The following is a 72089-nucleotide window of genomic DNA, read 5'->3' on the forward strand; positions in this document are numbered from 1 at the left end:
TCTTTCGTTAAAACACACAACTTGTACTCTAAAAATAGTGAATATTTTTGTTCTTTTTATTTTTATTTTCCTACTAAATAAAATAGAACAAAATCAACACATCAAAATTAAAAGAAATATTTCGACACTCGAAGGTGAAACGCCATGGGGAGGGTCAAAAATCACGTGTCTACATTAGTAAATTACTACGAGAAAGAAATATTATTAAGAGATAAGGAGATGTGATAGTTCCCTCTTAGGTTATGTGATTATGTGTCTCCCCGGATGTGTATAACATGATATGATTTTGAAGTGTAAAGAAAGTTCAGGGTTAGGTATTCCAATTTTGCTTAAGACAGGTGGAATTTCCCTAAAGGTGACCTATGTCTATAGTTCAGAAAAGATATTATGCGATCACATAATAGGGTCGGATGATGAGGGAAGTTAGAAATAAATTTATGCTTCACGTTAGTTATTCAGAGCAGAATAAGAGAACATAATTCTAGCAAGTGGTTAGTAGAATAATAGTAAGTAACTTTTTAGTAGATACAACAAACCAGCAATTTCAGCAGAGCTAGCATAAGTAAGTTTTGATTTCTTTAGTGTAACGACCACCTAGTTCGTTACGGGGGTGACTTAGTAAACTAAACCTCCGTTAAGAATTTTGATGCCGCGGGTGAGTCCGTAACGTGTTTTTATGTATGTGTGCATGTTTAGTTTGCATCTGTAGGGCCTCGAATTGGTGTTAGGATTTTTAGGCTAAAAACTGGTGGAAAAACCTGAGCTACTGGTCAATATGGACCGCTGCAGCGGTTGTGGCACCGTTGTAGCGACTCTATTGTAGTGGGTAAGGGATCGCCTCGGCTGGAGAGAAGCGAGAAAAGTTAATGAGGTCTGCCATAGCAGGACATTTCTCGCTATAAAGGGACCACCACAACGAGAGGTCAACCGCTGCAAAGGGTCGACGGGAGGCAGAATCAACGTTTTATATTCTTTATTCCGAACTCATTCCCCACATAACTCCAAAATAGTTCCCAAGAACACTTGTGGTGATTTTCTAAGACTAGGGCTAAAATACTCTTGAAAGTAAGTGTCAATCCTTTAATTTGTGCATTCTATCATCATCTTAAGTTCCATGATTAGTTTAAGGTAGTCTAATGGTGAATGAAAGGACTGAAACCCTAGAACTTAAGAGAGCCTTTGAATAATGAATGGGTTAGTGATTTTATTGTTGTTTATTCATCTATGGTTATAGATTATCATTTCCTAGGGTGGGAATTCAAGTTCTAATTGATGAGAATGATGTATTAAGACTTAGGATTTCATAAAGATGGCAGCTTTGGCATAAAAACTTCTTGTAAAAGGGTTGACTTGATCAGAAACCCATGAATTAGAATAGTATGATCATTAGAAAAGAGGTAATGATGAGTTCACCATAAGTGTTAGTTCAACCAATTGGAAAGAGTCGAAATAAGTGGGTTTCCCTTCTAAATTGTTGTATTGTTTGAGTAGATGATTCGAATACTTATGTAGCGCTATATTTTTAGACTTTGAATGTTCTGAGGCGTTGCGGAAAGGAAAGGCTCACGTGGAATAACTTGCATTATTCCAGTTCGGCATTGAGGTAGGTTACGGTCTATTTGAGTTAGACTTTGATTAGTTGATTGTATATGTTATGAAATTGATAGGAGAAAACATGATTAGGTCTCCAGACATAAAGTGTGGTTGGAAATTCCTAAGTTTGATATTTATTGATTGATTATGTGATGAACTAATATGATATGATAAATAAGAAGTTAATGAATACTCTTCTTGTTGACTTGGAGTAATCCTTTATTCATGCTATTGATGAGTTGATTCTTGAGTCCTGATATGACTTGTGGCATGGTGACTTACGTTCCTTGATATTGATTCAGTAATTGTTCATATTCCTTATTGATTGTTGGAAACGAAAATACATTAAGATGAGAAAGAACATGTAAATATGAAAAGGAACATTTGACAGGGGGTGAGGATGTGGCCTAGTTATGGGTTCGTTATCCGAGGTCAGTTCTGGAGCGAGTGGTATATGAACACCACGGGTCCTCTGCAGGTCATGGCTATTTGGGCAAACAATACCATTTAGCATGTGTGTGCGGATATGTGACAGAGTTGAGATAATTCGTGAGTTACGGTTGTTTTAGTGATGACTTGGGTTGAGTTACTTTTGTTGATTGTTGTTTGTGTGGGCTTATCTGATTTCGGTGTTGGATGATTCTTGTTCATAATTTCATATGATTATGTGTTGTTGTGCCTATCTGTCTATTCTATTGATCTTATTATTTATGCATAATACTAATCTTAGTCAGCCTATCATATCTACCGGTATATAATGTTTGTACTGATACTACTTTGCTATAATGTTTGTATTGATACTACCTTGCCGCATTCTTTTGAGTATAGATTATGATCCAGCGGCACCCACCAGAACTCATATTTAGCGTGAGGCCAATTTCTGACAGATTTGAGTGTGAGCTCCTATCCATGCCAGGCTGCCTGAAGATCTTCTAGTAGTGATGTCTATTTTTATTCCAGACATTACTCATATTATTTCAGACAGTTATTTCCTTAGATAGTTTATGTTTTAGAGTCATTATACGATGACTTTCGAATTTTGGGGTTGTAATAGTTAGAATTCCGCAATCGTTATTTATTTATGGCATGACTGGACGATTTGGGTGATTATTATATTTGTTATACCCTTGACTTGTCTAAAAGTAGTTAATTAATTGGTAATCAGTTGAATAGTTGATTAAGTAGATGCATGGTTCGCTCACTAGGGGATTTGTGTAGGTGCCATTCACAGCTATTTGGTTTGTGACATTTAGTCATGTTAACTCATTTGGGGATAACAGTTTGAATACCCTGAATGTGTGTTAGAACCCAAAGAGTTGAAGTTAAACTTGAAGTACAAATTAAACTTGAAGTACAGTGATAGTGGAGGAAGTAATCAACTAAGTAGTAAGAGAGCAAACTACAGAAGAATAGTCTTTAAGAGTTACCAAAAAAATGGGTCTCCCTGAGATTGTCAGTATGAGCTGAGATAAGTCGTTAAGACAGAATACATCAGTTATGAAAATGTTAGCACCCCGTCTACGCAAGTAATTCAGTTTTTCCTAGTAAGAGAGAGTACATAGAGACGAGTCAAAAGATGAGTCTTCAGTTACGTAAAGTGCAAAGGATTGTAAAAGATAAGGAAAGTTTGTCGGATCCTAAAAAGAGAGAAGGATCTACATAAAACCTTAACCTTTGGTCTAAGGGAGAGATGTGTGCATTGTTAGTAAGTCCACTTGAATATTTGAAAACCTAAATTGTCGGCATGAATACGAAGAACCTCAGTTTAGTAATGAGGGCATAGTGGGATAGTCTTCATGAGGAATGTGCCTTACACGTATAATAAACGCGAAGTGAGTAGAATGGTTATTGATTGATTTGTGTCAAGATCAGTTATGTCAATTAAGCGTCCCAGAAAAGGTATACGATCATGACAATTTAAGTGTTATGAGGATAGTACCATTGCATGAGACTCTAATCTTTAGGGTGCTGGTCAAAGATTTAGCGAGCATCTATATTATGAATATTTCAGGAAGTGTCTCAGAAAGAAATCAAGTATAGGGAGTTTAGCTCATGTTGAATCAGAAAAGAGAATCATGGTAAGAAAAGTTCATCATTTAGCAAACCTAGAAGTTCAACTTTTAGACCCCAAAAATGGCAGAGTTGTTATACAAAATAGAGTCGAATCCTCCTTGGTAGCTGAGTAAAAGAGGAAAACAGTATCATGATCCCTATCTATTGTAGCTAAAGTAAAGGACTCACATGTATAAATTCATAGCTTTTAAACAAGGGGGAGATGATGGCACTCTAAGGTACCAAGGGGAAATTATGCGTCCCAAAGGTATACAAAAGCAAAGAGAGGATTATGGAAGAGACGTACAGTTTCAGATATTATACCTACCCAAGCTCCACAAAAATATATCATGACCTTAAAGAGGTTTATTGGTGGAATGACATGAAGAAGAATGTAACCGATTTCATGGATAAGTGTTAAAATTAGAAGCTAGTGAAACTCAATTCAACATAAGATTATGTCGAGTTATTTATTCAGGAAAGCTCCAGATTCCATGGGAAGCTGAAGAGGACATGAAGTCCAAATATCCGCACTTATTAATGGACGAGCAGAAAATGTCTAAGTAAACTACCTCAAGTATTCATATCTCGTGTCAATTCAGTGTTAACACCCGATCTCCACTCAACATTCAGATCTCATGTTATGATATGTACGTTTTCACATAGTTAGATCTCATGTTCGTTCAAAGACTCATGTATCCATGTTAGCTAGTATCCATGTATTTATGTCAATGCAGTCTTCATGTTCCATTTCATGCTCCTCGCATCCATGTAATTATGTCACATTCAAGCTCATATTCTAGTACTTATGTCATTTTGCCCACAAATCCTTCTCCAAATTCCATGTATAGTATTCATTCAATATATATATGTTCATGTCAGAAAGGTTTTCATGACAGTTAGTATTCACGTATTCATGCCATTTAAGCGTTTATGTAGTCAGAATCATGTTTCAGTTATCTTGTTATATCATGTCGTGTGTATTATGATGCCCTGTGAGGCTTGTGTTGTGCTCTGGTTAGCTAGCAGACGTTTGATAAATGTTGGGATAATCCTATCTACAAAATAAACTTCGATAAAATTTCTGTAAAGTTCCAGAGTTAGTCCCAGTTCTAGCCACGACCATCATTCAAGGACGAATGATCCCAAAGGGGAGATAATGTAACACCCCGTACTTTCTGGCTAAGGTTTGACTCATAGTATGGGGGTATAACGGAACCAATATGAGGAGTGTATAAAGGGTTTTGGAATCTAATCAAGGCATAAGAATAAGCTTAAGACAAAGCAAAGTCAGAAGTTACTCTACGGAGCATGTTTTAAAGCGAGTTTGCACAAGGCCTCAATTAAAGTGAGCATACGGAAAAATCTATAAGGAATTTGGGAAAACTTCCTCATGAAAGTTGTATCCCTTTGCAACACCTTTCTATCTATGTATGGTGGAGGTCAAATGAACATCTGTACAAAAAATTGTGACTATTTTACTAAAGGGTCACAGAGCAGTCCGCCGGACACGCATCTGCGATGCAGATTGCGAAATGCGACGCAGGACACATTCTGCAACGTATATTAGGCAAAGTTTTCGTCCCAAAATTTCCAGCATTCTATTTTCGATATGCTTTAGCATCTGTGACCGCATAAGGCCATCTGTGGCGCAGATGCCAACACAAATACACCTGAGGTTCATTGAGGTCGCTTTTTTTTTGGAATTTTTATTCCATTTTTCAGCTCTTCAACCCTAGCATGACTTTTTTCTCCTCTCCTTATCCTATCACATCAAGATAAGTCTCTCCCATGTATATCTAAGTAATTCTAATACATAAACATGGATTCTTAACAAGATTCTACACTACAATTTTAGGGCTTTCAAGAAAACCCTTCTCAAGGTTTCAAGTTCAGATTCTTGGGGTTCTTCTTCAAAAGTTCAGACTTTTCCTTCAAGTTTTGGAGAAACTAAGATATGTAGGGATTCTATCCATGTGAGGGAACATCGTTGTTCTTCTCCATGCCACGTTTGATCCATGAAACACATTTCGCCTCAGAATCAAAATTATGCTCTAGTTCATGATAACCCTAAATACATGTATAATCTACGAATTATGATTATACATGTTATTCTATGGTTTATTTAATTGTATTCATGATACGTCATTATGATTGTCATGAACCTATCCATAATCTACGGATGCTCGTGCTTTGAATTCCATGGGTTCTCAAATTACAAGTCATGAACCAATATTGCTCCACTCCTTGAATCTTATATGTTTTCATGCTTTATACAAGTTATATTAAATATCTATATACATGTCATATTATACTTACAAGTCATGTTTACAACCCATGCTTAGAAGTCATGTTTACAACTCAAGGTTACAAGTCATGCTTACAAGTCATGTTATACAAATCATGGGCTCAGATGCCACCTATTTTGATGTTCATGTTTTTGGGAGTTACACAGATTACCGAAAAGGTTTAATACCTGAAACTATATATGCCGGCGTAGGATAAGGGTCACTCCGCCTAGTTAGGACGATTCCTTCATGTTTCCCATTGTGGGATATTTTATGGATATATTCATGTCATGTTCATGTCTTATACCCCAGCAAGGTACAAGATGACTTAGCTGATCGGGCAGAGATCAGAAGTCAGGTGCTCATATAGTGGTTACATGTCTGTTTTACTAATGCTCATATGTACTTAAAAATATTTTACTCATGTTATATTATATTCATGTCAGATGTTATTCATGTTCATGCTCGCTTGTGCCATTCTGATTTCGGTTCCGTATTACTTCATGTATCCACGTTATTGATTTGGGCTGTCCATTCCCCGAGCACCTCACTTACAGTTCTTTCAATCAGTTGCTTTAAATACAAGTACAATTCCGGTGTACTTACATCCCTATTACCCGGGACCTGTATTTCACGATGCATGCATTGATTTACAGGATAATGGATCTGCTAGTTAGGACATCATCGTATCGCCTATTTGGTGAGCACCACTTCCTTCAGGGCGTTGTCTTTACTTTTCGGTAGTCACATCATGTTAAACGAAGGTATCTTTGGGGCCTTGTCCCGATGACGCAAGTAATTCAAACTCATGTCAGAAGTTTCATAGACTAGTCAGCATGTTATGTTGGATATTTCAGTCAGGTTCAGCCTTGTGGGCTACACTATTACGTTTTCAGATACTTCCGTACTCATGTTTTAAAAGTACTTTTAGTATTATTATGATATCACATGCTTTATTAATACTTTTCATGTTTTAACTTATATTCCGCGTCATTACATGTCCTATATTGATTCAACAAGCCATGTGGTTCGCTCAGTCACATGCAGTCAGGCATCGAGTGTCATGTTACGTCTAGGCCATTGTTCGAGGAGTGGCAGTAGGTGTGATTTTTGTGTTAGTAGTCTCAAAGTTTTGTAATTTTTGTGTTAGATAACATAGTTAAATGGCTTTAGTGAAATAAGTAATAATTATAGGACCATCTATGAAATTTACCCCCAAAAAAGTGATATCTACATATTCCTTTTAAAAAAAAACATTCGCCAATCAACAAATTCACTAATGCTATGAACTCTCATATGCTTCTATTGTGAAACTGTTTGCTTTGAAGATTAATTTCAAGTAAGATAATTTTTCAAATTGGTCTTCATTTACTACTGTTAACCTTGTACGTACCGAAAGAATAACGCAATAAACAGGAAACAATTCTTAGCAACTAATAAAAATGTCAATGTCTAAGCCAGAGAAATTTGGTTATGGTGATCATTCAACTATAAAAATGAATCTGATCTTAAGTCAACTCCCAAGAGATTCAGTTCACCCTTTAAGAGAGCTATACTTTTACAACTCAAGAAAAATCTAAAAATTTATGAAGAGGAGTGATATTTAACTAGAAAAATTATGGTATATTTATTTTGTATAATTTATCTAAATTTGGATGGCTTTTATGTGAGAAAAATAGAAAAATAACTTTGCGTGATAATTCATAGAGTTGAATGGCTTTTATGTGATAAAAAATAGAAAAGTGATTTGCGTGATAGACTTTGAGGTCAGATGACTTTTATCTATCTATCTATATATATATTAAAAGAATAATTTTTGCTAAATGTTGAAGACAAAATATCCCTTAGATGTTGATCGACTTTTATACCCCTTAAATTAAAATTCTTAATTAATAAATATGGATATAATTGTAATATTTGCTCTCCAACTTTGCGTTTTTAACTTGGATAACAATTACACAATTTGTTTTCCTCTCCAAGAGCGTTGATTTCAGGATGTTAAAGTCCATGTTGGAAACGTATTGTAGTTGTCATCTGTCACGACCCTAACTACCGATCGTATGGGCACCTACCTTAATATCACTAATAGGCGAACCCTTACCCATTAACCCATTAATCACTAGCCAATTTCAACTTCTTTAATCATTTATTCTCTAACAATCAATAGATAAGTGAATAAATAAATAGTCTAATCAAGTCATAATAATAAATACAGTAAGTGCGGAAGTCTACTACTACATCCCCAAAATCTGAAAGTCATACTATAAGGACTCTAACCAACAATGTCTAAAGAAAGAAATATCTGTCAAATATAATAATGAATAATGTCTGGAATGAAAGTAGAGATCTTCAGGCGGCATGGCATGGATAGAAGCTCACCCTCAGATCTGATCAAGCAAACTAGCTTTAAGCTAGAGATGTGGTCTGGATGAAATCTCTGGAACACAATCTGCACTTAAAAAGGGTGTAGCAAGGTAATATCAGTACAAACACTATGTACCGCCAGATATCATAGGCCAACTAAGATTAATTCACACACATATGCATAAAATCAACAAGATAAACAGATAGGCACATAATACTCAAATCAAGGTCACAGAATCTCCCATAACTAAATCACAGCCTAAGATGAAGTTTCTAAACCACAAGTCTGTCAAGCCTCAATAATCTCACCCGATAATCACAAGTCCAAGTTACGACCTCAGATAGAGTCACTAATCTACATTTTTAACCCCGTCATTAATCATATCTATTCCACGCAGCCATTTCAACAACTCGACCAAAATCAGAACTAAACGAGCCATATAATGATGCAGAATACAATGTAATGATGCGCAATGCAAAATCTAATGATGTGCAATGCAATGCACTGGCCAATTATCTCAAACCTGTTACATAGCCGTACACACATGCTAAATGGTAATGTTTGACCCATTAGCCATAACCTTCAGGGACCCATGGTGTGCATGTACCCTCACTCTGGAATCTTACCTCGGATCACGAGCCTTTAACTTAGGTCACATCCTCACCCCCTGTCAAATGTGCCTTTTCGTATTTATAATATCTTTTTCATCACAATGTATTTCCGTTCCATAATCAATAAGGAATGTGAAGAATCAATAAATCAATATCAGAGAACACAAGTCACCATGTCACAAGTCATATCAAGACTCAAGAATCAATTCATCAATAGCATGAATAAAGGATTACTTTAAGTCAACCAGAAGAGTGTATATGAACTCCTTCTTTATCATTTCATATTAGTTCATCACATAATTAATCAATCAATTTCAAACAGAAGGCATCATGCCACAAGTCTTTCATGATTCGTTCCGAACCATTTCTATCATGTATGAGTGAGTGAGTGCAAAAATGTTAAATCAATGCAATCAATACCAATTAATATACTATGGAAGTCACAACACTATAAGCCACATCAAGACTTATAAAAATCAATGGAATGAACTATTCGCACCATCTCAGTCTACATAAAGAGTCTATAACATCCTTTTCCTTCTAATTAAACAAGTGCACTTCGCACTAAGTCTTATGTCATCAAATGCTCCATTTTCTCATGTATCATCAAAATTACTAAGTCGTAATTTAATATCAGCATACATATGAAATGAGAATGTATGTCATGCATGTTATCATCATTAATAGTACATCATACTCCATGATTTCATCTGTGTATTATCATACGTACATATCACGGTTCAGGTCTACTCTCATTAGCCTTCCTTTCTCCGATGATATATGACACCATAAGGTAGAATTTAGTGTAACACGTATCACAACACAACAATTCAGGTAAGAGGTCTAATCACCATAACAGGGCAACAAGCCACAATCAACAACACGAGTATATATTAACTCCTTCCTTCCTATATGACACAAATACCCCTTCTATTCAATATAAAAGTAATAGTGACAAGCCCACATAATCAGAAGTCATACCAACCTAGGTAATGTCCAACCAAACACCATGTCTGAAGACCTAATCATGCTTTCTCCCATCAATTCTACACAATATATACGTTTCGCTAATCAAAGTCTAACTAAAGTAAGTCGTAACTTACCTCGAATGCAGAACAGGAGCCACGAACTACTCCACACGAGCCTTCTGTTTTCGAAGTACCTTAGAACGGTGAAAGTCTAGCAATATAATTTAAGAAAGTGATAGACCTTCTAATCAAACAATAACAACAATTGGGGAAGAAGACCCAATTACTTCTACCCCTTTCAGTTGGGTGAACTATCACTTAATGGTGAATTCCTTATAACTTCTATCGTTACAATCATACTATTCCAATTCATGGGTTTTCTAATCAATTTAACCCTTTCAAATAGATTTTAGGCTAAAGTTCTCATTTTTATTCGAACCCTAATTCTCAATACACAATTTTCATCACTAATAATAGAATTCTCATCCTAGGAAGTGATAATCTATACTCCTAGGTGATTAGACGACAATAAAATCAACAACCCAACAATTATTTAAGGGTTTACTAATTCTAGGGTTCTAGCACTTTTCTTCACTATTGAGGAATCTTAAACTAGCCATGGAACTTAAAGAAGAAAGGTAAAGGAACAAATGAAGGTGGGGACTTACCCTCAAAGATGCTTTCACCAATGAATGGAATAAAATTTGCCTCTTTCTCTCTTGAGATCTGTGTTCAGGGTTTTGTGGGTAATGATTTTGAAATTTCAACATCAAAGTAGGTTTCTGCCCTCTGACGATAGCTGCAGCGGTCCCTAGCTTCGCTGCAGTGGTTTCGCTTCTGCAGTAATGAGTTTCGCTAAAGCGGGTCACTGCGCCGGCGCTCCTGAGCTTTCTTTGCGGCGGACCCTTCGCCGTATAGCCCGCACTAAAATGACCATAACTCCTTCATGATTCTTTTTGCTATAGATTCATAATTACGATACATATCTAATGGTTCAATTAAAACACAAAACAAAGATCGGTTGATCAATATGAAGCCCTTTATATCCAAAGAACTACGGCAAAAACATCGAATACGAGCGCGACAAAATCCAAATCCATCTGAAACTCTTCGGAACCTCACCAAAACTTGTGGACAAGTTCAAAATCATCATATTAACTTGTTGTAACTTTCAAAACATTGGCACGGGTTGTCTTAACTCGATGTTGACCGTGATCAACTCTAACTCGTTAACTTAACTAGTTCTTTCACCAATGATTCAAATCACACTCGAACCTTGCAGGAATCAAACCAATGACTTCACTAAGTCATAAATCATACTAACGGGACTCGGGGGAAGGGTCAACAAGGGTTAATGGGTAAAAACCACCAGACGTGTCGTTACATCATCTTAATCCTCCATATATAATAGGTTAACCTAAGAAGATAAATTGCAATTATATTTGTTGTCTTTTTATAATAATATAATAATTAGGGGTGTCAATGGTTCGGTTCGGACGGTTATTTGAAAAAATTTATACCATCCCAATTTTTCGGTTACTCTATATATATAACCAAAACTAAGCTTTTCAAAACCGTACCAATCATCTCGGTTTTTCTTCGGTTTCGGAACGATTCGGTTAATATTCGATATTTTATTCTTACACGCATACAATTTTTTTGTCTTAAATTCCCATTCAATGATACTTAATATCCACATACACAACAATTCGTGTATGCAGAGAACACATATTGCAGAAACAGATAAGTAGGTTCCAACATCATACATTTGAGACAAAACTATTTTTCTAATTGTCAAAAAAATACCTTCTGGTGATGAGACTTGTCATGTGCAGTAAGTTTGATCCCTTTACTCATTTCATTTCATACACTATCCTCTGCACTTTTTCCTTGTCCACTCACATCTTTCATTCCTACAAATTCAATCATCAAGCACAACATCCTAATATAGAGCCACAACTTAACCTTGCCGGAAGAATCGATCCAAACCAACACTATATAAAAATCAGACCAATCTTTTTATAAGGTGTACAATGATATTAACAAGTAAAGTCAATTCAATTAATTAATCAATTCACTAAATGTCCACTCTATTAGGAAAATTCAGTAGAAGTTAATAATTAAAACTTGCAATAAGGTTGAAGGAAACAAACTAAAAATAAATATTATAGATGAACTGCACTAATGCAACCACTCCTACTTGTAACGAACACACCAACTGCACTATGCAATAAATTCTTGTTTGGTTTCTTCTAAAAAAAAATAGAATATCTCTATCATAGAAAAAATAATTAAACATAAGAACGATAAAAATAAAGTGATCTTGCAAGTAGAATTGTGGCCTAGCACTGAAAACAGCAAGCGAATGACGACGTCCAAGTTGCCAAAACATCAACTAGTCTTTTAGCTGCACCAAAGAAAATTACGTTATCATTAATTTATCAAGAAAAATCTATTTGATGAATAACTAAAGAAATTGTCTTACCAGTGATAGCCTTAAAACCTAGTTATTTATCAAGATTAGCAATGAAAGTTGAAGCAGAACTTAAACAATCTGTAAAAAAGATGATAAAATTTGACATAATAAACATTGTATATTTTCACATATATAATAAAAAATGATGAAATCTAAAAGAAAATCTTATTACCTTCTTCAATCTTCTCAAGATTTTCAATATTATCAAGCGATTCACGCAAATCAATAGAAATAGACCGCAACCAATTTTGATAAGAGCTTCCACAGTTTTCGGAGTTAGAGAACTTCTAAATGAATCAATTACACGACCACCAGTACTAAAAGCTTGTTCACTAGATACAGTAGACACTGGAATAGCTAAAACATCTTTGGCCAACTTTGAAAGAATAGGGAATCTAGATGTATTTCCTTTCCACCACGCCAAGAGATCAAATTCAATTTTCCTTTCTATCAACTCGTCATTTAAGTATTTGGCTATCTCAGATGCATTTTCTATTTTCTTTTGAGATTCCATGTGGTTTGCGAATTGAGAATCAAGGAAGTCTAGACTTTTATCACATTCATCTATATCCATGGCATGAGGAACTTCATTGCATGTTAAATCTTCAATTTTGTCTTGTTCACGTATATATAATCTCTTATGTTGATGATATAACTCATCCAAAGATTCAGCAACACTAGTAGTTTTGGACTTTGTTAAAATGGTATCATGACCATACATTCCACCAAAGCAAAACTCAACATAATCTAGCTTGAAACGTGGATCCAGAACAATAGCAACATACAATAAGTAATTGGTCTTGCTACTAAAAGACCAATACTTATCAAATTTATTCATCATTCTTAATGCCATGCTTCTCATGTCATCATCCTCATGAACAGAAAGTGATCCAATTGCAGAATGAATAGAAACCAATTCACCAAAAAAAGTGTTAGAAGTAGTATATAATGAGCCAGAAAACTTCAATGTCACGCTATAAAATAACTTCAAAAACTTTGCAAAGCACCTCGCAGCTTTAAAATCTTCATGCTTAGGAGGACCAATATTTTTCTTATCTCTTTTTTTCTTATTCACAGGCTTCTTCCTTCCATCTTTCGCTTCTTCAGAAATATTACTAACGTCATTGATCTTACAACATTCAGTAATTTTCTGATCTTTTGTTTCTTATTTCTTACCTCTTTCCTTTCATCTCCTGCTCCATTATAACCTCCATCAAAGTATTTTTTATAATTTGGATCATCTAAATCCATCCTCACAAAGGCTTTCTCAAATTTTTTCGCATGTTCTAACATTTTGTATGTGGAATTCCATCTAGTATCAACATCAAGACAAACAAGATGGTTAGAAGATATCTTTTCTTTTTCAACACATTTCTTGAATAAGCTAGACTTGGCAGGAGAGGACCGCACATATTTAATTGCATTTCGGATTCTAATTATGGCCTTATCTTGCTCTGCTAAGCCTTCTTTTACAATCAAATTAACAATGTGGGTAGCACATCTAACATGCATGTACTTATTGTCTAAAATTGAATCTTTCCACTTTACGCACCTCATCAAGTAATCAAGGCATGTATCATTTGAACTTGCATTGTCCACCGTCATTGTAAATACACTTTCGATTCCCCAATTAAGCAAACACTCCTCAATGGAATTCCCAATTATCCTTCCTGCATGACTCTCAATGAGTTGAAAGTTTAAAATCCTCTTTTGGTATAACCAATCATCGTCAATCCAATGTGCTGTAAGACACATATAATTAAGATTTTGAATTGACGTCCAAGTATCTGGGGTAAGACATAAGCGATGATTTTGTATTATTTTTTTCAATTTGAATTTCTCTTTGACATAAAGCTCTAAACAATCTCTTACAACAGTATTTCTCTAATGGATTATAAATCTTGGTTCAAGCACCCTTCTATACCTTTGAAAACCTCCCCTTCTACAACTTTAAAAGGTAATCCATTAATAATAATCATGGCAGCCAATTCATTTCTAATTTCCTCTACATTAAGTGGTCTTAGTTTATCAGTTTCTTTTCCATCACCTTTCTGACCTTTGACAATAAAATCAGTTATGGTTTGATTTCTCTCTCTTCTGTAAGGATACAACTTACAACGATCCATATGGTTCCACATCCCTGAAGTGCCATTTCGCCCTGGAATGATTAGTTCTTTATTACAATAGTTACATGTAGCTTTAAGTGGCTTACTTCCCTTCAACTCTAGTAAAATGTTTCCAAGCTTGTGAACCCTGATCACTATTTTTCTCAGTAGGAACTTATTGGTTGGTTCTTTTTCATTTTTGAGGTGGTTGAGGAGGTATACCTGCTTTCGAAACTATGGTCGTATCTTCTGCATTGCCATGATCAATCACATTATGTTGAAAAGTTTGATTATCATAGGCAGTCATGATCAATCACATTATGTTGAAAAGTTTGATTATCATCTGATCAATCACATGAGCAATATTAGATTGCTCCATAGATATAACCTATTAAAACATATAAACATTAAAATTATTAGTAACTAAAAGAAATAACACTTTCACAATTTACATTCAGCAAATACCTTAAACTTGCATAATTCTTCAAAAAAAAAAAAAAATCATCCATGCATGAGATATGAGTTAATTTCTTACTATATTTTTACTTGAACTAAAAAGTATCTTTTTTATCACTAGTTCATAATATCATAAATTGACTACATGAATGATAAAAATATTGGTATCCAGTTGAACATTGCAGTGGAAAAAAGAAAAGAGTTTGTTAGAAATTAATGATACTCCCTTTAATTATGTCATAAATAGGAAGAAGTTCTTTGAGACTGCAACAACTAAACTATGAAGTTTAGTGCCAAAGTTCATAAGCAAACAAGAAATTAAATTATATATTTTCTAACTTGAAAGTTGAAACTTCTATAAGAAAACATACCTCCTCGCTTCTATAACAGCAGCCGTACATGTAAAGTTTGAGACTTTTGTCTTTCTTTTCTTTTAATAGGGTAGAGACGTAGTGTTCTAGACCTAGAGTACGTAGGTGTAGTTTAGCTGTTTAGGTTTTAATAATTGAGCCATTTCCATTTAAATTCATCCCAAGGCCAAGGCCCAAGGTAAAAATATTAATGGTATATATTTTAAACTTAGCATATAAAATATATTTTCTACATATATATATTTATTCGGTTCGGTTCGGTAATTTTTCGGTTATTTTTGTAAAATAAAAAACCTACCCTATTATTCGGTACGATTATATACTTATATCAAAATCTTCGGTTTCATTTAAAAAAACCTAAAATTCGATTCGGTCGGTTCAATCGGTTTTTAAAAACCCATTGACACCCCTAATAATAATATCCCATGTATTATTGCTCTCCAACAAACGTTTGTTGTCTTTATGCTCTTAAATATTAAATAAATAGCAATTATATTTCTTAATTGCTTATGATTTGCCGTAATATTTTTATTTTCTTTTAACTAGATGATTTAATCTTGACTTTGCGTGATGTTGTATCGTTAAGTCACTATTGAATTAATGTACTCAAGTGTAAATTATTACTTGCATCTGATAATTATTTTTTCTTTTCCATTCAAGCAGAAAGGAACTTATTGAGTACCTGCAGACCCTGGAAGGTAGCTGCTGCCGCATCTTTGCTTTTTGGAAAGGTCCGTTACTTCATTTTTTCCATTGTTTAATTTGAAGCAAGTTCAAGGTTGTTGATCTACTCGATACCACCCTCATCTTGATTATCATACAGGTAAAAAGATTTTATAAAATTGTAATTTTATTAGGTCCTTAATAAGCTTTAATCCAATTTTTTTCAAATATCTTGGAAAAAATTATCTTGGATACCTTTATAACGTATTATTCCAAGGGATTTTGTAGAATGTTTTCTATTATAACCACATTGATATGGCATTGGTTAGTTGTTATTGATTTTCCTGAAGGAAATAACAAATTCATATATTTTTCTTGATCAAGGATGTAATTTTATGTCGTCACCGCTAAGATACAAAATATTTAGATGTTAATAGCGAATCTCCCTGGAGGAGATGTTTGAAATACTGAAGTTTAGAGCATAATGTTTATTGTTAGTTATTTATGAATTTATTATCTTTAAAAGTAAATTTGTTTACTGTATTCTTCTTACATGACATCAGAAAGATCATCAAATTCTCTTTCGTGACACCAGCAGTGTCTAAGCAATATTTGGTAGTGCAAAATTAGTGACCAAGGTCTCCAGAAGAGCTTAATTATTTGTGCACAAGAATCATGACCCAGCAGTGTCCAAACAATATATGATTATGGAAAGCATATTGAAAGCTCCTGAAGAGTTTATCTATTATTATGTCATTCTTCTTGTATCGCAATATAAAAAAGTTGTTATGATCGAAATACAAGTTGTAGTAAACCCGAAGTTTACTGATAAAAATGATCAATACTACAAAGGATTGGAAGATTGAATATCTTCAAGTTACTATGGGTAAGAAATATATTTATGAAACGTTGCCCGATTTGTACTACAAATATAAGCATGATGAATCACATGAACAATAAACCAGAAGTTTATATTGATATAAAATTCATGTCATAGTAAACCAGAAGTTTACTAAAACAAATAGCACATGACATGGTAAACTTGAAGTTTACTAGTATAAATAATTTTATTAGTCGGCATGAGCGATATGATCATCCCGATTCAAATATGATGTGCAGATTGAGTATTTGACATATATTGAAGAACTAGAAGATTCTTCAATAATTTATTGCTGTTGCTTGTTCTCGTGATTATACTTGGCTAAAGTTGGGATTGAGTCCCCTAAATTAGAAAAAATATAAAAGGTGGATATGGGCAGTTCACTTTGTTATGTGATGTCTTAAATAGATGCATCGATAAGACGGTCACATGTGCTTTTATTGTCAACCCGCAGCTTGACATATGCAAAGTTACTTGCTCAAAATAATTGAGTTGAGAGCACAATTTTCAGATTATGTAATCAAGAGAATTCATCTTGTTAATGCTGGTTTACATCCAAGCTGGTTTGGCGTTAAATGCCTCTACTAAATAGCTAAACCATTACTTATGAGAACAAAGCTTCATGTGGTGATCTGAAATATGATATATTGTATACAACATCACTTGTATGCTTCAGACCAATAAATTATGATAAATTCTCTCCTCACAATTGGTTCAGGGTTAGGAACCAAATGTTTCCATCTAACAGTTTTTTATGTGTGGTATATGATTAATGAATCTACCATGATGCACAAAGATGGATTCCCCCAAAGAAGATGGGATATATGTTAGTTTTTCTAACATAAGGGGGAGAGAATAAGCAGCTGAGGAATATGTTATGAATTATCATTAGTATGATCCTCATTTAAAGGATAATTCAACTCAAATGCTAGAAGCATTTACTGACCCAAAATTAATTTCTAATGTCAGCTGCAAAATGCTCCTATTAAATTCATGTCCCTGAAGGACAGAGTCTACAGCATACATGAAGCGTGGGAGACTAATCGGTTCCAAACGCAATAATCATTGAAAAGAAAGAGGAGCAAATGATTAACGATCATTTTAAGGAGGCAATATGCTCTTGAAGAGCCTACGACATAACACTTCATGAAACCTCATGAGAGATTTAGGTACCTAAAAATAATGGAAGTGATGAGATCTCAATAAGTTATGTCACATTGCGAACCGATACAAATGATATATCGTCGACGATATCTTTGGTACAATATACCGCAATATTGTAAAAGATTGTGAGGATCTAAATTCTATGTCTATTAAAGCATGCTAACGTAGAAATTATTATCAAGTGAAATGACGCATCTTGGTAAGCGTAAAGCTTATAGGACCTGCTATCCAGACACCAGAAGATGTCACATCATTTAAATAGAAATAGATGTTGTCACAGCCTATATGAATTACTTGACAAAATTATATGAAAATTCCTGAAGAATTTTAAATGCTTGAAGCATATACAAGTTGTAGAAATTTGTTCATAATTCTTATATGAATTAAGCTAAGCAAGGTGAGCACGATTTTATCACCTTAATGAATATTTACTGACTAAGGGCACAAATGACTGTATTTATCCTTACGTCTTTGTGAAAATCAAAATTTGTCATAGTGTTGGTGCAAGTTGATTACTTGAATATTATTGAAACTCTTAAAGAGTTCTCAAAAGCAGTATATTATCCGTTAAAAGAAGTTGAAATGAGAAACTTGCAGAATTCTTTAGTCCTGAAGTGCCGTATCTTTATGCAATTGATGCATTTATATGTTCTGTTATGACTATGAGAGATTACAGTCATACGATGTTGTTCTATATGACAGTCAAATCATATAAAGATAACATCTGATTATAAAGCAAGTCAGAAATGCACTTGGAGTGATTTCAATAATATTATATACCAATGCAACTCTATCCAAAGACTGAAGATGCAACAGCATACATAGCCCAACTAAAGAGAGGATTCATAAAAGCACAAGGCATGTTTCACCAAAGTTGTTCTTTACACACTAGCTCCAGAAGAATGGTGATATCAACATACAAGAGATTTGTTCGAGCAATAATATGACTGATTCATTCACCAAGTCTCTAGCAACTGCAACTTTTGAGAAGACGGTGCACAAGATTGAGATGTGAAGATTCAAATTTTTGGATTGAAATTCTCATCAGGGGGAGTTAATACGCGTTGTACTCTTTTTCCCTTTCAAGGTTTTTGTCCCACTGGGTTTTTCGTTGTAAGGTTTTTAATGAGATGAATAAATAGCGTATCATTAGAAATGTGTACTCTTTTTCCTTCACTAGATTTTTTCCCATTTGGGTTTTTTTAGTAAGGTTTTAACGAGGACATTATCTACCAAATAGACATCCAAGGGGGAGTGTTATAAATATTATTTAATTATGGATGTCTATTATTAGGAGAAACTTTAGGATTTGTGACTTTGGCACCAAGTTAACTTTCTCCTATAAATAGAGATGTCTCTTCATTGTATAGAAGCCCTAACAAGAGAAATAAAGAATTGTTCTCTTCTCTCCTTCTCTACAAATATTCTTGTTCTTGCTTTATTATTTTATAACAGTTTGAGTGTATTCTGGTGAAATTATTTTTCCATTCAAGATCTTTAATTATTTTTAAAAAAGTTAACAATATGAATAAAATATTCTTGGACTCGGATTCAAAAGAAAAAGTTACTGTCAACGAGTAATTAAAGTGGATTTATTGCCTTGCCATTTGAAACTATCCAGATTCTTGCATGTAAAGTTAACAACTCCCAGAACTAGAAAAGGATAATTCCTTATAGAACGTTTTCATTTCTTTTTTCACATAGATAACACAAAGAAAATTGAGTAAACAATTCACATGTACAAGTTTTTCTTGAATCATACCAATGCGAGGTTGACTCTGACTTGCACTAGATATGACTTAGACTGGATAGATGAGTTTTATGAGTCATCCCAAATATTTATTTTAGTTATCTGATTTTTTTCACATAAAATAGATCAAAAAATAATATAAGAAATTATTAATAAATAAAACATGATAGATAGATCTTTATATAATATCCTATTCTAATCAAATTATAACTGATTACATAAGATTAATTTCTATAAGATCTTTTTATGTCTTCTTCGTCATAATCCAAATCGCTCGTACTCTTAAAAGAAATAAATCAAAAACGTAAAAGAAAGAAAACCAAAAAAAGTTACAACCGACCATTAAAACAATTGAGTCGAGTTTGGTCAAAAGCACAATGCTTTCACACAAGACTATTGGGAATACTTTAGAACTACAAACGACCGTTCCTAAGGAATTTACTGCACAAGGCCATTATGATTCATGATTCGTGTGGGAGTTTCTGGTTCATTAAATTGTGCCTTTATAGTAACAAAAATTCTGTCTAGTACGCATTTGAAATTTTGGGTCCATTGTGACATTTGGAATCGCAGAATCATGATATGTCCCTCAGAGATATCTTTAAGGTTCATTCTCTCTATTATATGAACCACAATTTGCTGCCTTTCTTATCTGTGCACTTTGGCACGGTCCCTAAAGGAAAAGGGCACCAATAAAAGAAGAGAAGTCAACATCTTTAACAAACCATTCTGAACCATGTATCTCACAATTATTAGCATGTTTTGTTAGTGCATTTCTATCAAGTGACTTTGCAATCAATAGTGTACCAATTGTCCGTTCATGTAACTTTTTTCAATGATAAGTAGTGATAATCCTTGAACTAATTTATATACAACTCGATTATCTTATCAAGCTAAAACTTAGGAATATTTTACCTTTTTGTTGATATCCAAAATTTGAGTAAATAATTTAAATGGTCTATCACCAAAGGTCTATCGGAAACAACTTCTCTACCCCACAAAGGTAGAGGTGAGGTTTGCGTACACTCTACCTTCCCCAGACCCCACTTGTAGAATTATACTGAGTATGTTATTGTTGTTGTATTCAACTATAACAAATTTTCTACTCAAGTCATTTATGTTTATTGTATCAACAAAATCACTCAAGTTAGACTAATTTATCTATAAAGTGATAATAGCAACAAAAAAAAAAAAAATTAAAAAAAATAAAGAGATAGTTACATAAATTTCCCCTCAAGTTTGATTTCAAAATACTTATTTCCTTTGTTATTCACTCTTCAAAATATCTGGAGGGATTAGATCATAAATGTTTGACCACAGTGAAACAAAGACAAATAATGATATAAGCAAGAGTGTTAAATAATTGATGACTGATTAAGCTATAAATTAATCGACTAGTATATTCAAACTCTTGTCCTTATTTGTAACTTTGAAGAATATCAATCATTCATAATTGAAGAAGAAATTTAATTTTACAGTGCAATTGGGGGTGTAAATAATTTTTACCTATAAACAAATAGACACGTAACTGAATTACCTTTTTAAGAATTTAACCTTTTTGTTCATTTTATTGCCTATTGTAGCCGTGTAACATTTGCGGGCTTTCCCAAATTATAAATTGGTAGAACCAAAACAGGTATTAAACACTCTTGTGGTTATTCCATACCATATCACTTAATGTAGGGCTCAAATGGCATCTTTTCATTCCCCCACCACCCCGACCCCCCACCCCCACCCCTCCCCCCTCAACAATGCTCTATTTTATTTTTACCTTCTTTTTACGGTAAAAAATACTCGCATCTATTCTTTGCAATAACCTGTCTCTCATGAAATTATAATTAATTGATACATATTGTCAGTTTAATTCACCACTTAGTCATGATAAATTAGTACTCCGTATGATTTAGTGTAAACAACAAAAGTGAATATCGATATGTTTGGACGATACTTTTTAATTTTTTCATAATTGGCTGGTCAAAAAGTATTTTCTTCCATCCTTATATTTCTTCCATCCAACGGAACCCATTCCACCCTACCCACACCAATTTTCCGTCCTTATATTGTATAATTTATGTATAAATATTTTTGGAATAATATTTTTTACTTACTCACCAAATATAAAAATAAATAAGAAATCTCTTATTTACAAAAAATATTTCCATGAAAAACTGGTTCTTACTTCTTCACACCGAACACACCCATTTTTACCCATTTTTATTACTATTCACAAGTCCACTCAAATTTAAGGAATTAAAAGGAAGAACCTTCAAAAAGCATTTGATAAATCAAGAATAGATAAATATGTCCTTAACATATTTATTAATTCTTCGAAGTGAAGATTAATTAATTAAAATACCGATCAGGGAAAACAACTTTTTACCTTTTCCCAAAACTTTTGAACTAGATCATCAATATCTGACCAAAGTTAAACAAAGACAAAAAATGACACAAGTCAGAGCATTAAACAATTAATAAATGATTAAGCTACTAAAAAACTAATGGATTAATTTATTCACAGTCTTGTCTTTATTTGAACTCTGAAGCAACAGGTTACATGGAAAAAGCCTTATCTTAAATGATAGGAGAGATATAAAAGTATAAAACTCATTGAACCTGCTAGAGGTGATCTTATACTAACCAAAAACTATTTTCCTCCACTCAACACATACCCCTATCTATTATGGAAAAGCCAAGAAACTTTCCATGTCCACTCAATTTGTTACCTTTAAAATTAGACTTCACTCAAAACAATTCTTGTTACACACCATCTTCTTTTCTCTCTCTCTCAAGTTGGTCTTCAACAACATTTTTTCTGCATTGCCTAGTTAGGTATGTAACTGATTCTCAACCATTCTATACTAAGAAGGTCTGTTTTTTTTAAGCATTGATGATTAAAATGTTTGTGATTTCATGTAAAGAACACACTGTTTGTGAAGTATGGGTTATTGTTTTGTTGGTTTCTTGTGTATTGATTGCTTATAACACAATGTGTGGATCAGTGGGCTTTATTCAAGATTTCATCTTTAGTACCCAATGACTCTCAAGTCACTATATTTTTTGTTCTTTCTGGTGTTGTGATCTTTGCATTATATGCATATACTTCTAATGATGTTAGAAATGTCATGTTTGTCATCCAACTTTAGAAGTAATGCACAGACAAGTGGCTGTCTGTAGTCTTTGTTGATTCTTTAGTATCTGCTCCGTGAAATTAGCTAGATGTGAATGGAGTCTGGTTCATGTATGAAAACAATAGTAGATTGTACAATGTAGAATAACTCTAGAGGTGGCAAGAGTATTTGATTTAGGATGCAATATGATCAGCATATATTACTTATTATTTCTTGATTCTCAAGAAATTCTACTGGCGGAGTTGCATGATTCATACTCATTACTTCATTGAAATTTGCTAGTTTATGCATTAATGTCATGAAACTAAGCTTAACTTCAAAGTAAAATCCTGATAATTAGTTTGTCGGATGAGAATCTTAATCTGAAAGGATTTCAAACCCTTTAACTGGTGCTAAAGTTCCTTGTCTTTTTAGTTAGACTATTCAGCTGGTTAGCAGGTGAACATGGCTCAGATCCTTAACTTAGATTCATGATCAGCCTTTGTTACTTATTATTTCTTGATTCTCAAGAAATTCTGATGCCGTATACTGCCTGAGTTGTATGGTTCATTGCTCATTACTTCATTGGAACTTATTACTAGTTTATCCATTAATGGCATGAAAATAAGATGACTTCAAAGTAAAATCGTGATAATTAGTTTGTTTGATGAGCATCTTAATCTAATAGGATTTTACACCCTTAATTTGGCGCTAAAGTTCATCGTCTTATTATTTCTGTTCAGTTGGTTAGGAGGTGAAGATGGCTCAGATCCTGGCTCCATCTGCACAATGGCAGATGAGAATGACGAAGAGCTCAACAGATGCAAGTCCCTTGACTTCAAAAATGTGGAGCTCTGTGGTTTTGAAGCAGAATAAAAGACTTGCTGTCAAAAGCGCTGCCAAATTTAGAGTTTTTGCTCTCCAGTCTGATAATGGCACTGTGAACAGAGTGGAACAGCTGCTAAACTTGGACGTAACTCCATACACTGATAAGATCATTGCTGAATATATTTGGTATATTATTCTTTCGTATACACATCTCATTCTGTTTATTCAACAATGCACTTGGAAGGTTTATTACTTTGAAAAAATTCACTACCTTTGCAACATCTGGTTCTTTATGGACAGCCTGACCTATTACATTTCATTAAAAACAGGATTGGAGGTACTGGAATTGACATGCGTAGTAAATCAAGGGTACATATTGTTGCTTCTTTACTTGATCAACAGAAGTTTGAGAAACTGCATTTGGATTTTTTCATGAATTTTGTCTTGATTGCTTGCTTTTGAATTTTCAGACTATTTCAAAGCCAGTCAAGCATGCTTCTGATCTCCCAAAGTGGAACTACGATGGATCAAGTACTGGACAAGCGCCTGGAGAAGACAGTGAAGTCATTCTATAGTAAGATCAGCAACTGATTTTTTTCCTTTAATTTTTGACGAATTTTACTTACTTTTATTCCTCTTTTTTATTTTTAATAAATGTCTTCCTTTCATTTTTTCCACTTTCTAAAGCTAACCTCAATCGTTTAACCTCAGTCCTCAGGCAATATTTAAAGACCCTTTCCGTGGTGGTAACAACATCTTGGTGAGTTGTTTAGTAAACAATACTGATTCATGATGTTTTACTGAATCTTTGATCTCATTGGTTTGAAGTTTGGTGCTATTGTTTAAATAAATTGAAACAGGTTATCTGTGATGCCTACACACCAGCTGGAGAGCCAATTCCTACAAACAAACGCCATAAAGCTGCTCAAATTTTTAGCGACCCAAAAGTTGTTTCTGAAATTCCATGGTAACGTTAAATTCATCTGCCTCACTTTACTAGTTTTATGTACTGTGTGGCTATTCTTCAGCATTATTTCGTGAGGGGTCTCTAGAACCAAGAGAATGCCAGCTATTCCCTTTGAACAATCCAACAAAATTAAAATGCTTATAGTTTAGTTATTATGTAAAACCTCATTCACAAACTTCCAAGAAAATGAATTTATTAAGACATTGTGTATCCTTGGAAATAGATGCTAAGAAATATTTAAAACCTGCTTCTTATACTCTTTTAACTGTTCCGGAAAAAAAAAACTCCTATAAGAGTTGGATAATAAAATAATGAAACAATCATTTCTTGATGTTAATGCAAGATCCTTTTTTCTCTCCCTAAAAATAGGATCAGAAGAGTATGTGTTATTATTTGGTGTCATTTTGCTTCCTAGTTTCTGAATTTTAATATCATTTTGCTAATGTTGTCTAGCAATTGGTGTTGACTAGGTTTGGAATAGAACAAGAGTACACCTTACTCCAGCCAAATGTAAATTGGCCCTTAGGTTGGCCTGTTGGAGGCTACCCCGGACCTCAGGTAATTGTTTCGCACAAAAGAATGATTCACAGCTGAAAAATTATCCAGCACAAGTACAACCCCAATGATGCTGTAAAATCAGTTCAATTTTACTGTCCAATAACTATTTATCTTTGTGGGAACTTTAGGGTCCTTACTACTGTGGTGCTGGAGCGGATAAGTCATTTGGCCGAGATATATCAGATGCTCACTACAAGGCTTGCCTGTATGCTGGAATTAACATTAGTGGTACTAATGGAGAGGTTATGCCAGGACAGGTACCATTTCTGTCACATCTATTTCTAATACAATAAAATCACTGTCACTTATAATCCTCTAATTGGAGGATCAACTTAATTGTTTGTGGCAGTGGGAATTTCAAGTCGGTCCTAGTGTGGGAATTGAAGCTGGAGATCATATCTGGTGTGCTAGATACCTCCTTGAGGTAGTTTATCTTCCCAGATCCTAATTCAACTTATGATACTTGAATACCTCAAATAGTGATATCTTCTTTGTCCAGCATGCAGCGCATCAATTCGGCTCTTAGTCCTGGCAGTAGGGACTAATGAAATATTTTTCTAGTGGCATGAAATGAGCGAGTTATTACCTCAATTAGTTTCTTTGACTGTTGCGGCGGTTTATCTCCTACCGTTATTAGAAGTGGTTGCTGAACTAAGAAATAAGATTTACTCATTCTCTTCTTTTGTTCCTTGATCTAACAGAGAATTACTGAACAAGCAGGAGTTGTTCTCTCACTTGATCCAAAACCAATTGAGGTGATCTACAAAAAATTATGATCTTTTTTGTTATTCAAATTAAGTACAATTATGAAACTCCATTTTTTCTTTTCTGGTCATGGTATTCACAGGGTGACTGGAACGGTGCAGGATGCCACACTAACTACAGGTAGCTCCTTTTTCCAAGAGAGACATTGGGTATCTTAAAGATAAAATTTGGGATATGAATCTTTTAAGACATAAATCACTTGCTCAACATGTGATAGTTGCTACAGCTACGAATTAGTTGCAAGTGACTTTTACGACTCATCCTTTTGTTTTATGGTCTTTCTTTCCTCAAGTTCCTGTTCTCTGTTCAACTGTTTCCCCTCTCCGATTTTCATTTTTCTAGCTTAGCAATTTTGTCTTCTGAAAGTCAATGTATGGTTTTCATGGTAAATTTCCTCTGAAGGATTCACTTACTAGGTATTCATGTTTTGTCGTTTGCAGTACACTAAGTATGAGAGAAGAGGGAGGCTTTGAAATAATAAAGAAAGCAATTCTGAATCTTTCCCTTCGCCACATGGATCATATAAGTGCTTATGGCGAAGGAAATGAGAGAAGGTTGACTGGAAAGCATGAAACTGCAAGCATTGACCAATTTTCATGGGTATGCCTGCTGCTGATCTTTCCTTCACTGAGACATAAATAGTCTGTATCAATTGTCCTCATCCTGCATGATTTGCTAAATATGCAGGGAGTTGCTAACCGTGGTGCCTCAATCCGTGTGGGGCGTGACACTGAGAAGGAAGGCAAAGGTAAGTTTCTGCTTTATTAGAGGAGTAACATTAATATGTTCCTTTACCTTTCTCTGCAAATAATGAAAAATGTAGCTTGATTTGAAGACCACTTTTATCAACATACATCTAATAATGCTGTTTATTTCTCCTTTTTTGTTTATGGGGTTGGTGAATGCAGGTTATCTGGAAGACCGCCGCCCAGCTTCAAACATGGACCCCTATGTTGTGACCGGATTACTTGCCGAAACTACTATACTGTGGGAGCCAACCCTTGAGGCTGAAGCTCTTGCTGCCCAAAAACTCTCATTGAAGGTTTAGAGTATTTGAGGGCAATTTGGTTTCATAATAATCTTCTTAGAGATAAGTGCTGAAACTTTGTACCTTGTTGAGATTCCCTTATTTGGGAAAATCTTGTAAAGGAGCCAAAAATTTACCAGTTAGTCCTAGAAAAGTGGTTCCTTGGAATGCTTTGGAGTTGAGGTGGTGTAATTGTTGGACTACTTTGAACATCTTTACATTTCTTTTCCCCAGATTAATCGATTTCTCTGGAATTCCAATTGGTATGATCTTGCAGAATTGATCTTTGAAACTCATAATAAAAAGGCGCAGCTTTTAAAGATTAAACAAATATAATTATATAGTCTTCTTGTCCTAATTCAAGATTGAATATTTTTATAGTAGTCATGAACAATGGACACTCGTTTTCCACGGGCCATCAATAATTGGAGGGCAGAATTCAGCACTTCCGAGAACATTATTAGGAGTATTTTGCAGGAACCTTGTTTTAATTAAGTTAGTTATACGAATATCTTCTGTATCTGTTAATGTTCTGTTCAGACACTTTAGAGAATTCATCATAATAGATTATTGGCCATCAATCTGCCATGACTCTCCTCCTTTATCTGGATTTAAACTCGGTTGGTTTTTAACATAGGCATATTTATGTTACATTGACTTGAATATGTGTGTCCAGCATGCCATTTTCCAGAACTTTGCACGTGGTGTGCAAAGTAATGAAGAGTCCAAGTGAAAAAAGATGCATAATCTCATGTACAAGCCAGCCTTTTCTTTAGAATATTATAGAATACCTTTTACATCTGTGTGAAGCCAAAGTGATTCCTTTCCCCTATCAGGATGCTACTGAAGATTAATCCAAGATATTCTTTTCATTTCTTTGGATTTAAGACACATTTTCTTTTAAAGAAAAGAAGAAAATGCTACAACCTGTCAATGTTGTCTGGACAAAGAATGGAACCATTATGGCTTTATATACATATGCATATTCAGTATTGAAATCACAAAAGGGATTTAATTTATTCAATAAAATTTCCCTTCTTTGCTTCTGCCAAAGCTAAACTTGTCAGGCCATGGCTTCAGGGGCAGGAAAATCAGCAGCTTTTATGCTTTTGATCCTTAATGTTTTCCTTTACTTCATTGTTACTGTAATTTCTGGTTGGGCTGTCAATCATGCCATAGTTAGATCCCGAGAAACAGGTAATTTCATCGATCTCTTTTTCATTCAAAGCACCGCCCTGTCAAGGCAGAAGTTGTTCCCCCCCAACCAAACATATTTTACATAATATTTTTTTTTCTTGAATGGCGTCGATGACTTTTGAATGTCACGAAAATTATTTGCAGCATCAACTCTCGCAATCCCAGCTAGGATCTTTCCTATATTCTTTCCATTTGGGAACATGGCAACTGGTTCTCTCATCATATTCTCACTTATTGCTGGAGTGGTGGGCTTCGTTACCTCACTTACTGGAATTCAAAATGTGATACAATGGGATGCACCCAATTTACATACAGCTGCTTTCACTTCTCTCACCAGTTGGCTACTCACATTACTTGCTATGGGGTAAATAATACAACTTTCATATGCAATTTATTATTATTTTTTGATAATTATATCTGGCATAAAAATTTTGGAGTAAGAAAAAATAAAAAGAAATGTTGTTGCCCGCAACTTTTGTAGATGGTGATTTTTTTTTTTTTTTGGGTGACTGCAGGTTGGCTTGTAAGGAGATTGATATGGGGTGGACCGACTCAAATTTGGTAAGTTCATACATTTGTTTTTAATCAGAAAGGAGTAAATAGAGGCGGAACTAATATTTGAGTAGCAAATGCGACCATACTTGCTATTTTAAAATTGGACAAAGAACATAAAATATACTATAAATAAATGATAAGCCAAATCTAATTTGTACGTACTGATTCTAAATTCGCGGAAAATTTAGTTGCAATATAAAATGATACATTTTTATTTACAATGTTTTGTAGAGGACCTTGGAGACCATATTGATAATATTGGGCGGGACACAAATGTTTTGCACTGCTGCAATTCATGCTGGAATTGGAGATGTTAATACCCGTGGTGTTTAAGCAGAGGAAGAATTTGAGAATTTTCATAATTTAATAATGTACCAAAAATGTTTATTTTTTCCCCTCTCATTTTACTCACTTTTAAGTTTTAACGTGTGTATGTAATACGTATTGATTTTTTTTGTCCTTTTCTTAATGGACTTTATAAAGATTGTTATGTGGAGTTCTTAGTCTCGAGCAGAATGAAGAAAGAGTTGTCTAGCTTGCTCATGGTCTTTTATTGATTTGTAAAAGTGAATTAAGGACAAAAATCTGTTATTTGTTGGTTTTACTATTTTTCAGTAAAATCTCATCAGTGGTGTTGTATTTCCAACAAGAAGACATGTAAAAAAAAATCTCCTTAAATTAAAAGTTTCGAGTTCAAGCTTGGGAGAAATCTTTGATAAGAAATATTTTTCCTTTAATAAATTTTATACAATGTAAATATGAATTAGTTGGATTAGTGGGGGTACAAGATACCATATGGTTATAAAAAAGAATATTTGGCACAAAAAGAAGATAAAGGAAGAACTGAAGTAATCAAATGTAGTTGAGATTTTCTTAGCCAATTCTTTTTGTGGTGGAAATTTTCGAGTATATACTCCTACCAGCAAGACTCAACAATTTGATTAAAATATTGTTTGTCTCGCGATAGAGAAATGCAGCTTAGCATTTCCATCATTTGCCACCCCCAACCAAAAGAAAAAGGAAAGAGAAATGTCAAGAATATGCAAAATTTCAAAATGCAAAAAAAAAAAAAAAAAAAAAAAAAAAAATGAATTGTGTGATAAAAAGCTAGTTATTTCAAGAATCTTTTTAGTTGGAAAAGTTAACTCGTGAGCAATAAGCAGTGTCAAATAATAGAAATATTTGTAATATTTAGTCCACCAATAACGAAAATCAGCAAATATTACTACACACTAGTAGATAGTTTGAACATTTAAACTATAAACCTAGGTTTTTTAATCATTAGATCATACTTTACTTAAACTAACTATAAATTCAGCAATGAGATTCTTTTAGATTGATGAGTGAATCTTTTAGTGATTCTTTGAGCAAAAGTAACACGATAGAAAAAGTGAACAATAGGGGACGAAATACAATCAATCTCTAAAATTGAGGACCAAAATTGCAATTCATGCCACAGGGAAAATAAAGAACCATAAAACATTCCAATTGGAACTCCAAAACAATTTACACCCCCTGTAAATTAATCTCCTCCTCATCATTACCATGTATAGTCAATTCCTCTACAACTACCCAACTCTAACACTTTCTACAATCCATGCCTTAACACCCATATCCTTCAAGCATCACTTCACTCCAAACCTAACAACAAAGCCTCTTTATTTGCATCTTCAACAAAAGAAATCAAGAACCTTTATAAGTTGTACATCAAATAGTGATAGTGTTAAGGGTGCAGTGAACTGGCCAGAATTGCTTGAGAAATGGTCACCAAAAAACTTTCTTGGTGCTGATAAGTTATTTAGAGCTATATCTGGAGCAACTTCTAGCCCCATTGCCCAGTACATACCTTCTCCTTTCACTTTTGTGCACTCTGTTGACCCAAGAATCAAATTGGTATAAATTTTTGGCCTTTTCAGGTTTTCAGTGCGAAAAGTGTTGAACTTGATAAAATTTTATTATTGGGATTTTTCTGGTTTTTGGGTTGTTTCTGAGGTGTACAATATGGTTCAGTAATTGGTGTTTTTCTTGTTTATCTGTGTTCATGGTTTTTTTTTTGGGGGATTGTATTGTATGGTTCAGTAATTGGGATTTCTTGTTTAGCTATGCTAATGACCAATAAAGGAAAATGTTTAATATTTGGTGCATCAGAGCTGTTTGTGAATAATGTTATACTGTTCATGTTTTTTCACTATGCTAAGTGGATTCATAGAGCTGCATTTTGTGAACTATGCTACTCTGCTTTGATGTCTTTAAGAGGCTTATCTAGGTTTTAGCAATTGAAATTTTGACGATCATTATCCATTCTTTATTGGTATAGTTGTAGAATTGATGAACCCTGATCATGGAATCCTAATATCAGATTTTCACTAATGAGTAGATTTTTAGCCGACTCCAACTTGTTTGATAGTGAGACGCAGTTGTTGTAATCAAAGGTTCTCTAATTACTTGCACCACTTTCAGATTTTTTATTGTTAGTTGCTTAACATAGCTCCACTCGAGGGCGTGTGATCGAGAAGAGCTGCACCTTCTACAAAGGAAGTTAATTTAGGAAATGAGATGGGGCTAGGTTGGCGTCAAGGGTTTAATATATTTGCTTGAGAGATGTTGGGTGTAATCTTTTGCTGCAGGAAGTGGATGAAGTATATCCCTTCTAAAGCTGCATGAGTTGCCCCATAGCATAATGGAATATTTATAATCAGGACTGCTAAAGTTTTGTGGCATCTGTTTTTCCATGAGTTCTTCAAACAATTTATTGCAAAAGTCTTAATAGTTTAGTATATTTGGCATTTATTGCTTTCTTTTGCACTAAGAGAGGTTCTTTTACAGTTTTGAAAGAAAAGTTCTTTTATTCTATTCCTTTCATCCACTATGTCATCTGTTCGGTAGTTGTCGAAGATTGATCTTACTCTGGATCTCCATTTCTTGGTTATGCAGGCATGGCTCTTTACTCTGGTTATTTTACCGGCAAAATCAAATGTAATCATGCGTTTGTCATTGGTTGCATACTTAGCTATACTATCTATTTTGGTCCAGCCTGCACAAGTGTGGAAGGTAAGTTTGGCGTAGATACTACTTATTTAAACTGAACATTAAAACTGAACAATTCATAAAAAGAAATCTTTCTGTGGGATTACGTGTATTCTATATCTACTTACTTTACCAATGGTCAATTATTGGAATCTTAATGCGTTTCATGCTTCAAAATTTTTTTCATCAAATCTGATGACTTATGGAGCTTCTGCCATGTTTGTTTCTCTACAAAATTTTCAATGCTGGAGAATTGCCTTGTTGATTGTCTAATATGGTTACAGGATCAACTCGGGAGAGTCACACTGCTGTCCGGGATCTTATTTATAATGTTGGGCCTAAGTACTGACAGTGCACCTTCCCTCATCTCTTCAAGAGCTCCCCCAGCTTCAATGATGGGATTACCACCTTTTCCTGCATCTTTGGAAGGTTATAAATATGTAATCTTGAAGCTGGGGCCATTACAACTCACCAGAAAAGCCTTATCAACGGCTACTACATCAGCATGTTTAACCTTCACTGTGAGTAGTGACTTGCCATTTGTTGTTGAGTCCACATAGCAAACTAGTTCGGTACTCCTAGCAGCATCAAGGTACACTTTTCAAATGAAAAAAAGGTACACTTTTCAAATGAAAACAAACGATTGCTTTCTTAATCATCTAAAGAAGTGGCTTGCTTTCTCATCTAGTTAATGTGAACTAGTTTCAGTCAGTTAATGTTTAAGGTCAAACTTGAAGATCTTACACCTTTAATCTAACATTCTATACATTCAGCTTTAAGAAGAAAATTATAGTCTGGCCATTCTGTTTAAGTCAACTTGTATAAAATTCAGAATTTTTTGAATTTCTTGGTGAAGTCGTTAGAAATCTTAAGGTAATATAAACACATGGACCAAACTATTTGAGCAGTGAATTTTCTGGATTTGAGAAAGCTGTACAAGGAATTAGACAATTAAAAAATTCATTCCTGAATATCACATTATCTCCTCTGGACTCCAATATTTCAGTTCTCTCCTGAACTCATAAGGAAGCAATCAACATTAAGTGATTGCAGACTTGTTTGAATTTAACTCTCAGTAACACTCTGATTCTAAGTTAGCTCTCGTTTGTTAAAAGATCTTCCAAAGTGCAAGTGTATTCCTATCAACCACAACACCGGAGCAGATAGCTTTTGCCTTACGGTGGTTCATATCCCCTTTGGCCAACCTTGGCGTCCCTGTTGCTGAAGTTATCCTTACTCTCCTGCTCTCCTTGAGATTTATCAATCTTGTGTTTGATGAGGTGAGTAATGGTTATTACTTTGTATTAGATTCAATAGAGACGGAGTTATTATTATGTTGTCTGCATTGATTATAGTCGGGGTATAGTTTGAAAATTCTTCACAGGAAAAGAAAAAAGGAAACAGTTCCAAAATTCTGATTCTTTTTGGTAATAATTTTGGCAGGTACGAAACGTTGCACTTGGTATTGTATCTCGTAGGATTAATTGGCAGCAGTTGACAACTTTGGAGACAATAGATGGTTAGTGTATCATTGAAGAGAACCCATTTCATTGCATTTTAATACACTGTGCGGTTCATCAATAACACTTCGCTTCAACATTCTTTTGTTTGTGAAGTGTTTTCTTTAGTTCACTCCAGCTGAGTAAGTCAGTTACTATGTTAATACTTTACACCGAAGATAACAGGATCTCCTAGTAGTTCAACTCTTTTCCCTAACTATTAAATTGTCTTGCAAATGCTAAAGTTCATATGATGCTGTTACAGTTTTGTGACCATTTCTCAACTACAAAAAATGTCTGCTTGGTCTATGTGCCAATAAATGCAAATTCTTTCATACTGACCAAATGCTGCTCTATTCTTAAACCTGTGAAACCCTCATCTTTTCCCTACTGTGATTTTATCCCAAAGCTATTGCTTTCTGCTCTCTAAGATACCGAATTCGATCTCTTGCAGTTTTCTTCACATATATTCGTCGGATATTCAGAAATATTTTTGTTCACGCAGAGCAGATATCTCAGGTGTGAACTTTATAACATGATGTCTTATTTTTTGTTTATCTATCTGATCCTTCTCTGTGTGTTTTGCTTCAAGTGGATGATAATTTGTCTCTTTTTCTCTGTACTCTACAAGAGTGTCACTGTTAAATGTTTCATTCTACATTGTGAAAAAGATGAAATTATAGTTGCAAAAACAAATGTCAGTAATTGGAAAGGGACAAACTTCATACTGAAATGTGAAACAACATCATGACTTGAAATATGGACATCTTGTGATGGGCTGACCATCAGTACCAGCAACAATTTATTGAAACCGACATATGAGTGCTTAAGATACTTAAAAAGTCCTAGAAACAGGTTTGAACTCTATCGTGCCATTGTTAAGAGGCTAGAAAAGGAATAATGCGATTCTAATTCATATTCTTAGCAAGCCCTACAAAATCAGATCTCTTTTATGTCCAATGCATATAAATCTGGAGACGTGTAGATCTAATATAAGATAAAAAGCAATAAGCCACTGAGTTTTCACTTGACTGAGTCGATGCAATGCTGATGGATGTAAGAATATTAGTTCACTGCGTTGTATTAGTAACTTAATTGTAGCAGCTTGTGTTTGTGTTTCTTGTCTCCTAAGGACAGGATATCTGTTTGTTTCACTAGGTTGTAGTTCTTCTCTCTTTAGCTTGTACTAAATGCACTACTCTAAATCTTTCTGTTTCTTGTAGGCAATGATTGTTAGAGGTTTTCGAGGGGACAGCACCATTCACAAAATATTCTTGTCAGCAGACTCATCTAGTAGACTTGCAAATTATATTTCCATATCATGCCTTTTTGGTCTAATAACCTTAGTCACTTTGCCCAAGTACCTTGTATAATAAAACATGACTATTCATCTGAAAAAAGATCCATCGCTTGACCTTTTAACCTTCAACTATCTTAACCTCCTAAACAGCGAATAATTTCCTTGTCTGCACCTTGTAGTCGAACTTCTTTCTCCTCTCCTTCCTCCACATTTTGACTCCTTTCCTAGAAAGTTGGATTCTTTTCCTAGCAGATGCCCATGGAAAAGAAAACTGGCCAAATCAGTTTTCTTTATCAATTGTAAGCGGCGGACCAATAATTATCCTAATCCCAAAAGTTCGCTGGTTGCTCTCTCCCTTTATCGGTGATGAGCGTTGAAGTTGTTACTGACATGGCAGCTGCTGAGATGGCGATGGAAGTGTTTGGACCTGGTTGCCCTTTACATAAAGGTGATCGATACATAACATTTCTGGCTGACAAGTTACTTCTCCTGGAATCTCAATATGACGTTCCGGATTTTCTCTGTATCAGGAGATGGTATTTTTAAACAAGTTCCGCTCATAGAGAAGCTAACTGATGATTACCAACTTACAAACAGTATTAGTCTTTTAAGAAAATCATCAAATCTTTGTGTAATCAGCGGTCACTGAAATCATTGTAGCTCTGCGAGTTGCAGAATTATGAGCTTCTGCCTACAATTGGTTAGAACTTGATATGGGAAAGCGACTTTTAAAGTGCTGTTTATACTGTTAGAAACTGCAAGGTGATTCAGCTGGCACATTCCTTAATTTATGTAAAGGCACCATTGAAGTGTTGTCTGTATGATACCTGAAATGTAGGGAACTTTTGGTACCTGAAAATAGTAAAAGAACCAGAGTGGTCATTTTTTTTTTTTCGGGCTTCTTTTCATTCTTTTTTGACACCTACGGTAGAGATCGGAGGTATTTGGCCCCCCAAAAGGGATTGCGGCCCCTTGTTCACAAGCCTGTTCCATAGCTAGGCCGGGTTGAACCATACTCCATGGAAGCACACGTTTTGGGGCAGACAAATAAATCAGGTCGAATAGTCCGTTCCCGTTCCTACTACTCCTCTTGCCGCTCGGCATGACTGTCAACTAAGCTGCAAAAAGATATTAAGTAATGGAAATGTTCATTTTGCATCAGTTCATCTTCCATAAACCTGCTTTGCATGCAAAAGGGAGGTCGGATGCATCAACATTTACAGCAGAATACTAAACTATAACTCTACATTCAGGTTCCAGCAAATGCTGGAATATTTTAAGTACTTTAATATATTTTATAAACTTATATTAGAACACCATACGTAACTATTGATCTTAATTAATTGACTTTAGGTTAATGCTATAAGAAACCATACTCTTAAGGCAACAAATTAAATTTCTTATTGACACAAGACTAAAAAATCATTTACCAAAATCATGATTTAAAACAATTTACTGATCTTATCTTTTGGCTAATGTTATAAGAAAAGAAATACTCCGTGGCTAATTTATTTTCGAGTGGAGTACTTATGTAGTACTTATGTAAATACACTTAAAAAAAGGTGATTTGCACAAATAGGCTATTTTTGGGCTGCTATTTAAAAATTGTCCCCTATTGTTATACGGTTTAGAAATGAGATTTTAAATTTAATGAAAAAAAAAATCGAACTAATTTATCCATTTGAGTTGCAGAAATGGTAAAGCGACATGATAATTGTGGCATGTAAGATTTCATGTTAGCATTCAAACTTGGTTATCTTGTTGGATAACTTACGACTTTTTTTTGCGCGGATTGTCCTTCATTTGGGGTGGTCTTTAATTTTTGTCCTTTAAATTCCATAAGGCATAATTTTAACTTTAGTTTTTCCTTGGGAAGTTATCTTTGGAGGCGAAATACACTCCTCCCATACTTAAATTATTTCTTTATTTTATGCTTGAGCGGGGAACCCAAACCTTACTCCAAAGACCACAAATATGAAGGGCAAAATTTAAAGGCCTTGCCATGCACAAATAGGCTATTTTTGGGCTGCTATTTAAAAATTGTCCCCTATTGTTATACAGTTTAGAAAAAAAAAATGAAAAAAAAAATCGAACTAATTTATCCATTTGAGTTGCAGAAATGGTAAAGCGACATGATAATTGTGGCATGTAATGTTGCATCTTGTTGGATAACTTACGACTTTTTTTTGCGCGGATTGTCCTTCATAAAGTGCAAATTTTGCCTTAACTTGAAGGGCAAATAAAAAATTAAAAATACCACTATTTTGAGGTCAAAACTTTAAAGCAAGATCACCCATGTGCAAATTTTGCCTTAACTTGAAGGCCAATCCACTATTTTGAGGGTCAAATTTCCCGGCCAATCCCCGCAAATTACGAAGTTTATAGGATTGTTAAAAAAAATTAATTTTCACTCATGGCACCTCATTTAAAGTTATTTCCTCACTCACCGGGTTTTCATGATTTTTAGTTTTCTAATACCTCATCTAAACTCATTTCATTTATTCTATCAGGTTATCATGATTTTTAGTTTTCACTCATAGTGTCTTATCTAAACGTATTGCATTTACTCTACCAATTTGTCATGATTTCTAATTTTCACTGATTCTACCTCATTTAAACTTATTACATTTAGATTGTCATGATTTCTAGTCTTTACTCATGGCGCGTCATTTAAACTTGTTCCACTTACTCTACCGGATTGTCATAATTTCTAGTATTGACTCATGGTACCTCATTTAAATTTATTCCATTTATCTTAGGAGATTGTCATAATTTTTAATTTTCACTCACGGTACTTACATATAAACTTATTCCATTTACTCTGCAGAATCATTATGCCCCACTAGACATAAGTTCAATTCGGGGGAAAAATAAATAAAAAATCAGCCATCTGAAAGGCAAAAATTAAAGACCGCCCATTTGAAGAACAAGTCATGCAATTATTTTCAAGTGAAAAATAAGACAATATTTAAAGACTAACCACATGCGGGAACCCTCGTTGCTAAAACATGAAAATAGGGTTCTGTAAAAGCCCAATGATGGAAAAGACAATATTTCTAAGCGTTAAGCGTTCTTCTTTCTTCTTTTAAAGTTCCAGTATAACAGTTGTCATCTCACATTCTACTGTGTTGTCAATACTTTGAATGAGTTTTAGATATGGGTCTTGAAGGATCAATACACTAGCTTTCCTTCTTCTAAGGCTACAAAAAGGTAATTTTTTTTTCATTAAAAGTGTATTCTTTCCTGCAGTTATATCTCATATTGCTATTCATAAATGTGTAAAAGAAGAGGCCTTTCATGAATTCAAGCTGGTTTTTTGTGCATTTATGGATATCCATTTGAATTTTATTGAAGACAGACAGATTTTACAATTCTTTGCTGCATTTATATCTCACATTACATGTTTCTATGTGTTTTAATGAAGAGGTTTGTAAATTCATGTATTTAACTGAAATTTTGTTGGCATTCTTGGACACCCTAATGAGGAATCTACAGATTTGAGATGCTTTATTGCATTCATAGATCTTTTTGCTATTCATTTATGCATAAATGTTTACATGAATAGGCATTTCGTGTAAATTAATGTGTTTAGCTAAAAAAGATTGGAATTTTTGGTACCCATTTGAATTTTATTTGAAATTCTTTATTGCATTTATATCTCATATTGCTATTTTTATGTGCTTAAACGTGCATATGAAAAGACATTTCTGGTAAATTCATGTATTTAAGCTGAGTATTTGATTGGTATATCTGGATACCCATTTGAAATTTATTGAAGAATTTGCTCATTTGAAATTCTGTTTTGCATTTGTATCTCATATTGCTAGTTGTACATTCTTATATGTGCATATAAAGAGGCATTCCATGTAAATTCATGTATTTTAGCTGAATATTTAATTGGCATTTCTGGATAGTGGATACCCATTTGAATTTCATTAAACAATCTGCAGATTTGAATGGCTAGACCTCCATTTTTTGTCACAAGCTTGTGCACTCGCCAAAATGTTAACTCCCCAATCCGTAACCTTAGTATTGCTGGAACTAGTAGTGGGGTTGAAGGTGAAGTTGCTGTGCAAAACCAAGATCAATCAAGTTCAGAGAATCATCAAAGTGAGCAACAGAGCTTAGCTGAGATAGCTAAAGATGTTTGCAAAGTCATCCGGACACGACCCAGATGGGAACAATCATTGTCATCTGATTTTCCCACTGTTAAGTTTACTGATCCAAGATTCTATACTGAGGTTTTGAAGGCAGAAAAGAATGTAATGTTCTCGCTTCGGTTTTATTATTGGCTTAGTTCTCAAAATGGATTTTCGAGGGATCAGTTCTCTGATGAAGTAATATTTAGTGGGCTTGTACAAGCCAAGGCCGCCAGTGCAGCTAAATCTTTTCGACAAAATATGAATTTTGTGCCTCAACCTAGTTGTTGGGAGGCCTACATTGAGTGTCTTTGTGAAAATGGATTGATTGAGGATGCCGTCGATGTGTTTACTGAATTGAGAGGTGTTGGCTACTGTCCATCGTTGAAAATTTGGAATTCAGCCCTTTCAGATTCTATCCGAGCTGGAAGAGCTGACATTGTATGGAAATTTTATGAGGATATGACAGAATCTGGTGTTGAAGCAGATGTACATACGATTGGGCACTTGATTCAAGCATTTTGTATGGAGAACAATGTTCCAAAAGGTCATCAACTTCTTCGACAGGTCTTGGAAGCTGGGCATGCCCCTAGTAATGTAGCTTTTAATAAACTGATTTACGAATCATGCAAGAATAGAGATTACTTTAGACTGTCATCTCTTCTCCATTCAATGATTTCAACTAATCGTTCTATCGATATATTAACTTATCAGCATGTTATTCAGGGACTATGTGAAACGAGAAAAGGGCGTGAAGCTTTTCGGATATTTAATGATTTAAAGAATAGAGGCTATGCTCCGGACATGGTTATGTATACAACAATGATTAATGGTCTTTGTAAAATGAAATTACTTGGATATGCCCGAAAGTTATGGTTTGAAATGATTCAAAAGGGATTCAATCCCAACGAGTACACATATAACACACTCATCCATGGGTATCTAACAACTAACCATCTAAGAGAAGCTGAAAGTCTTTATAGGCAAATGTGTGATAAAGGATATGGAAAGACCACAGTGACATATAACACCATGATTTATGGGCTGTGTCTTTATGGAAGAGTAGAAGAAGCTCACAACTTGTTCAATGAAATGGCTGAGAAAGGTGTTGCGCATGATGTAGTCACATACAATTCTCTTATTCAGGGTTTCTGCAAGGATGGGAAGATCGGTGAAGGTCTTCAGTTTTTATATGAACTGTTAAAGCAGGGGTTGCAACCATCACCTGCTTCTTATACCGTGTTAATTGAGAAACTTTGTGAGGTCGGCCAGGTTTTGGAAGCAAAATCATTGTGGAACGATATGCAGGATAGAGGTGTCAAACCTGCAGCATCGACTCATGATTCTATCATACTTGGATTGATCAAGCAGGGACATGAAAAAGAGGGGGTCGATTGGTTGAGCAGTATGATGAAGAGTAGGCTCAGACCAAGGAGACAAACTTTTGAGAAACTGATTTATCATCTTTCTCAAGCAGATAAGTTGGATGACTCTTTATCCATTTTAGATTACATGCTTAGGTTAGGTCATGTTGCCAGAGAAAGTATTTTCTGTTCTCTAGTAAATAAACTTTGCAAAGATAATTCCCACCATATTGAGATACAAATGGGAAATATTGTCTGAGCAATTCAAGACGGTTAATGTCTTACAAAGATTGCGATACCTTTATCTTGGGAGTTTTCTGTTTTTTGGGTTGTTTCTGAGGTGTACAATATGGTTCAGTAATTGTTTTTCTTGTTTAGCTGTGTTCATGGGTTGTTTCTGATTGTATTTTATGATTCAGTAATTGGGATTTCTTGTTTATCTGTTTTCATGGTTTTTTTTCTGGATTGTATTGTATGGTTCAGTAATTGGGGTTTCTTGTTTAGCTATGATAAAGACCAATAAAGGAAAATGTTTAATATTTGGTTCATCAGAGCAGTTTGTGAATAATGTTATACTTGTACATGTTTTTTCACTATGCTAAGTGGATTCATAGAGCTGCATTTTGTGAACTATGCTACTCTGCTTTGATGTCTTTAAAATGCATAACTAGGTTTTAGCAATTGAAATTTTTACTATCATTATCCATTCTTTAGAATTGATGACCCTGATCATGGGAATCCCGATATCAGATTTTTTTAATGAGTAGATTTTTAGCGAACCCCAACCTGTTTGATAGTGAGATGCAGTTGTTGTAATCAAAGGTTCTACAATTACTTGCACTACTTTCAGATTTTTTATTGTTAGTTGCTGAACATAACTCCAGACTCGAGGGTGCGTGATCGAGAAGGGCTGTACCCTTTTGTTTTTGATAACCGTGGTGTCCGGGCCAGCTTGCACGCACCTCGACTAATTCAGGATACCTGCCACCTCCCACCAGCAACAAGTACCAGGTAACTCTGTCTACCAAGGCCAGACCAGATGGGAACAAATCACCTAGTGTTTTGTCTCTGCTGAGATTTATACCTAAGACCTCATGGTTCTCAACCCACTTCATTGACTACTAGGCCACACTCTTGGGTGCGAGAAGGGTTGTACCTTCTACAAAGGAAGTTAATTTAAGAAATGAGATGGCGGTAGGTTGGTGTCAAGGGGTTAATATATTTGCTTGAGAGATGGGGTAATCTTTTGTTGCAGGAAGTGGATGTAGTATATCCCTTCTAAAGCTGCATGTTTTGCCCCATAGCATAATGGAATATTTATAATCAGGACTGCTATAGTTTTGTGGCATCTGTTTTTCCACGAGTTGTTCAAACAATTTATTGCAAAAGTCTTAATAGTTTAGAATGTTTGGCATTTATTGCTTTCTTCTTCACAGAGAGAGGTTATTCTACAGTATTGAAAGAAAAGTTTCTTTATTCTTTTCCTCTCATCCACTATGTCATCTGTTCTGTAGTTGTCGAAGACTGATTTTACTCTGGATCTCCATTTCTTGGTTATGCAGGCATGGCTCTTTACTCTGGTTATTTTACCGGCAAAATCAAATGTAATCATGCGTTTGTCATTGGTTGCGTACTTAGCTATACTATCTATTTTGGTCCAGCCTGCACAAGTGTGGAAGCTAAGTTTGGTGTAGATACGACTCATTTAAACTGAACATTAAAACTGAACAATTCATAAAAAGAAATCTTTCTGTGGGATTACGTGTATTCTATATCTACTTACTTCACCAATGGTCAATTATTGGAATCTTAATGCCTTTCATGCTTCAAAAAAATTTTCATCGAATCTGATGACTTATGGAGCTTCTGCCTTGTTTGTTTCTCTACAAAATTTTCAATGCTGGAGAATTGCCTTGTTGATTGTCTAATATGGTTACAGGATCAACTCGGGAGAGTCGCACTGCTGTCCGGAATCTTATTTATAATGTTGGGCCTAAGTACTGACAGTGCACCTTCCCTCATCGCTTCAAGAGCTCCCCCACCTTCAATGATGGGATTACCACCTTTTCCTGCATCTTTGGAAAGGTTATAAATATGTAATCTTGAAGCTGGGGCCATTACAACTCACCAGAAAAGGCTTATCAACCGCTACGACATCAGCATGTTTAACCTTCACTGTGAGTAGTGACTTGCCATTTGTTGTTGAGTCCACATAGCAAACTAGTTCGGTACTCCTACTAGCACCATCAAGGTACACTTTTCAAATGAAAACAAACGGTTGCTTTCTTAATCATCTAAAGAAGTGGCTTGCTTTCTCATCTAGTTAATGTGAAGTAGTTTCAGTCAGTTAATGTTTAAGGTCAAACTTGAAGATCTTACACCTTTAATCTAACATTCTATACATTCAGCTTTAAGAAGAAAATTATAGTCTGGCCATTCTGTGTAAGTCAACTTGTATAAAATTCAGAATTTTTTGAATCTTTTGAATTTCTTGGTGAAGTCGTTAGAAATCTTTAGGTAATATAAACACATAGACCAAACTATTTGAGCAGTGAATTTTCTGGATTTGAGAAAGCTGTACAAGGAATTATACAATTAAAAAATTCATTCCTGAATATCGCATTATCTCCTCTGGACTCCAATATTTCAGTTCTTTCCTGAACCCATAAGGAAACAATCAACATTAAGCGATTGCAGGCTTGTTTGAATTTAACTCTCAGTAACACTCTGATTCTAAGTTAGCTTTCATTTTTTAAAAGATCTTCCAAAGTGCAAGTGTATTCCTATCAACCACAACACCGGAGCAGATAGCTTTTGCCTTGCGGTGGTTCATATCCCCTTTGGCCAACCTTGGTGTCCCTGTTGCTGAAGTTATCCTTACTCTCCTGCTCTCCTTGAGATTTATCAATCTTGTGTTTGATGAGGTGAGTAATGGTTATCACTTTGTATTAGATTCAATAGAGACGGAGTTATTATTATGTTGTCTGCACGGATTATAGTCGGGGTATAGTTTGAAAATTCTTCACAGGAAAAGAAAGAAAGAAAAAGAATAAAGGAAACAGTTCTAAAATTCTGATTCTTTTTGGTAATAATTTTGGCAGGTACGAAACGTTGCTCTTGGTATTGTATCTCGTAGGATTAATTGGCAGCAGTTGACGACTTTGGAGACAATAGATGGTTAGTGTATCATTGAAGAGAACCTATTTCATTGCATTTTAATACACTGTGTGGTTCCCCAATAACACTTCGCTTCAACGTTCTTTTTGTTTGTGAAGTGTTTTCTTTAGTTCACTCCAACTGAGTAAGTCAGTTACTATGTAAATACTTTACACAGAAGATAACAGGATCTCATAATAGTTCACCTCTTTTCCCTAACTATTAAATTGTCTTGCAAATGCTAAAGTTCATATGATGCTGTTACAGTGTTGTGACCATTTCTCAACTACAAAAAATGTCTGCTTGGTCTATGTGCCAATAAATGCAAATTCTTTCATACTGACCAAATGCTGCTCTATTCTTAAACCTGTGAAACCCTCATCTTTTCCCTACTGTGATTTTATCCTAAAGCTATTGCTTTCTGGTCTCTAAGATACCGAATTCGATCTCTTGCAGTTTTCTTCACATATATTCGTCGGATATTCAGAAATATTTTTGTTCACGCAGAGCAGATATCTCAGGTGTGAACTTTATAACATGATGTCTTATTTTAAAAAACGTGATGTCTTATTTTAGCATTTATTTTTCTATCTGATCCTTCTCTGTGTGTTTTGATTCAAGTGGGTGATAATTTTTCTCTTTTTCACTGTACTCTACAAGAGTGTCACTGTTAAATGTTTCATTCTGCATTGTGAAAAAGATGAAAGTATAGTTGCAAAAACAAATGCCAGTACGTGGAATGTGAGCACTCGAATAGCCTCGGCGAAAAATTACACTATATAGATAGGGTAAATTTTCTGTGTTTGTGTATATATATAAATTTTGAATACCCTAAACAAATTTAAAAGATTAGCTCAAGTGGTTCAAGGTGTTCAAAATTCTCTTTGGCGTCCAAAGTTCGATTCCCAAGGACAACGATATTTTTTATGTTTAGCTTTTATTATTTTTTTTGAACTCCCTGAGTAAAAAATTCTGGATCCGTCACTGATAACAACTGCAAAAATATACCTTTACCATGAGTAGTTTTAATATGAAAGTATTGGTTTTCAAAAATGGTAGAAACGTCTTCCATATTATTATTAAAATATAAGAGATTATCGAAATTAATTCTAAAAAGATGAAACTCAGTCCTTGTATGATCTAGAGGTGGTAAAGAGCGTTTTTCGCTTGAAATGATGCTTACATAAAAATGGTAAATATTTATTCATATTGGGTGTTTATACCAATCAATGCAATTTATCATGCTTAAGTGATTTAGTGAAGTGAATATTTACATTAATTAATTATGGTTAAGTAATAGTTGTATATATTCAAACATATATCCTACATTCATTGATTTGATGTAAATACCCGATGTGAATACATCTTTACCCATAAAAAAAATACTGTAATTGTGTACATGTAATCACTACTCAAAGGGAACAAAAATAAAAACTTCTACAATTGTTGACCCCAAGAGAAATATTCAAGAGTTGCAATTCGTGCTTATCCTTGTCCATAATTTCTCTTTTAATAAAAACGGAAAAGGGTCAAATATAACCCCGTACTATTAGAAAAGCGTTAAATATACCCCTCGTTATATTTTGAGTCCAAATATACCCTTTTCGTTATACTTTGGGTCCAAATATACCCCTCTGTTATATTTTGAGTTTAAATGTACCTTCCTCCGTTAAAACTATCCAAGGTGAACATAAGGTCTGACGTGACGCTGACAACTCGGTGAATTAGACACCACATGACATGCCACCTTACCACTCTAACCCATTTACCCTCTCTTCCCCTTCTTCTTCCATCACACCACCATCTCCATAGTCAAGCTAAATAAAACCTGTGTTTCTACTCGTGACTAATTGGACCAGCCAATGTAATTTTTAATGGTATTTTTGGAGGAGATTTCTGCAGTATCAAAATTTGTCAAATCTCCATTTGAGTTGTGAAATAGTTGGTCTGTACAAAGTCAAAAGTTCACTTCACAAGCTCTAATACTCTCGACTACTGTTGGCAGTATTGCTGTGCTTCTTGTAAAGCATGAAACTATTAAGTATCTTCTCTTTACCTAGATGCGGTGAACTTTTTAAAGGCTGATAATTGGTTTAACTGAATTACTATGATTAATTCCCTTTTATGATGTATTTCAGGATCATTCCTAACTGTAGCCATTCCTAACTGTAGTTCATTATTTGTTCAGGTTGTCCCTTTAATAGCTATTGCTTTTGTAACATATGAGCAAGTGAAAGATCTATTAGGAGTTGAGATCTATTGTGGTGGTGTTAATGATGGCAAAGGTTGTGAAGGGAGGGGAGATGGTAGTGATGGAAGAAGAAGGGAAAGAGAGGGGTAAATAGGTTGAGGTGGTGAGGTAGCATGCCATGTGATGTCCATCTCATCAAGTTGTCAGCGTCATGTCAAATCTTATGTCCATCTTGGACAATTTTAACGGAGGAGGGGTATATTTAAACTCAAAGTATAACAGAGGGGTATATTTGGACCCAAATTATAACAAAAAGGGTATATTTGGACCCAAAGTATAACGAGGGGTATATTTAACCCTTTTTTAATAGTACAGGGCTATATTTGACCCTTTTCCGTAATAAAAATATAGTCTTTTGAAATAGTCTTAATTTGTCATTCAGTATCAAACACATAATAACAACAACAACAACAACTCAGTGAAATCCCACAATGTGGGGTCTGGGAAAGGTAGAGCGTACGCAGACCTTACTCCTACCAAGGATCAAACATATTAGTTTAGTTAATTTGTATAATACTAGTTCTTCTTAACAAAATTAGGGCAAACCACCTAAATGTCTAGGCACCTAATATCCAAACTAGTTGCCAATGTAAGTGAAATGAAATCATATACATCCTTAAGTTTAAATTTCAAAAGATGCAAAAAAAGTTTAGGCGGGTAGTATTGCTCGATATTACTACTATATATAAGGACAATTTAAAGAGTTTTGTAGTCCTTAGTTATATTATAATTATCCGGTTTGTTTGCCAACTAAAAGTGTTTGCTCAATGTTAAGAGTTTTATAGTCCTTAGTTACATTGTAACTATTCGGTTTGCTTGCCAACCAAAAGGGGTTGTTCTTCCAAATCCGTCATATGCCATATTATTTTTCCAATAAATCAAGATATTTTCAAATCCTTTATTTCTTGTTTGCAGGTGAAGTATGTTGACTTTTTTCTATGTCTTATTTTTTATCCTACTTTATTTTTTTTCGTTGGTTGCCACATACAATTTGGTAAATATATTAAACTTTGAGCACTTTTAAAATACTTGAAAAGTTGTGAATGGTAATGATGTCATCTAATAGAAATAACTATATACAAAAATAGTCTATAATGGTTATAGACCTCTTGCTCTTACAAATCGTTCATCATGGCTTTTTGATCGCTTTAGTTATTTGCGTTTCTATCGTTTGAATCTCTTGGCCTTATCCGACCTCTTTTTATGCTTTTATGCTTTCTATCGAGCCGAGGGTCTTTCGGAAAGCAGTAGTCTACCTTGGTAGGGGTCGGGGTCAGCGCACACTCTACCCTCCCCAGACCTCACGTTGTGGGATTTCACTGGGTTGTTGTTGTTGTTGTTGTAGTCTATAATGGTTATAATAATAACTTTGAAGAACTCATTTGATACCAGGAGAGTACTCCGTCAATCATATTTTCCTAGTAATTCTGAAATTATCATTAAATTTCTCTTGATCTAATTTTTAATTAAAAAAATCATTTTAACTATATAAATTTAGGTTTAATGATTTAACACAATTATACAATAGAAAATAAACTTAATAATTGGTCCTTATAAAAAAATAAAAGCGAGAAGGAATTCCCTAGCAAACATGCTTTCTATAAATTATTCTTTTAGTAAATTATCTAATTATGTGATTGAAAACTTAAATAATGAATAATAGATGATTAAAAAGCGATCATGTTAAAAGAGTCATGCCTAAAATACATAACTCAAATTATTCTTTTCCAATTAAAAATCGTTATACGTTATTATCTTAGATCTTGGGCCCAAGCTCAGCACGGGATTTCCGGGACTAGTATGTATTAATAGGAGGGTATAAATATTCGGTGAAATAATCCATATCTAGTTACAACTACATATAACATACTCAGTGAAATCCCACGGTGTGGGATCTAGGGAGGGTAAAGTGTACGCAGACCTTACCTCCATCTCAGAAGATAGAGATGATGTTTCCGAAAGATTCTCGGCTCAAGAGAAAACATGACGAGAAAAGGTTAGATAAGCACAAACAGTTCAAAGCAATACGGAAATGAAACTAACAAAAGTGACAACAGCCATGCTAAATCAGTCTGAGAAAAAGAAGCAGTAGCTATCACAGATACATACGATAATTTTGGTACAAGAAACGACTAATATTTGCAAGAATCGAAGGATAAGAAAATGAAGATCGAAACTGTGACTACTAGTACGACGGGATACGTAGACTACCTACTAGCCTTCTACTCTAATCTGAGTCCTCCATAGCCTTCTATCTAAGGTCATGTCCTCGGTAAGCTGGAACAACGCCATGTCCTGTCTTAGCACCTCTCCCCAAATACTTCTTCGGCCTGCCTCTACTTTCTTCTCGAAACCGTCCATAGCAACCTCTCACACCTCCGCACCCGGACATCCGTGCTTCTCTCTTCACATGCCCAACCATCTCGGCCGCGCTTCCCGCATCTTGTCCTCCACCGATGCCACTCCCACCTTGTCTCGGATATCTTCATTCCTAATCCTATCTCGCCTGGTGTGCCCACACATCCATCGCAACATTCTCATTTCCGCGACTTTCATTTTTTGGACGTGCGAGTTCTTGACTGCCCAACACTCCACCCCGTACAACAAAGTCGATCTCACTACTACTTTGTAAAACTTGCCTTTAAGCTTTGGTGGCACCTTCTTATCGCACAGCACTTCTGAAGCGGGCCTCCATTTCATCCACCCTGCAAATACGATGTGTGACACCATCGTCAATATCCCCATCATCTTGCACAATAGATCCAAGATACTTAAAACTTCCTTTCTTTTGGATAGCCTGGGTTACAAGCCTCACTTCCACGCCAGCCTCATGTGTCACGTCACTAAACTTGCACTCTATGTACTTTGTCTTGGTCCTACTCAATTTGAATCCTTTAGACTCCAGAGTTTGTCTCCAAACCTCCAGCTTAGCATTCACTCCGTTGTAGGTCTCGTCAATCAGGACTATGTCATCCGCGAATAACATTGTTACACCTCGGAAAAAATTTTCGTTGGTGCACAGTGAATAGACTGACGAAGAGCACGAAGTATACGATATTGCAATAAGTAAGGAATGACGTTTGATGACCCTAATTAAGATTTCAAAGACATTCGATGCTAGACGAGAAAGTTGCCAAGAGAAGGCAAGGCATACGATAAGTATCGGAAGAGAGTTATGAGTAACAAGTTAATGATGAATTAATGATGCTTTTGAGAAGAGTTATAACGTCCCTTAGATTGTTAATGAGGTGGTGAACAAGTGTCAAGAAGGTTCCATAAGGATTGGAGATCAAACGAGTCGACGAGATCGAGTTCGGAATAACTAGGCATTATACGGCCAAACATATCGGCGTATAAAACATACGGACCGTATGTTCGGCGTATAATCAACCTTAACGACACCCTCTCCGGACCAAATCTACGGCGGACATACGGTCGATATAATTTATACGGACGTATGTTGGTCCGTAGAATCTGTCGGACAGTTTGTGTATTTAATAAGGGACCAAGTCTTATTTTATTTCATTTCCCTCTTCACACCCCTTCTCTCTAGAACATCTCTATACATTTCTCCCACAAGAATTCAAGGGATATTAGTGTTCAACTTCATCAAACCAAGTGAATCAAGTGTAAGAAACCCATTAAAGTTCATCCAAGACAAGGAATCTAAGTGAAGGTGAAACTAGGGTTTGGTTCAAGTAAGGAGGTTGCACCCAAGGTTCATTCCTACACCATCTAAGGTAAGTTTTATGATATTTCCATGTTGTTTAAGGTATTTGAAAGTTGAAACACTTGGATTGTAAAAGAATATAGAAAATGGGTCATGAATGTGGGAATAATGTCACTTTTGAGTAAATGTTTGGGTTGAGTCATGATTCTTGATACACTATGATTATAATTCTGTTGTAAATGATATTGAGAACATGGGATAGACGTTGTATATGAATGAACGTACTTGTGTGTGATGACCATGAATATGGATGATTGGAAGTAAATTGAGAAGTAAGGATAATGTAGGTGAATAAAGGCTATTGTTATGATGTTGTGAATGTTATTATAGATGTTTGGGAGTTGATATATGATATGGAGAAAGTCGTAAAAATAAAGGAGATGCTGTCCAATTTTCTCTTGCTTTAGTCATGTATGCTAAGTCATCGATTTCCTAATGATAGTATGACTCTAATGAAGGTAGAAACGTGAGCATTGAAGGAGAACGTGCAAGTGATAGAATAGTTGAACGGAAAGGTATGTAAGGTTAACCCTTCTTTCATAAGGCATGGTTCTTTGGCCAAATATCTATTCTTTTATGAGCCTATGATATCTTCCAATGATTCTATCTCTAAAAGCTACTAAGCTCGCTGATCCTCGATATGTTACGATTGTACTAAATTCCTTATATGACGAGTAATCCTCAGGGATAGATGTAATGAATGACGATAGTAATGATACTAAAGATGCTTATGAGCTTATATGTATATGTGCCTATGTATGGCTATTATGAAACCCGAGCTTATATGGCGGGTAGAATATATATATATATATATATATATATATATATATATATATGATGCGCGCGCGCGCATTGCGGTTGGGTACGGATAATCCTGAGCCTTGGTAGGGCCAGGTATGTATGACACTGAGCCTTGGTAGGGCCAGGTATGTGAAACACCGAACCTTCGTGGTCGGGTATGTTATGTAAATGTTATGTATATAATATCAATATGAGTACTAATATGCTAAGTATATGCAATATATGTGATATGAATATGAGTATGAATGGAAATATGGCTACGAATACGAAAATGGATACGAAATGTAAATGAGTACGGATACGAATACGGATACGGATATGGATGTATGTACACGGATACGCAATAGAAATGGAATGTCCCTATGAAAAGCAAGTAAGTGTTATGACGATGATACTATTATCTCCCATCCTATGCTATTTCATATGCTATCTATTATGCTTTCATATTGATGTTGATCATGCTTTACATACTCAATACATTCTTCGTACTGATGTCCTTTTGTTTGTGGATGCTGCGTCATGCCCGCAGGTGGCCAGGGAGACAGACTCGATCCATAGCTTCATTACTCAGGGACTACATAGCGGAGCTCCATTTCATTCGGAGCTACAACTTTTGGTACTTATTCTTTTGTGTACATAATTATGGGCACGGCGGGGTCCTGTCCCGCCTTTATGATATGACATATTCTTCTTAGAGGCTCGTAGACATGTGTATATGGGTAGATGTGTTTGGCCTTGTCGGCCTATATTTTGGGATATTATTTTGTTAGCCTCGTCGGCTTGTGTACATTGATATGGGCAAAATTGCAAATGATGATATAAAGGAATTGTCGCCCAATGGGATTAGTATGATGATGAATGAAAAGTATGATTTAGCTATGTGGCTCACCTAGATAAAATGTGGAAGTATGTTAAGAGGTCTCCGAGTGGGTTAGCACCGGGTGCCCGTCGCGGCCCTCCGGTTGGGTCGTCACAAACATGCACCATGGCATCTCACCTTGGATTTGCCGCGTCAAACCATCCATCACCAAGGCAAATAAAAATGGGCTAAGAGTTGATCCCTAATGTAACCCCATCTCCACTGGGAAGTGTTCCGAGTCTCCTCCCTCTGCCCTTACCCTGGTCTTGGCTCCCTCATACATGTCCTTGATCGCCCTAATGTACGCCACAGGTATACCTCTAACCTCCAAGCATCTCCATAAAACCTCTCTTAGCACCTTGTCGTAAGCCTTTTCTAGGTCGATGAAAACCATGTGTAAGTCTCTCTTCCTCTCCCTATACTGCTCCACCAGTCTCCACATAAGATGAATGGCTTCTGTAGTCGAGTTCCCCGGCATGAATCCAAACTGGTTCTCTGAAATGGACACGTCTCTCCTCACCCTCATCTCCACCACCCTTTCCCACACTTTCATAGTATGACTTAGCAGCTTGATACCTCTGTAGTTGCTGCAATTTTGAATGTCACCCTTGTTCTTGTACAAAGGAACCATCGTACTCCACCTCCATTCCTCGGGCATCTTCGTCGTCTTAAAAATGACATTAAACAACCCAGTCAGCCGCTCCAAACCTTCCTTGCCTGTACTCTTCCAAAACTCCCCAGGGATCTCGTCAGGCCCGGTTGCTCTTCCTCTACGCAACCTACGAACAACACTCTTAACCTCCTCTACCTTTATACTCCTACAATACCCAAAATCGCGACGTCTCTCGAGTACTCCAAATCTCCCAAAGACAATGTCTCTCACATTCTTCCGTTCAAGAGTTTATGGAAGTATGACTGCCATCTTCGGCTAATGAGAGCATCCTCCACCAATACTTTGCCATCCTCGTCCTTAACGTACTTTACTTGATCCAGATCCCATGCCTTTCTCTCCCTTACCTTGGCTAGCATGAACAACTTCTTGTCCCCGCCTTTGTCCTCTATTTCTGCATATAGGTGTTCAAAAGCTGCCGTTTTTGCCGCCGACACTGCCAACTTTGCTTCCTTTCTCGCAATCTTATACCTTTCCCTATTCGTCCGCTTCTCCTCCCCGTCTTTACTATCTACCAACTTCGCATACGCCACCTTCTTTGCTTTTACCTTCCCTTAGACTTCTCCATTCCACCACCAGTCCCCTCGGTGCCCACCAGGACGACCTTTCGAGACCCCCAGTACATCTCTAGCTGCTTCCCTAATGCAGTTGGCCGCTCTATCCCACATATTGTTCGCATCCTCCCTGCTCTCCTAAGCCCCCATAGCCCTCAACTTCTCCCCCATATCCTGGGCACTAGACGAAGTCAAACTCCCCCACCTGATCCTCGAGCAGTCATTCACGACCCTCTTTTTCTTCTTATTCTTAATCTCCAAATCCATCACTAAGAGCTTATAATGGGTCGTAAGGTTCTCACTCGGAATGACCTTACAGTCTTTACAAAGACCTTTATCATCTTTTCTAAGGAGCAAAAAGTGTATCTGCGTCGCAGCCGTCGAACTACAGAAGGTTACAAGGTACTGCTCCCTCTTCGGAAAACTCGAGTTGGCTACCACCAATCCAAAAGCTTTTGCAAAATCCAGGAGTGAAACCCCTCCTCCGTTCCTGTCCTCGAAGCCAAAACCTCCATGCTCATCGTTATAGTCACAACTATATTATAAAAATATAGTCATAACTATATTATAAAAATAAGTTAGTAAATTTCTGGTGCTAACACATTTTGGCGAAATTATATCTTATAATCCACTATAAATATTATTTTAGTTATATAATTTTTTATAAGAAGTCGCTAGAAAATATATAGGAAATAAAAAAACATAAATGTTTTTTTTTTCAAACAGTAAGCGGGTATAGAAGATCACTTTTTCTGAATTTTGCTTGATTGTACTTCCTCTATCCCAAAATATTTGTCACATTTCACTAATCGAGAGTTGAACTACATCAATTTTGACCAACATTTTGAGATACATTTTCTCACTATATTGATATGAGAAAAATTCAACTTACAATGCTTATCGTAGCTATTCATGGAACAATTTCAATATATACAATCCAACATAAAATATTACATCAACGTAGTCAAATTTTAATTTACATCTGCATAGCCATTTTTTTTGCAAAAATATTTATACACACGATATATAATATTGTACAACATTATACACTTATTGTAAACAATGTTTAAACCTTGTATAAAACTGTATGATAATATATAAAAGGGCTATTTCGAGTAATATTCGAAATATGAGCCATTTCCGGTAAATATTTTCTCTAAATAGATATAGAGTGTTATTTTCTCATTTAAATATTTAAATATTAATTTTAAAAATTAAATTAATCTAATCTAATTTAACTCTAAAAATTAATCAAATTGATTCTCGAAAAACGGCAACTATTTTGGTACGGAGGAAATGCATAGAAGGAAAAAGAATCGGGATATTTTTTTAGTGAAAGAGAGATCGAACTTCAAGTAACATCACAGAAACTTCAACATATTACAATACTTATTATATATTTCTGAATTGGAATAACAATATCCTAAAATTGACGAATAATAATATACTCTCCTTTCTCTATTCCACCACAACCACCTTTCGTTGCAGAGAGAGCAAGTCTAAATCGAAGATGTACGGATTTACGAGTTTGAACACGGAAGATGGTGGAATTAAAGGTGATATAGAGGAAGGAACCTTATATCCAGGTCTTGGATATGGTGAGAATCAATTGCGTTGGGGTTTTATTCGTAAAGTTTACGGTATTCTGGCTGCTCAGATCCTCTTAACCACCCTTGTCTCTGCCGCCACTGTGCTCTACGCGCCCATCAACGATCTCTTACGTGGCAGTCCTGGCCTTCTTCTCTTCCTCATTTTCCTTCCTTTTGTCTGTAAGTAGTAACCCTAGATCTCTTCATTTTATCTATTTTTATTAATGCTTTAGGTTTTTATTCATGTGCTCTGTGCTTGTCGGTCGTCGATCTGTTTTCTGAATCGTTGACTTGATGATTGTTTTGTGTGCTTTGTATTGTGGATATTTTTCATCTTTGTTTATTAGTGCTTTCAATTGAGCGTATTTTATGATCTATTAGTTTAAAAATCTTTTATTTGTGCTATGACTTGAGCGAAATCTGAGATCTATCATTTCACGGTAAATTTATTTATTTCTGTTCATGTATGTGTTTTAATTGGGATGAAATGGTTAAATGACCCTCTACAAATTACAAAATAGAGCAGATCGCCTCTGTGTTGTGGCAGAATCGCCCATGTATACAGAGGGTCTATACCACTATTCATTTTTGCAAAGACCCCTTTTAGTTGTCATGTTTCACCTGACGAGAGTCAATTTTCGAAGCTAAATTGGATCATATCATAAAATCGGACAAGGGCCAAATATACCCCTGGTTATACTTTGGGTGGACCCCTGTCGTTATACTTTGGGTCCAAATATACCCCTTCCCTTATACTTTGGCTTTTAACAGAATGACATGTGTCATCTCAGAAATAAAAAGACCCACCCCAATCTTTTTGCCCACTACCTGACACACTTTCATTACCCGACCCAATTCCAAATCAAAGGAATTCACGCCCATCTCTAATTATCATGTCAGCGCCTTTGGCCTCGGCCCTGACTATCGTCTCTTCCTCGTTCAAGGGCGTCATTGTATGCACATAAACTGGTTTTCTGATATGTATTATCTGACCCGGGTGGTTATCAGTACATAGGAACCCTTGTCTAATTCTGCCAATATTTTACACCGTCTCCCAACCTTCTGTGGACCGTATGTCATCCAGGACAATTATGCTCCTCTGAGTATTAAGTATTTTCTTAACTCGTTCAAGCTGTATGACGCTTGGTTCTGTGTGTTCAGTATGAAGACAAATCTATTTGGTTATTAGATTTTAACTATTGGTAATCTAGAGAAGGGAAGTTGCGAGAAATCATACCATGCATCACTGGAATTGTTCCAATTCTGAATTCTTGACCTTTTAGTTTACTCGTGATGTTTATGGAATTATCCTGTCAAATGCAACTGGTAGCTGTTTGTGTACTTTGTAGTATGATTGTAAATTCATCTTATTTCCTTATGCTTTGATCGGAAAAAGAGCTACAATCTTTCAGGTTTGTGTTCTCTTATGCATGTAACTGTTGGTATCTGTATTCTGAATTGTTGGACTCTTGGATTACTCTTCACACTTATGGTGTTCAGTCAACGATGCAACCTCAAATTTTGAGACTTCTTTGTGTTCCGTTTGTGATTGCGGCCAATGAAAATTTTAGCTTTGCTAGTAAATCTGCCACTGCGTTGATCAGCTTTAATGTTTCTGTTTGCACAGATAGTGCATCAGTATTTTTCTCCTTTCAGAATTGTATAATATGATATGCAGTTACAGAACAGAGTTTTCTAAGTAGCTGAGAAAATGGAGGAAACTTGAGGTTACGGGCTTGTGGTCATAGGTTTGGTGTTTAATAGTGTATACAGGTCTGTTTGGTTTTTCTGCAGTACAAACTTGTAGTTAATGCATGGTCTGATGCTTCTGGATTTGCTCATATTGAATTGTCCAAAAGTTTATCGACCTGTCTGCATTTTCGTTTTCCCTTTGTAGAAAGCTTGACCAGTAATGATGTGTTTCTGTGCAGTGCTGTGGCCCTTGCACATATATCAGCAGAGGCATCCATTGAATTTTGTTTTCCTTGGCCTCTTCACTGCTTCTTTGAGTCTCACAGTGGGTGTGACCTGTGCTAATACTGAAGGTGAGTAGTTTCTCTGCTTTATGAAGCTTTCTATTGGCGTTTGTTGGTTATCTTTATGTTGACATTTTGGATGATTTACTCATATTCGTGCGCTTTGAAATTACAGGAAGAATTGTGCTTGAAGCCTTGGTCTTGACATCCGCTGTAGTTACAGCTCTGACTGGATACACATTCTGGGCTTCTAAGAAGGGCAAAGACTTCAGCTTCCTGGGTCCAATACTGTTTACTAGCCTCTTTGTACTTATCCTGACTGGATTTATGCAGGTTCGTGTTGCCTTTCCTTCTGCTCAACCCCTGTAACCCAATTCGAGAAACTAGAACTTTTGTATGACCTATTTTGTAGTTGACTTATGAGACTTTTGTCCATTTGCAGATGTTCTTCCCTCTCGGATCTACAACTAGTGCTGTTTACAGTGCAATCAGTGCTATAATTTTCTGCGGATACATTATTTACGACACAGACAACCTGATTAAGAGGTTCACATATGATGAATACATCTGGGCATCTGTCACTCTGTACCTGGATGTTCTGAACCTGTTCTTGACCATTCTGCGTATTCTGAGGCAGGGAGACAACTAAGTGTGTGGACAATGTCACCTGAAATGCGTGTGATCAAAACATTTTTAAAAATTTTGCTTTGTTTGTCCATTAATTTGGCCGAAACATGGTTCTATAGATAAGTTGTCTTACTGTTTCTACTGGTATATTACTTGTAAGTAGCACTTAAGTTCCAGTGTTTGATGTTGTCAAGGCCAATTATCTGGAAATTCCAAAATAAAGTGTCATTGATGTTTACTGTAATCGACTATGAGAAATGGGACGTATTCTCTGGCCTGACAGAGATCTCAAACATGGCAAATAGATTCTTTAACTTTGAATGCGTTTTGTGTGTAGTCCCTTGTGATAGAAAAGTTCACGTAATGGTGTAATTAAAACATGGAGGTGCTGGTTGCCGAAATTTTCAGCTTGTAACATGTAGACTTTGTAGTTTATAGTTTGTCTTTTGAAAAAAAAAAAAAAAATTCCTCGCACTCTACCCCTTTTAAACGTTCAGTAGCAGTAGTTAGGCAATAGCCTCTCTTACACCATGAATGAAGCTCTTCTGCTGATGCTCTGGTTGTTAGTACTTCAACGTTTAGGGGGTTAAGGTATTATCTCAACTCTGGAAAAAAACTGATACAAAACAGGACAAGTAAATTGGACGCTGCTATCTCAGCGGTAGACAGCATGTTGACTGTTCATTATTTTCCCTCGTTGTCTAACATCATATCTGGCTAGAATGCAGAGCTTTCTAGCAACCCACCCTAGAAGGGGAGTATGATAAATCATCACTTGAAATTTAATGCAACTGTAACTGCGTCTAGATCACTATGGTTTACTGATACAGTTTAGCAATGTTGTTTAGCTCACAGGGAGCTTTAGTTCAATACACTAGTCTAAGACTAGTTGCCTATACAACATCTTGACTTTCTTGTAGCGTTTCACATTGGTTATCCCCTTATTCTTGTCTCCAAGTTCTTTGAAGGCAGAAGCAAACCACCTATGATTTTCGGCTAAGAGCATCAACATTCACCTTATGAGAAAGAGACTGCTTCTCAAATGAAGGGTGATATAGACCTCCTCATGTTCCTCGCGTGACCAGTAAGGAACTAAGCTACACTAAGCAAGGCATCCCTCAAACCATGGAGCTGAGCTTATCCAACAGTTTTCCAACTTCCAAACTTAAATGGAGAGGGATCATCATTTCGCATAAAAGTAAATGCAAGGAGAAGTCAGATAGCACAACTCGAGACAAAGCTGAAATATGAAGGGACTCGGTAACCAGGTAAGCAACTAAATATCACACAAACAATTCAAATTAATTGGCCTCTTAACTACCACAATTTTGGGAATCGCCATAGGGCTGTAAAACACATAGATGCCTATATAAAGCAAATCCAGGAGGAAAGGTACTGATCCAAAATAAGATGACATAATTGCAGGAGAATATAGTTGTTTTGAGCACCAAGCATATCAAATTCCGAACATGTTAACTGTGAATTTCCCTAAGATGCACCAAATATAGGTAGAATTTGAGATTCAACAGCGCCAAAACACGTGGAAGTTCACATCTGAAACCACATCCAGCAGATGCTATCTCAAGAAGATGACCGAGAAAATAAAATAGGAAAAATGTATTGACGTGTAAGATGCAGATCCCGATCACAATACAAATAGTAGTAGTCGGATACAGTTTCTTAAATTCAAGAAATTAAAAATGATATATACATTATTCTTATGAAGCGCCATCAAATAAATCCAGAATAACCGCTGCTATATTCTATACTTAATACTTGGAAACTAAACCATAATAGTAGCTTTAATAGCACAATGGGAATTATCATGATTTGGAAGCTTCATCGTCATCATCATCCTCAATATCCCACGACAACTCTTCCTCGTCCTCTGCAGCACTCAAACGCTTCCTCAAATCAGCTTTGCTTGGGCTCGTTCTCTCAGACACCTTGATCTCATCACCACTTGCAATATCTTCAATCTCATCCCACCCAAGATCATCTCCCTCGTGCGAAGACAATTGACTAGAAATAAATGAAAAATCACTGTTATCATTCTTACCTTCTGAACTCCCCCTATCACCCCTCGATTCAGTATCATCTACTCTCACTTTCTCATCCCCACCATCACTTGTTGTCTCCAAAGCCATTTCTTTCTCATCTTCTCCACTTACCGATCTCCTCGCCCTTTCCTCAACCTCTAACCTATCCATTTTCTTCCCAAACTCTCCTTTCGCTACACTACCCTCCCCAGACCCTACTTGTGGGATCACACTGGGTACGTTGTTATACTCTTCTTTCGCTACATTATCACGGCTGCTCCCTTCCATATCCTCGTAATCCTCATCATCAACATCCCAACTCAATTCCTCTTCCTCCTCGCCCTCAATCGCCCTCTTCACAAGCCTCGCCCTCGCTTCTTCCGCTTTCCTTATCCTATAAACCTTATAAAAATACCGACACCAAAAACTCTCCTCATCAACCCTACCCGGAACAACCTCACTATAAATCTCATCAATCACACCATTCCCCTTAATCAAATCCTCAATCTCCCCACTCATCTCCTCTAACACAAATCCCAATTTCCACTCATTATAATCACTCAAATCCTCCGGCTCCTCACAATACGTTTTCACATCACACTGTGTCGCTCGAATAGTCGCATCAATTCTACTGTAAGGTTTAGCATTTTGGTCTAAACTAGTAGATAATTCATCAGTATCAGAATCATTATTAGCAAGGATCATAGAGTCCTTACCATGAGCAATAATATCGGATACAGTGGAGCCGATATTGTCAATGGCTTGGCCAACAGATTCGAGTGATTCCTGTGCAACGGCGACTCCTGATTCAAGCCGAGCCGGCAAGTCCTTGACAGCTCGGCTAGCTACTTCACGGATAGTCGCCGTTTCTAATTTCAAACCGGAGCTAAATTCCTGGAGATCACGGCGATAGTTTTGCACTACAGATTCGGATTTGGTTGCTATGGTTTTGAACAAGCTTGTCCATGCGTTCGTTATGGCTGGGATATTAGGGTTTGGAGAAGTAGGGGTGTTTTCGGTATCGGAAAGTTCTGGATCGTCGTCGGTGAATACGGATTTGAAGAAATCCATATATGAGAAACAAAGGAGTGTGATTTGGTTTTATATTGCTGTAGCGGAGGCGCGTGTTATGCAGACGCCTATACAATCGCCGGAAAATTCTCAACGGCGGTGGAGACGTGACAGGAGATATGAAGGGATTTGTTAAGTAGGCGGAAGGTACGACATGTTTGTACGATTAAATCCTTTTAAAAATATAATAAGGAAATGGTCGATTTCTGAAATTTAAAAAAAAAAAAAAAAAAAAAGAAGAAGAAGAAGAAAATGCTCCACCGACAAGTTTTAACTTTAAAATTTTGTTCTTTTTTGTGTTGCAGACTTGATAAGGATTTAATTTGATGAAAAAAAATAAAAAAATCGAAGTAGTCGTTTGGAGAAACTAAATATTTTTCACTATTTATTGCCTGTTTGGAAAGCCACCCAGGTAATTGGAATTGGATGCAATTACACAATTTTGCTTTTATTTATTTGATCAAGTAATTACGGCAGTTAGGTGAGAATTGAGTGTAATTGAAAGGGTCTAATTCTCCAATTCTCAAGGGGGTTGAGAATTGGGTGTAATTACACCCTATAATTACAGAGTTACTTTTTAGTTTGTTTCTTTTTTGTTTATTTTAACTTCTTTTTACTTTTTATTTCTATTATTTTAATTTCTTTTTTATTTTTACTTTTAAATTATTTTATTTTTTTAAAATGTATTTTTCTTTTTATATTATTTATTTTTCATTTCTTTTCTTCTCATTCTCAACCTTTACTTCTTGTGGTTTCATATAATTGCCCGTATTTTTTTTATTATTATTTTATTCATTCAAAGATAACCGTGTTATTATTCTAATTTTTAAAACTACACCTCTTAATATGGGAAAAAATGAGTCATTAACAAACTTGGTATATAACGAGTGACGTTATTAAAGTAGAATTTCGTTGTGAATGAGGTTATAGACTTATATTTTCCCTTTCTTTTGAATTATTTACTTAAGTTACGTTGGGACTTACTTATGTAATGTTGGAAGTTGACATAAAAGTATTATGTTAAACTTTTTCTTTTTCTTTTTAAATTTAGGTTATATTTTCAATATTAAGTTATTTGCTTTCACATTGTATGTTGTTTATTTTTCACTTACATTTGATGGATTTTTTGTGTCAAACATTTGAATAATGTTATGGCATTATATTTATAAATATTTTTTTTTTGTCAAACATTCAATCCATGACGTTCTAAAAAAAAGTCTTCTTTTAAGTTTTATAATTAATTAAAATTAAATATTATTAATTTGAAAACTATATATCAATTATTTTTTATAATATTAGTTACAAATATATGTTAATTTGAAAACTATATATCAATTATTTTTATATTAGTTACAAATATATGATTATTAATTAATACATTTTCAAGAAACAATGTGTTATTGGAGTAACTAATTTAATATCATTTATAAAGGCAAATATTTTTTAAATATTAATTTTAAATTTTTTATAATTAAATTTTATTTTTAAATTAAACTAACTGTGTAAACACTTGTGCAACCAAACAACACGCTTGTAATTACACTGTAATTACGTTATGACAAACAAACAGGACGTTGTAATTACATTATTGTGTAATTACTACCCTAGTAATTACACCAATTCCATTTACTAGGTGGCTTTCCAAACAGGCCCTTAAAGTTTTGAAGTTGGAATTGAAGATGGAGTTATGTTTGGTTACAGTTTTTGCAGAAAAATAGTTATTTTTGTTTGAATGTACTAAAAGTAAAAACATTAAAAAAATTATGACCAATTACTGAGTTTCAAATAGTAAAAATATTTTCCGGAAAAAAATGGATAATTCTCGTGGCCAAACAGGTCCGAAGTTGGAAGACATTTAGAGTTAAAATGTTTCTTCTTTTCTTTTTTTTTTTTCAAATTATTGTTTACATACCTAATAACTGGATAGTGATGAGTGACCGATGACCATGAACATGAAGCCACTCGTTTGTGAACTCATGCACAATGGTTCAGCTATGACTAAACACATTAGGTTACTCTTTCTAAATTTTGATAGAAATATAATGATCAAAGTTCACAAACAATAACTTTTCCAATTATTTTTTTTATTGAAAGTAAGTCGGGGCATTTTATTAAAAGAGACTTTTGAGTTACTTATTTAAGAATTTAGGACTCATGTTCTAAAAATTAGGTAAAAGGGACTCTATCCCTCTAAGTTTTTTTAATTTACACAAAAATTCCTAAGTTTTTTTAATTTACACAAAACCCCTTAAGTTTTTTTAATTTACACAAAAAAAATAAAAGCACTTTTTACCAACAAAAAAAAAAAAAAAAAAAAAGCACCTTTTCTCTTAAAAAATACGCAAGCAACTATTGGTTGCTTAAACAACTTATATAACCTTGTATCTCATTAAAACTAGGTAAACATTAGTTTTTAAATATGAAGGTATAATAAACAACACGAAGTTAAGCAACTCATTTTCATAAATAATTAAAGATCATGAAAATTAATATAAAAACCTTGTTATTTGATTTATTAAATCCAACTTATTAATTTTATCATCAATTAATTGACTATACTAATAGCTTAAACAAAAATTTACTGATCCAGGATAATGGAATCAATGTTGTTTGATTATATGAATATTAGAACATCAATTATTGACTTGATAACAATTGAATATCAAACGAGTCGGTTATTAAAAACTTATTAATAATATCACAATTGATCGCAATCTTGACTTACTAATAGTTTAACAATAACTTACTGATCTAGTGATAATGGAATGAATGTTGTTTGATTATATGAATATTTGAACATCAACGTATTCACTTGATAACAATTAAATGTCAAACGAGTCGTCAGAATGAGTGGTTAAACCCAACTTATTAATAATATCACAATTGACCGCAAAATTGATTGACTCTACTAATAGTTTAACAATAACTTATTGATCTAGTGAGGAATCAATGAGATTATATGAATATTTGAACGTCAACGTATTCACTTGATAACAATTAAATATCAAACGAATTAAGCCCAACTTATTAATAATATCACAATTGATCGCAAAATTGATTGACTCTACCAATAGTTTAACAATAACTTACTAATCTAGTGATAATGGAATCAATGTTGTTTGATTATATGAATATTTGAACATCAACGTATTCACTTGATAACAATTGAACATCCAATGACCCGTTCGATAAGTTCTAATGTAAACAACCAACAGTTTCATAAACAACTTCGTGTTGTTTAACATAAATAACTTATTTGCTTATTCGATGGCTAAGTTTTCACAAGAATTGGGGTTGTTGTAAGCAAACTAGAGTTGTCGAAACAACTTTTTGTTGTTTATTGTAAGCAACTTTTTGGGTTTTGTTAAAAGTTTTGATCTTTTAATTGAGCAATCAATTTTGATCAATAATTATTAATATTAGGTTTACTCTTTCTAAATTTAATTGATAGAAATATAATGTTCAAATATTCATAAACAAACAACATTTTCCATTATTTTTTTTATTGTTAAACTAAGTCACCGTTTTAAATTAATAAGTTGGGTGTTAATAACAAAATTTAATCATATTTTACAAGCAAAATAATGCTAATACATATAATCAAAAATATTCCTTACCTTAAAACAATGGCCATGATAGTCAATCAATTTTTTATGGACAATTGACTAATCATCAAGGTTTTTATATTAGTTAATTTTCATTTGTGATCAATCAATTAATTTCCAATTGAGTTCATGTATCTAAACAACTTATTTTGATTATAAGTGCTTTTTTTATTTAAACAACTACTAGTTGTTTACCTTTTTAATGAGATACAAGGTTATTGTATAAGCAACAAGGAGTTGTTTAAGCAACCAATAGTTGCTTGCGTATTTTTTTAAGAGAAAAACGTATTTTTTTTTTTGGTAAAAAATGTTTTTATTTTTGAAAAAAAAAAACTTTTGGGTTTTTGTGTAAATTAAAATTTAGGAGTGTTTGTGTAAATTAAAAAACTTAGATAGAGTCCCTTTTAATTTTTTACCCTAAGTTTACAAATATTTTAATCAATCTCTCTAAAAATAACTTATTAACCCCTTTAAATATTTATAACAAAAGAAAAGGAAAATGAAATAGAAATCCCCTTTTCTTCATTCCACTCTCAAAGAGCCCTTTTAGCTCATTTTCCCAAGTAAGTCACCGTTTTAAAATGTTATCAAAATTTAATCATATTTTACGCGAAAATAATGCTTACACAAGAATATTCCTACCTTAAAACAATGGCCATGACCGGCTTTTTTTTATGGACAATTGACTAATCATCATAGTAAGGTTAAGCTTCTAAAATCTACTTATTTTGAAAAGTGTTTTTTTCATAAGTGCTATTCAAAAAAGTATTTTTGGTGAGCTTTATGTTTTAATAAATTAAAAAAAAATCTTTTACCGAATTAATATTTGGCTTTTTTAAAAAGTCATTCTAATAACTACTTTGGTCAATCTTCTAAAAACAACTTATTTTAAAAAGTACTTTTGGTTAAAAAACCTCACTTAATTTTAAAATACTTTTTAGCGACGATTACTTATTAAAAAAATATTTTTCAAAAGTACTTTTCAAAAAAAGTGCTTTTGAGCAAAAGCTATTTTTTTTAGCTTAAAATAAGTTTGGCCAAAAGACTTATTTTCTCCCAAAAGGCTATAAAATAAGTTTTTGAAAAATAAGTACTTTTGGGAAAAATAAGTTTGAAAAAAGCTATTGTTTTTGAAAAAGTCTTCGAAAAAAGCTACTTAAACTCCCAAAACCACGCATTTTCTCCTAAAAGCTTGACAAACACCTTTTTTTTTTTTTTAAATAAACACTTTTTAAAAAAAAATAAGCACTTTTTGAGAAAAATAAACTTGGCCAAATAGACGATTCATATGAGTTTAACTACTTCCTATTAGGAAAAGTGTTTATAATCTGTTTGGCCAAGCTTATTTTTCTAGTGAGAATTCTCATATGAGTTTGGTTCACTCAGATTGTGTCAAATACCGATCACGTGGATTTAGATCGTGTTGGCCTCCTCCTCCTTACACTATACAAGTTTTTCTCCCCACTTTCTTGTTTAATTTTCAATATAAGCCAATTTGTAAAGCATAATTGGTGATAAATTAAGAATAAGTTCTTAAAATCTTCTATAAGTAATTGTTGATAATTATCTATTAGTTTTATAACAATTAAGGGAATTTTCATAAAATTATCAGTTATTGCACAATACGATATAATTAAATCGAACAAGAAAAAACTGTTTATTAAACCACTACGAATAATATAGTCTCTCTAGATATGGCTATCTACAAAATCATGCAATACAAAATGATACATTTTATTAAAGAAATATGAAAGAGCTATCAGAACAAAGTGTACGTGACGTGGATATGGTTGTGTCTATAATAGTAAAAATTTCACCTGATATCCTATGATCGCTCCCATTTAACATGTATTTATTTTTTCCAAAAAAGTTTAATTAACACCCAAATTATAGGTAACTTAAGACAAAAATGTTTTTGCTTTGCTTTTCTTTCTCCTCCTCATTCTCATTCTTCTTAGTTGTTGTATAATGATTTTTCGAACTTATAATAATTTAAGTATAACGTTTTGAAGTAGTCTTGAATTTTCAATATAAAAAGTAAATTTAAATCAAACGGATGTGCTGGAAAAGTTTGAACACAAGGGCAAATCATCATTCTTGCAGAATGAGTTTGTTAGATTTATTATTATCTTGACAAACTGATAATTAGGTTTTGTTCTTTATGAGATATGAAACTGATATTTCATATTTGAGCTCAATTGAAGTAGATCTGGGAGTTCAACCATGTGTTGGATAGTTGAAATTCGAAGAAACAAGTTGTTGGTTCTGGACAAAAATTTGTTACCTGAACTTCATGCCAAAAAGTCTAAAGTGCAACATTATATGTCTAACGTTTGGTCTTGTCAAGCCACAACACAACTTCAGTGAAAAATGTTTTAAGTTGGCCTTGACAAGCCATTATATGTCTAAAGCTAGGCTTTGCAAGCCACAACTTCTGTCAAAATTGTTCAAAGTTTAACCTTCCCAAGATCACAACTTTAAAGAGACGGTAGGTGCGTTCAGACATTGCGTCGGGGGTGCGTGGAAGGGCTGACTACAAGGTTCCGGCCCTTTAGTTTAAAAAAAAAAAATTGACTAAGTTTAAAAAAAATGGACAAAATGGTCAAGACTACAACTTTAGTTTAAAAAAAAATGGACAAAGTTAGCCTATGCAAGCCAAATAGAAATGTCAAATGTTTGACCTTGACAAAGCCACACTTCAGACAAAAAGTATCTAAAGTTTGTCAAACTCCACACAAGAATTTGGTATATTTGCAAAAAAAAAAAAAAAAAAATCAATTTCGAATACAGCATTAATGGCGACCTCAAATCATATATTTTTGCACTTCGCCCTCTATGATATGCAAGCACTACGACTACGCATCAATACCAAGCTAGCTACAACATATAAATTCCCATTATCAATGCTGATGTTCTTGGGGTGGAAGTTTTCAGGCAAACAATAGCAGGGAATATTCTTGTTGGCAGCTATTGTGCTTTCTCAAACAATGGAGGCTTGGTACATCCTCACACATCCATTGAAGACTTGAGTGAGCTTTCAAATCTTCTTCAGGTTCCTCTGGTTGCAGGAACCGTGAACCGCGGTAGTGAAGTGATTGCTGCTGGATTGACTGGACAGCATTTACCGGCTCAGATACTACTGCAACTGAGTTGTCTGTCATTGAAAGCGTTTTCAAGCTAAGGGAGGCTCAACCTATTGCTATTGTTGATGAGATGAGGAAATCATTGATCGACAGTTACGTTTGAGTTGTCATTTAAATTGCTTGTACTACCAAATTCTGTGAAAGTTTGAGCTGCTGCTTTAATTTTGTGTTTCCTGTGTTAAAAGGTCTCACTTGATAATGCACAGATTTATGGTTAATCTTAATTGAGTTTTCTGTTTTTTCAAGTGTATAATGTAGTACGTTATCCAATCAGGGATTGTTTCGAGTATCAGAAAATTTGATCTCCATATAAAAAAAAATACCTCTCTATTTAGACTCGTGTCGATCCAATGAATTTTAAGTTTCTATCATTAAAAGATCTCTTGTATCTTTCACTGGCATATTAATAAAGATTAAAAGAACTCTAGCAAATAGTGAAGGAGAGATCCCATCAATCATCTTTAAGAAGATTTTAGATATGCATCAGTTTCAAATGGATAAATAGGTAAAAAGGAACAAATTATGTGACAAATTACCTTACTCATTTGTCCCCCTTTCTTCCCTTTTATTTATGAGACCTTTCTCATTTCAACCCCTTTATCAACTCTACTGCCAGGAAGGGAAATAAGGCAAAGTGAGAATACCACTAGAATAAAGAAGAAGATTGATATACAGCACAAATATACCACTAGTCTCGGTCCGTGAACATTAATTTCGACTCAATAGCTTCTAATTGAGAAATAAGTTTGATCAGAACATTAGTACATGGCATTTCTTTCTAGACATGGGAGATGATGTCGGAGCAATCAGCACCCTCACATGGGCATTTCCTTTAACTTCAAAGAATGAAAATGAATGACCACATGCCAAAAAAGGTATTGAAAAAAAAAAACACAACACTTAAGATTCTAAGTTAGCCAACCGAGACACCTTTTCTATTTCTTTCATAATCAGCTCCTTTTCTTCTTCAAATTGTTCGTCTTCACCACCTGTATCACAGAATAATTCAGAGAACTGAAAAATATACTGGTGCTAAACCTCGAGTCAATTGTACCCTGATAAAAATTTGTCTTAATATATATTTATATGTATACCTTTCCCAAGGTTGTTTAGCAATGCCAATAACCTTTCATGGTTCTTTGCCAATATAAGCTTTATTTCTCGAGGCTTGTTTGGATTTGCAACAAACACCTGCAAGAGAATTGTATAGGCATGAGGACTGCATAGACCTTAATCTGTATGCGCGAACAGGACATAACGGGAAGCCAGGTTTGTTAAGCTCTTGATATACGCGACATACAAAGAAGGCCCAGACCAGACATATGGATGCATAATTACTGAAAGGAGAGACAGAGATCATAAACAGTTCGGATATCTTATTATGGCATGGTACATTAATGGATTCAAACTCAATGAGGATCGACACTGCCACAAAATCCTCAGAGAATTTGCAACCTCCAGAATGGGTCATTCTGAAACTTGTGTCCAAAATAGCAAATTCTTGAATTTGACTGTCTTTCGTTGCTCTTGACATTTTATTGAGCCAAGTAAAAAAGATCATATTTGCAGCACTCTTTTAAACACGATGGAAGTATTGATGAGTCTGCTTACTCATGTAAGAGACAATAGGATTTCTACATAGTAGGTGTACCATAATCATGATTAAAAGAAATACTATGCAAACATCTGAGGGGAAAAGGACTTTAGGGTTCGAGATTGTGAGAGTAATGCAACTATTAATCATCCGATTCCATTTCTAGGTATTTGGAGATCTACACAACTATAAGCTAAGTAATCCGCTTAGCTCCTCGGCTACAAGTGGTGCATGCTCCATGAGATATTACTATGCAGATTTTCTGTTGCTTCTTCATGCAGAAAAAAGTTTCAGATTTTCAAGTTGGGATTTCCCACAGTTCCCAGCAAGTCAGCAAAATGATACCTTCCTCCCCTCCCCCTCCTCTTATCAGAAAGTAGGATATCTAAAGGTAAGACAATATCACCTTGAAAATGTGGAAAGCAGAGATTTGGATGTTTTTGCTTGAGTCCTGCAGGTGCAGAAAAGTATAAGTATCATTTTTTATATTGAACGAAGAAAGAGAAAAAAAACCTATAAATCTCCAGCAGCATGGGGAAGTCCTAAGATACAATCTGAGACCAATCTTAACTTTCCAAAAAAATCATATTGTCATCTCTTTCAGATACATAGAAGTGAGAATGAATTATGGAGAAAGCCCTTTGAATGTCTTTCTATACCAAATGGAAGCTAATGCATAACTTAACACCATCCTATACGTGTAACCCGATATTGCGGATCATAAACTTAATACCACTTATGTGTGAGAATGGACGTCTCAAAGGTTGCTATGACCCATGTGAAGAATTCAAAACCTTAAGAGGCAAGGTGGAGGTACGGACCTTTACAAACCCCCTTACAAGCTCTTTCATACCCGATGTGGCACACTATGTAATGCAACAGTTTCTACACTCATATACCAGTTATCCTTACTAATTGAACGTTATTATGAGAGAGCAAGCGAGGAATACCTTCAGTAGATTCATCATGACTTTCAAATGGCCGACCTCTGCTATATAACGCTTCATAATATGGGAATTTGGAGGCTCCAGTAGAAATTCTGAGAGAAGCTAAACTTCATGAAACATTTTATCAGCAGCGGAAGAGACGTAGAAACAGTCAAAAGAAAGAAAGAATATTGACAAGGGAATTAACCTTCAGAGATTGCCTTCTTGTCACGTAATTAGGAGAAGTCAAGAGTATTTCATATTGCTCGAAGAACTGGAAGTAACAGTCAATAGATCTTAAGAAAAACCTAGATGTAAGACTGATCAGTGGATAAATAATGGTGATGGTTAAGATGTAAAACCTCACTGTAGTTATTAGTCAGGTATTGAGACACAGCAGATTCATGTTTGGTGAGTAAATCCTGCAGAAATCCAAGATATGTTAAAAGCAGCATTCGCACAGAACTGTGCATAGCAAGCACAATCTTGAACTTGAAAACAGTATGACCTTAAAGGTAGAAAATGCATCAGAAGCAACATCGAAGTTCGGTAATTCCACAAACTTGAAGAACAATTCAAAGCTGGGAGACTCCAAGATGTATCTAAAAGAAGGTACATAAGAATCATAAGAAAAAGACAACTGGGGGAAGAGTGGGGTGTAAAATACCAAATTCTTCAAGAGGTACCTAAAAAGTGAATCCATTCCAAGAAATAAGGTAACAATGAAAGATCTTGGCTAAATAATGGCAAAAACGAAAGAAGTTTCAAAAATCTGAAGAATCTGATAGTGACGAAGAAGCCTTCACAACAATCAGGGTTAGGAAAGTGTGAATATCTTACTTTGCAAGGCTTGGCAATTTTATGCATTCCCTAAGCATACCTCCGCAATGCAATGCAATGTCCTTGTTATCATAGCTGCTCGTGAAATCAGAATGTTTTAGTAGCATGAGGGTTAATACTATTCAATGACAATATTTCACAATAAACTGTATGTCTGTAACTAATGTTCAAATTAAAAATTAGAAGGATATCGAGAGTGCCCTTACAAATAAAAAGTTAAAAGGTTACTGAGAGTGGAACAGAGGGATAGAGAGGCTGGGGAGAGTTCTTTTTCCAAGAACAGATCATAGGGTGTTCACGTGTGAGCCAATACAGAACTTCTGGCACTGGAAGAATGTTATCCAAATCTAACTTGCCTGGATTCTACATATACCAGTTGTTAAGGAAAAAATTTAGTTTATATTTGGTCATTATAGTTTTAGCTCTTAAGTTTACTTCCTTACCTTGCAATAGAATCTACGGGGGAATACCCATAACCCAACTCTTAAAGGATAAGGGTTGACAATTTTTTTTAATGAATCCTATTTCCTTTGAACTTTCATCTTCTTTCAAGACCTTCTAGTACCATCGTATTTTATCTTCTTCTTTTTTACAGGTGTTTCATCAGAATTGATAATTTTCTTTTTCTTCACACACTCTCCCTAGTTTAATTGCTAAGAAAGCTAAAGATACCACCAGAGCGAACACATCACAGAGAAATTTTGTAAAACAACTAGGAAAACCGAAACAAAAGGAAGGAGGAGAAATGTTATTGCTAGAGGAAAAGAACCTCTAATATCATATGCGATTGTCAAAACAGGATAGATATGGTAAGGTCTAGTTACAAAGGATATATCATATATGACAAATTAAACTTCTAAATTTCAAATACTAAATGGCCTTAAAAATGAGATGTAACAAACTAATTCAAAGGAAATGAACAAAGTGACATTTAAATGGAATAACCTCTTTATCCCACTCAAAGAAAAATAAAATGTTACGTATCTCGTATGCTAATTCAGAAGTAGGACTGTGGAAAAAAAAATTAAGAGAGAAGTCTTTACTCTAAGAATATTTATAGTGCGTGGAGCCAGTGAAGCATTATATGTTTGAAATGACTTCCCCCATCAGCATATGGAAAGATTATTACTTCCCCTAATCCTATATAAGCACATAATTCAATCAGTCAGGATGGACTAACAATACCATCACTCCGTTAAAGGAAATAGTGGTGCTAAGTTTTTAAACTTCATATATGACAAATTAAATTTCTAAATTTCAAATACTAAATGGCCATAAAAATGAGATGTAACAAACTAATTCAAAGGAAATGAACAAAGAGATATTTAAATGGAATAACATCTTTATCCCACTCAAAGAAAATGTTACGTATCTCGTATGCTAATTCAGAAGTAGGACTGAAAAAAAATTTAAGAGAGAAGTCTTTACTCTAAGAATATTTATAGTGCGTGGAGCCGGTGAAGCATTACATGCTTGAAATGACTTACCCCATCAGCATATGGAAAGATTATTAGTTCCCCTAATCCTATATAAGCACATAATTCAATCAGGTAGGATGGACTAACAATACTATCACTCCGTTAAAGGAAATAGTGGTGCTAAGTTTTTAAAGGTCCCCAGCACTTTCAACACCAGCCAGCCAGCAGGTTACCAAAATGGGAACACATTCTACAAAGTCACCTTTACAACTAGAGCCTAGAGGAATTGTTCGAAAAATAACTTCAATTATCTTCAAATGATGGCGGTTCTACCCTCTTCAGATGTGCATGCACAAAAAATTAGACTTGCTTACCAAACAACTAGGAAGTCCAGCAATTCCAAATGTTTTTCCATGTATTGCACGCAGCAAAATGTGGAGTCAACTTTTTGCTTCAACATAATTGACCAACAATGGACCAAATTTTTCTAGCCTGAGCAAAAGACACAATAATTAGTCATAGAGTCTCAAACTGCATACACTGCATAAAGTCTGATTCTAGATTAAAATCAGATAAGATAGAAAAACGTACTTCCCATCCCAATATAGGTAATTTGTGAATGAAGAGCGCAATAACATCTTCATTACAAACTTCAAGTGTTAGTTGTGAAACTTGATCTGGGTTAGGCTCAACTTCTCCATCTCCAGCGAGCATAACTTTCATTGCCACTATATTTTTCTCAACTTCTTCCATAGCCTGTATTAAAGGGATATTTGAAAAAGTGTTATCATTCTTTGGAACAGATTCTAACGAACAAAGGAACAAGCAAGCAAGACGAGATTTTTTTCCAAATCAGAAAGCACAGTTACTGTAATTACTCTCTTAGCCAACTAATTCAAAAAAGAAAAATTACTCCCTTTGTCCAATTTTTTGTTATTTATTCTATTTTATGATGAAAGATAATGTTTAGCAGTGCAGTTAACTTTACTTAACACTTGTCTAGTAAACTACATTAAATCTGCTTTCTTGTATTAGTTCTGTCCGCAAGACGACAACCTTGTTCCTTTCGGTTCCTCCACTCTCTCCATATCACAGTTTCCAAATATCCAAATCATTCCTTTCACTAAGCTGAGCCTCACTTCAACAAGTGGAAAGCATCTGATTA

General features: G+C 34.9%; 7 protein-coding genes across 9 annotated transcripts in view; 5 read left to right on the forward strand and 2 right to left on the reverse strand.

The window, feature by feature from the left end:
• Positions 1–22411: 22411 nt before the first annotated feature.
• Positions 22412–27254, forward strand: LOC132063407 (glutamine synthetase, chloroplastic). Its single transcript, XM_059455930.1, has 14 exons — positions 22412–22571; positions 23593–23863; positions 24007–24046; positions 24148–24251; positions 24389–24437; positions 24538–24644; positions 25115–25202; positions 25331–25459; positions 25552–25626; positions 25904–25957; positions 26050–26087; positions 26408–26567; positions 26655–26715; positions 26876–27254. Exons 2-14 carry the CDS (start codon positions 23610–23612, stop codon positions 27013–27015), a joined length of 1299 nt encoding a protein of 432 aa, XP_059311913.1. The 5' UTR covers positions 22412–22571; positions 23593–23609; the 3' UTR covers positions 27016–27254.
• A 152-nt stretch (positions 27255–27406) lies between these two features.
• Positions 27407–29280, forward strand: LOC132063409 (membrane protein PM19L). Its single transcript, XM_059455933.1, has 4 exons — positions 27407–28191; positions 28336–28555; positions 28707–28752; positions 28978–29280. The coding sequence occupies exons 1-4, from the start codon at positions 28065–28067 to the stop codon at positions 29077–29079; spliced, it is 495 nt and encodes a 164-aa protein (XP_059311916.1). The 5' UTR covers positions 27407–28064; the 3' UTR covers positions 29080–29280.
• A 950-nt stretch (positions 29281–30230) lies between these two features.
• Positions 30231–35466, forward strand: LOC132063408 (protein ABCI12, chloroplastic). Of its 3 annotated transcripts, none has more exons than XR_009416371.1 (8): positions 30231–30639; positions 31681–31797; positions 32058–32294; positions 32889–33053; positions 33217–33292; positions 33727–33791; positions 34496–35240; positions 35335–35466. XR_009416371.1 is itself a non-coding variant. In XM_059455932.1 (7 exons), the coding sequence occupies exons 1-7, from the start codon at positions 30292–30294 to the stop codon at positions 34643–34645; spliced, it is 1158 nt and encodes a 385-aa protein (XP_059311915.1). In that variant the 5' UTR covers positions 30231–30291; the 3' UTR covers positions 34646–35466. The 3 variants fall into 3 exon arrangements, 1 of the variants encoding a protein (XP_059311915.1); XR_009416372.1 differs by having other exon boundaries at positions 34496–35020; positions 35103–35466; XM_059455932.1 differs by having other exon boundaries at positions 34496–35466.
• Positions 35467–38528: 3062 nt separating this feature from the next.
• Positions 38529–41614, forward strand: LOC132063406 (pentatricopeptide repeat-containing protein At5g18950). The gene has a single exon (XM_059455929.1). It carries the CDS (start codon positions 38529–38531, stop codon positions 40332–40334), a length of 1806 nt encoding a protein of 601 aa, XP_059311912.1. The 3' UTR covers positions 40335–41614.
• Positions 41615–53506: 11892 nt separating this feature from the next.
• LOC132063411 (BI1-like protein) lies at positions 53507–56611 on the forward strand. Its single transcript, XM_059455935.1, has 4 exons — positions 53507–53865; positions 55617–55730; positions 55837–55994; positions 56104–56611. The coding sequence occupies exons 1-4, from the start codon at positions 53607–53609 to the stop codon at positions 56308–56310; spliced, it is 738 nt and encodes a 245-aa protein (XP_059311918.1). The 5' UTR covers positions 53507–53606; the 3' UTR covers positions 56311–56611.
• A 1267-nt stretch (positions 56612–57878) lies between these two features.
• On the reverse strand, positions 57879–59587 carry LOC132063410 (uncharacterized). The gene has a single exon (XM_059455934.1). The coding sequence runs from the start codon at positions 59396–59398 to the stop codon at positions 58112–58114; it is 1287 nt and encodes a 428-aa protein (XP_059311917.1). The 5' UTR covers positions 59399–59587; the 3' UTR covers positions 57879–58111.
• A 7206-nt stretch (positions 59588–66793) lies between these two features.
• Positions 66794–72089, reverse strand: part of LOC132063412 (uncharacterized) — a 6163-nt gene continuing 867 nt past the window's right edge. The window contains 10 exon segments of the mRNA XM_059455936.1: positions 66794–67135; positions 67241–67337; positions 68147–68191; positions 68691–68789; positions 68875–68940; positions 69029–69088; positions 69175–69268; positions 69507–69581; positions 71299–71416; positions 71512–71680. Coding sequence (XP_059311919.1) covers positions 67047–67135; positions 67241–67337; positions 68147–68191; positions 68691–68789; positions 68875–68940; positions 69029–69088; positions 69175–69268; positions 69507–69581; positions 71299–71416; positions 71512–71680 — 912 coding nt within the window. The 3' untranslated portion in view covers positions 66794–67046.

Source organism: Lycium ferocissimum, chromosome 7 (genome assembly GCF_029784015.1).
Source record: "Lycium ferocissimum isolate CSIRO_LF1 chromosome 7, AGI_CSIRO_Lferr_CH_V1, whole genome shotgun sequence".
Classification (NCBI taxonomy): domain Eukaryota; kingdom Viridiplantae; phylum Streptophyta; class Magnoliopsida; order Solanales; family Solanaceae; genus Lycium; species Lycium ferocissimum.

Coding starts and splice junctions, on each gene's coding strand:
- LOC132063407 (XM_059455930.1), top strand. CDS start 23,610: ATGGCTCAGATCCTGGCTCCATCTGCACAATGGCAGATGAGAATGACG. Junction 25,460..25,551: donor GAGAGGTTATGCCAGGACAG/GTACCATTTCTG, acceptor TGTTTGTGGCAG/TGGGAATTTCAAGTCGGTCC. Junction 26,568..26,654: donor GCATTGACCAATTTTCATGG/GTATGCCTGCTG, acceptor CTAAATATGCAG/GGAGTTGCTAACCGTGGTGC.
- LOC132063409 (XM_059455933.1), top strand. CDS start 28,065: ATGGCTTCAGGGGCAGGAAAATCAGCAGCTTTTATGCTTTTGATCCTT. Junction 28,192..28,335: donor AGTTAGATCCCGAGAAACAG/GTAATTTCATCG, acceptor AATTATTTGCAG/CATCAACTCTCGCAATCCCA. Junction 28,753..28,977: donor GGTGGACCGACTCAAATTTG/GTAAGTTCATAC, acceptor AATGTTTTGTAG/AGGACCTTGGAGACCATATT.
- LOC132063408 (XM_059455932.1), top strand. CDS start 30,292: ATGTATAGTCAATTCCTCTACAACTACCCAACTCTAACACTTTCTACA. Junction 32,295..32,888: donor CAGCATGTTTAACCTTCACT/GTGAGTAGTGAC, acceptor GTTTGTTAAAAG/ATCTTCCAAAGTGCAAGTGT. Junction 33,293..33,726: donor AACTTTGGAGACAATAGATG/GTTAGTGTATCA, acceptor GATCTCTTGCAG/TTTTCTTCACATATATTCGT.
- LOC132063406 (XM_059455929.1), top strand. CDS start 38,529: ATGGCTAGACCTCCATTTTTTGTCACAAGCTTGTGCACTCGCCAAAAT.
- LOC132063411 (XM_059455935.1), top strand. CDS start 53,607: ATGTACGGATTTACGAGTTTGAACACGGAAGATGGTGGAATTAAAGGT. Junction 53,866..55,616: donor CATTTTCCTTCCTTTTGTCT/GTAAGTAGTAAC, acceptor GTTTCTGTGCAG/TGCTGTGGCCCTTGCACATA. Junction 55,995..56,103: donor TCCTGACTGGATTTATGCAG/GTTCGTGTTGCC, acceptor GTCCATTTGCAG/ATGTTCTTCCCTCTCGGATC.
- LOC132063410 (XM_059455934.1), bottom strand. CDS start 59,398: ATGGATTTCTTCAAATCCGTATTCACCGACGACGATCCAGAACTTTCC.